The following is a 72,089-nucleotide window of genomic DNA, read 5'->3' as shown; positions in this document are numbered from 1 at the left end:
TCTTGTCAGGCCCTCATCCTGCTGGCCACACTGCTTCTGACACAAGCCAGGATGCCATTGGCCTTCTTAACCTCCTGGGCACACCCTGGCTCATGTTCAGCATCTGTCAACCAGCACCCACAGGTCCTGTTCCACTCGGTATCCTTCCAGCCACTCCTCCTCCAGCCTGTAGTGCTGCAGGGGGTTGTTGTGACCCAAATACAGGACCCAGCACTTCGTCTTGTTGGGTCTCATACCATTGGCCTTGGCCCACTGATCCAGCCTGTCCAGATCCTTCTACAGTGCCTTCTTACCCTTCAGCAGATCAACACTCCTGTCCAACTTAACTGGAGTGCGCTCAATCCCCCTTTGAAAGAAGAAATCCATGCCTCAGAAGCAGAAAAAAATCATCATACCTTCTATTAATTTTATTTTTAAATTTCCTGTCAGGTACATTCATGCATCCTATCTTTAAAAGAGACATATAAATTCACCCAGGTTACCTATAGATATTAAGACCTAGAATGCTTTAATACACTTTACAGAAGATCTTGGGAAATCATGAATTTTTCAGTTTTACATTAGAAAAAAAAAAAAAAGGAAGAAAAGTCTGATTAGGTTGAAGCAAAAATTCCATATATAAAGTTTTTAAATTAACAAGCACAAAAATTAAGCCTGAAGATGTCACAGATGGTCTGGTCTATTTGAAATGAAAGAGTTTTTTCTCATTTTCAGGACAACTATTTTTGTAATTGTTTTCTTTTTCTATTTATTGCCAAATTATAAAGAAGAAAAAAAATCACATGCTCATTTTAAACAGTAAGCAGAAATGTTTTAACATTTCTGTGAGTCTAAGTATTAAATTGAAGTTGATATTTTATAAGTTTTGATGAAGCTTATCCAAATTCTTGTAGACAAAGACAAGCAAATTAATTCAGTCTCATTTTGTAAATAGCACTGGTCTTTCTCATTCTGTATTTTCTGTTGAATTTGCTACTCTCCAACAGAATATTCCAAATTATTTTCTGTATCAGTTTTCAGCTAAAACCATGCAGCCAAAACATAAATAAATTTGAAGTTACATATTCCTGTTGAAATAGTTTAAAAAAATACCATATTTCAACAAGTTATTGCCCAAAGAAATCAGACATAAGTGAAACACCTTACAGCAAGAATTCCTGTTCATTATAATGGATATACTATTCAGAGATATTTTAATCATAGAAAGGGAAGCAATCTCTGAAGAACCTTTTAATATTCAGGAATTTTATTTTTGAATGACAGAATCAAATATATGCTTGCTAAATACATAACCATTTTCAGTACTAGAGCCTGTCTTTTTTCTCACTTGATAAGATATAAGCAATATTTGTTTTTTATATAATATTGCATGAAAATAAGCTCACAGGGCAGCCTGTTGCATTTTGTATGACTCAGCTTTGATTCCATCGGTGTCTCTTTACCTTCCAGCATTATTTATGCAATTTGTTTAGTTTACTTTACAGGCATGCCAGCATTCATAGGGTAGACCTATTGAACGAAACCACAATAGATGTAATACATCAATACATTTGAGCTGAACAGTTTTAATTAGGCCTTCCTGGTCATTTCATCAATTCAGTGGAGTTCCACTGGGATTTGGATAACACCATGCCTTCTGTAGTGCCTGAGAATTACTGCACTCCTGTCCCGCTCTGTCAGTCACATCACAAGGTTAGACAATCAGCATTAAATCACACCGCAGTCTGTATTCCAGAACATAAATTCACCCCTAAAGTTATATGTTTGAGACACCTAAATCTTTCCAACCTTAATATCAATTTGAAATTCAAGCTATCATGAAATTTCCTGCTGCAACATTCTGTTATTGCTCAGCAGCAAATTAAAGGTGTGTTTCACTTGAAGATTTATACTTGTCAGATATGACATATGTATTTGTTGCATTTGTCTGGCAGATGGGATCTGCTAGAACTTGCAGGTGTCACAAATTCCAAAAATGCTTTTCTGCTACTACAGTAGCTCTCCTAGTCTGTACTTCATTTGAGAACTTTTTGATAAACAGATTTAGGATTTAGCAATCCTTAAGCAGGTAATCTATTCACATACATTAACTTCTTCTATCAGGATTAAATTCTTCATGTTTAAAGCTATTTGGCTATCTGCAATAGGTGCTTCTTAGCTTCTTTGTTGTTTTGCTTGTTTGTCTACTAAATGGCAGAGAAAAAATATCAAAATTCATCAGACTTAAAGTGATTTCAAGAACATAATAAACATTTATGTAAGACAAGCAGATGACCATGCTACAGCAGCTTTTAAACTTTCAACTTTTTACTGGACAACACAGCAGTCATAATTTTTTTCATGCAATTTCCATGTATTTCCAGCAAATCAAGGGACAGAAATGCAGAGACAATGAGCAGAAAATAAATGTTTGTAAGTACAGGAGGTAATTTACTGAGCTGCATTTGGAAATTACTGTAGATGGTACAGATGATACAAGCTGGTCCGTAATTCTCTCTGGGCACAGCTACACAGCAGTCAGAGACATGAATATGAAACAGGGTCAAACATGCCTCAGTTACTTTTCTTTTAACTAGTTCAGGGACCCTCAGAGATGAAACTGTCTTGTCACTGGCTTAAATCCAGGCTTCACAATACACTGTGCTTCAGTCTGTGATGCAATGGCTGTGTGCTAGCTGCTCTGGAAGCAAGGACAACTCACATACTCCCATTATCGCATACAGAACCTGAAATCTCTCCTCCAATTGCAATGGAAGTATAAGAATATAATAGCTAATTTATTATGATATAGAAAACACGAACTATTGGGCAGACAACAAATTAATAACAGATAATAAACTCAGTTATATTATTGTTATTTGCATGGAAAATCTATAAGCAGTGCAAGTGCTTTTAATTAAAATATATAAAAACAAAAGGACAGAGAATCTGAGCTAATTATCTCCATAATCTTCATATTAGGTAATCATAACTGCGTATCATTTCACCTGACCATAAAGACTACAAAATCAACTGATTAGAAAGTGAGGTTATTAAATGAAGCAGGCTTTGTATCCTGGTCACACAGTTTCCTAATCTATTCAGGTTACTTAGGCTTGTTTATTTATATGCAAAGGATGAATCATGGAATAAAACAATGTTTGAGTTTGGAAGGGGTCTCTGGAGAAAAGTTTTCTAATGTTCTGGGGGAACCTTCTGTGTTGCAGTCTGTGCCCATTGACTGGTCCTGTCACTGGGTACATTTGAAAAGACCTGAGCTCTGTCTTCTTTAGACCTTCCCTTCAGGCATTTATATCCACTGATAAACTCCCTCCAAGCTTTCTTTGCTCTATGCTGGAGAGTCTCTCAACCTTTTGACATACAAGAGAAGCCTCCCCATCTTTTTTACAGCCCTTTGTTGGAGTGTGTTCAATCTGTTCATGTCTATCTTTTACTGAAGAGCCCAGAACTGGACACAGTACTCCAGGTGTGGTCTCACTGAGTAAAGGGGAAGGATCATTTCCCTCCACCTGCTGGCTATACCCCTAATGCAGCATGGGTTATCATTTGCCTTGTTTGTATCATGGACACTCTTCTGGCTCATGTTCAGTTTGCTGGTTCATGTTGACCAGCACTGCCAGGACCTTTCTTGCAGATCTGTTTTCCAACCAGCTATCTCCCAGAATATATTCATTCATTGTGGTTGTTCCCCCCAAGTTGTGAAAGCTGAGCCCATCAGTGATGGTGGTAGCAACTCTGGGATAACAAATTTAAGGGAAAAAATATGTGTAACAACTCTGCAGATGCCCAAGTCTGTGAAGAAAGAGTGGGAGGAGGTGCAACAGCCACTGGAGCAGATTCCCCTGCAGCTCGTGGTGAAGACGATGGTGAGGCAGGCTGTGACCCTGCAGCCATTGGAGGTATCATTTCACAGTCCCTGAAAAACACCACACAGGAGCTAGCCAACGTCATCCCACCACAAAGGTAAAGATATAGGTGTATTGCAGTCTGCTAAAATTATCTCATACTGTACAATTGTACTAGCTCCAGACACTGTGATGCACAATCTGCCATGTGGCAGATTACGTATGATCAGTTTAGGTCCTGTAGCAGGAGTAATGCTGCCTTCAGTTCCATACGGAGTCCAGAGCAGTCAGTTTCTTCTACATCTTGGGGAGTTCATGAAGGAAGTTGGACTGAAATTTTGAGCAGGCTATACAGGTTAAACCACCAGTCCATTCTTTTGAACATTTTACAGATATTACCTTTCTAAATGGTCTCAGAGATTACATTCTTGCTTGGCTTCTTTCCATATGAAATGTTCTAAGCTGATATTTCTTTTCTCTGCAGAAGTAGAAAAGATTAATCTGTAATTCCCTTGATGGACACACTCAAATTTTAATGAGTATAACCTTAGTAGGACTTGAACAAGCTAGTCTTTCAACTATGATATTGACATTCATACATAAGTCCTCTTTGTCTTTTTGTTGCCATATTTTAGAATATATAGATACATTATTTTATGCTCAGCATAGGTCTCCTATATTTTCCAGGTAATGAAACAGAAAGATACTAATATTCTGCTATTGCTGTTCTTGATAGTCAGTAATTTAAAGTAAAGGTCAAAAATATAAAACTGTATATGCTATAGTAGTACATGTCAGGGACTCACACATTCAAGCTCTAATTAAAAGCACAGCTAATTTATTACACTGTGTATAATTCTTCTCCCACTTAAAACAAATACCAAAGAAGATTTCAACAAAATTTTACAGTATCTTTATCTTTCACAAGATGATGTTTGCAACTACTTTATTATGTCTTCAGACAACAGGTAAGTTTTCTTAAAAAGTAATTAAAAAAACACCCACTAAATTAGAACCCCAAACCATTAAATTCAAACAGAGAATTTCAAAGTTTAGCAATGTGTTACCAAAAACTAATGTCAAATATAATAAAATATATACATATACAACTAACTTCTCATTATCTGAGTAGTTTATGTACTTTAGCTTTAGTAATTTCTTTTTGTTTTTTTTTTTTTTTCACAGCATAGATGTTTAGGTTTTGAATACCTCATAATTGCGATTCTCCATATCCTTAATACTGTGAGTACATTTGCTTTGATGTCCCTAGAGCTTAAATTTATTCAGCTATGACTCCAGAAGCTCTGCTCTGCTGAAATAGTAATTTCAAGAGCCTTCGGCCACTTTGTAAGTTGAACTGGAAGGGCGGCAGGGTATGTTGTGGTGTGTGAAGTGGGGTCTTTCACCATCTGACAAATCCCCTGACAAGGGAAAGTCTCGGGCTCAGAGTGATTGGCAGCTCCTGCAGCTTTTGGACCTGAACAGCTGTGCATTGCAGCTGAGCTGAAAAGGGTCCTCTAATTATCACAACATTAACAGTCAACTGGTTCTGGCCAAAAGGGACCACAACTGAAAAGTGGTTTTTCAGGCTACTTAAAAGTTTTCATAGACCACATGCAGTCTGCAGTCTGCCCTTTGTGACATCAGACAGTCTAGTAGCAATAAAAATAGTGGTATTGCTACTAAGCAATTAAGTTGTGCTAGAGAAATACGGTAAAACCTTTATTAATGCTTTTCATTGTGAAGAAAATGCACTTTTATATAAGAAAACATTGAAATAGTCCAGACAGTTTAACCTAATTCATGAAGCTGGATGCTGGCTATTTTTAAAAGGATAATAATGATTGTTTAGAGGTGTTTAACGCATTGCAGTCTTCTGAAAGAAAGAGGGAAGGAAAATAAACCTGAGACACACCACAATCTGTAAGATGGCAGGATAAGGATGAAGAAGGTAAAACAAAAATATGCAGACCTTTACAAGGTAACATGGAATATCTATCTGACAAATTAAGTACCCTTCTGTTCATTCCAAACAGATTTTTTCCCTGAAAAAATGATTCTCACAAATAATATTTATGGTAATTTAAATTCAGAGCTAGCATAAACAAAAATCCTTAAAAATTGTAATTAGTAATTACATGGTAAGTAAATGAGAAACAATATTAATTTTAATATTAATGGTTATATATATCTCTGATAGTTGTTAATAGTATTTAATGTCAAGAATCAAGGTTAAAGCATGTTCACTAACTTTATACAATGTTCCACTGAAAAAATTAACAAAGTTCGCAAAATTTTATTTTTTCTGTCTCCCTAATTGCAAAACACATTGCATAAAATCATTAAAAATAATGTATGTTGTGAAAATTTTTGGTTTTCAATAAAGAAATTTATTGCCTCAGTTTAACATGATTTCTTGTGAGATATTATCTGAGGAGACTGTGGAATATTCATCCTGAGAGCTTTTCAAGATTTGACTGAACAAAACCACAGTTGATATATTCTATTGCTAGTAATATTTCCACTTAAAGGGAAATGGGACTGCATGACATCCAGAGGTCCCCATATTCTTGGTCATTAATTATTCAGAAGTAAGAAAAATGTTTGGGAAATATGTGAAACATATAATAAAACAATAGTCACTGAAGTCTCTGCAAAACAGAAATGTGAACATGAATAGTACTTAATTTACCATAAGGAACATTAGAAATCCATTTTGTTTATATCTAGACCTGTTATGTTTAAATGATTGCACTACTTAAAACTTACCCTCACTTTTCAGGAACTTATACATGGCCAAAAAACTGTCTTTTGGAAAAAAAAATAAAAAAAGAAACTTCACATTTAAAAGATTCATTAAATAGTTAATAGAAAGATCTCCAGATTTCCATCAAATCGACATATCAGGATTTTAAAATACTCTGGAGGTTGCCATGTAACAATCAGGGTTAGATTCTGGTTTTATCCTTTTATCATTCTACATCCTGAATTTTATTATTTTATTATTTTTAATTTAATTTTATTTTATTTATATTTTTCTACCACTTTAGGAAAACAACCTAATATCCACACATACCAGTTTCACATTTTCAAAAGCAGTACACTAATATTTGTTTTCACTTGAGCTGTTGTCAGGATTAATTACTGTAGCTACCAGGTCTAAAAAGAATTTGTTATTTTAAGTCAGCATTGAGTCAAATACCACAGGCTGTCCCATTAACTTCAGTTGGATTTTTGCCTGAATACGTAATACAATATTAATTTATTATCAGCAGACAAGATGTTTTGCTATATTTTGATTCTCCTCTTAATGGGAGGTTGGATTTTATTTTATTATTGGATTTGATGCATTTGTTCAGCTTTTTAAAAGTCAAAAGAATGAATAAATGGAAACTAAGAAACTGTCAACTTATCCTTACACAACATGATGGCATTGAGAGCTCATATTGTGGAATAATCAGAAGTATGGTAAATATGACATTCCTTATGCATATGCTGCAGGAAATACAATTTTTCAAGACCTTGTTCCAGGTGAAGTGGAATAGCGTACTTTTGGCTTGATATCGGCTAAACTTCAGGTTAATCACACTTTTAGCTATCAGAGAGTGATGGCATGAAGAAGTTGAAGTGAGACTTTGCATTTAATGGATGAAATTCTATTTGCTACACACTGATAGCAGGTTTGGCAGCTGATGATGTATTTCCGGAAATGGGAAGATGTCCTCGAAGTAACTCATGGCTGTTTCCAAAGATTTATTAAAACTAAGTTGACACTTGCATCACTGATAGAGGTAATTTCGGAGCTCTTGAAATTCTACTGACCCTAAGATAATGAAACTACCACCTTGTGCACATTTGTATTCTGTGGCAGGTAGCATGGGCTCGTGGCTTGGAATGTGAAACACTATCATTACATGCTGAAGAAATTCACACCAGTAACTGAGGGCAAATGCATAGACTCAAAGAAATTTCAAGAAAGGTAGATACAATACTCAGAACCAAATGAGAGCTGTGTGCAAAAACAACGATAACAAGTTATTTGGATTGTTAGTAAAACTTAGCATTCTGTAGGATGAGTGCAGCCTTGTAACTAAGATTTTTTTTAGGTTTTTTTTATCCTGTATCACAGCAAGAATTTATATTATGCCCTAAAACAAATCCAGTGCATATGAAAAGTGCCATGAAATGTGCTTAGAAAAGTCTTGCTGAGGAAGAGACGTGCATATTTATGACACAGACAGCCATGGGCTGTACAAATTAAAGCTTTGCTTATAACTCAAATAATGTTTTTAACAGTATTTTCAGATAAGAAGGATGTGTGTTAAAGTGATCAAAGTATCAAACCTTTAGGCTCATTCAAAATGAGGATTGGCCATGTGAAATGGGATGATTGCTTTGTACTAAAATGCAGCAGAAATATTAGTGAAAATCAAGAGAAATCACTGGAACGTTTCATTACTTTCATCAACTTTGTCGAAAAACCCCAAAACCCCCTACCTCCTCCTCATGATTTAATAATCACATGCACTTGTATAATGTTTGAAAATTCACAGAGATTAGAGCAACAAAGGTAATCCTGCAAATGGTCCTGAGGAGACTGATCACCACTGGATAAACAGGAAACTGGTAATCAGAAAAAAAAAAAAATTAATACTCATTGCTGTGAATCTGGAGGTAGAATAGAGGACTGAAACTTTTCCTTTATGAGTTGTGCCTTTGGTTCAGCTCTGGATCGTGTCAGAAAGCAGATAAACAATTTTGTCTTCCTCAAAGACACTGAGCAGTAAGAGGGAGACTAAAATTTTGAGGAAACTAAAATTGAGGCTATATTTATACAATATTGTAAATGTAGAATGTTAGTGTTTTTCTGGGACACTGTTTCATCTGATTATTCTTTATTCAATTAGTCACCTTATTAGATGACTTTGGTGCTGAATGCTTTTATTGAAATAAACTTTTTCTAGTAGAGATTGCTACTGTGCCAAAGTGCCACTTGGCTGGAAAGTTTGTCTTAAATTCATTAAGGCCTAAAGTAAGACCCCTCATGTTTAAAATACCCACAGAGCCTATATTAGGGTCTGTCCTACACCTGCAAGCTGCATTTAGCTTTCAGCTCTTGCATAGGATGGACATTTGATCTTGGGTCTGTGTTCCTGAACCCACACAGTGTCACAGCATTGCCCATTCTTCAGAACCATAATTGATTTATTAAATAAATGAGAAGTATGGGAACATGGTTTTTTTAGAACTCTGTAGCCACTACTTTTCCTTTTGAAGCTGTGCCTTGAATCTGAGTTCTCTGACTCTGCATTGGGTTTGTGTGGCCAGGTTTTGGTAGGGAGGGGGCTACAGAAGTAGATTCTTTGAGAAGCTGCTGGAAGATTCCCCCAAGTCCGACAGAGGCCATGGCAGGTGACTCCAAGACAGACCCACCACTGGCCAAGGCCAAGCCAATCAGTGCTGGTAGTAATGCCTCTGAGATAACATATTTAAGAAAGTGAAAGGAGCCCACATTGAAGCAGCCTGTTTCTGAAGGAAACTGGACACTGGACAAGGACCCATGCTGGAGTAGGTTGTGATCAATTGTAGCTCATGGGAAGGACTCATGTTAGAGGAGTTCATGGAGGATTGTCTCCCATGGGAGGAAACCCATGATGGAGCAGGGGAAGGACTCTTCTCCCTGAGAAGAGCAATGGCAGAAACAGCATGTGATGATCAGACTGTAATCCCCATTCTCTGTCTCCCTGTGTAGCTGGGAGGGAGGATGTAAAGAGCTGACAATAAAGTTAAACCCAGGAAGGAGGAAGGGGTAAGGGAAAGGTGTTTATTAAGATTGTTCTACTTCTCATTATCCTATTCTTGATTTTGATTGGTAATAAATTCAATTAATTTCCCTAAGTCAAACCTGTTTTGCCCATAATGGTAATTGCTCAGTCATCTCTCCCTGCTCTTATTTCAACTCCTAAGCTTTTTGCAATATTTTCTCTCACCTGTCCAGTTGTGAAGGGGAGTAATAAAGCAGCTTTAGTGGGCACCTGTCATCCTGCTAGGGTCAAACCACCAAAGAATCTAATAATTCTTTTCTAAAGTACAAAAGGCTACATGTGTATAGTGTTCACTTACAGTGAACACATAGTGTTCTCAGTTGATTGTGGTGTCCCAGGATTATCTTCCTATTTACTATATATTTTTACTATTATATTTTATGAACACTGGAAAAATTATAGCTGGGGTTTTTTACATCATATTTTAGCATAGGTTTTGCATAGACCTGCTCTGTTAGAGGTAATTACCAGGAAGAGTTTAGTTCCATTTCTACTCTTTTATTATCAATGAAGAATACAACATTTCCCAATTTTTCCTCATTATTCATTTATTTTATGAATTATAGGAGGTGAACAATTTTCACTGAAATCAGGGTTTGTTTCAGCATAGCTTAAGCTGATTACATATCAGTTTAATATATTCACAAAATGTCTTTGAGAATGTCTATAATGGAAGATACCCTAGTTTAATTTTAAAAATTCATGCCAGTTAAATCCCACAGCTTGAAGTAGTTTGGAAACAGATTCAGCTATATACATGTAACCCCTTTTAGGGCACTTTTATGTCAGCTCCATCAGTTAATTCATTCCAATTAGAAAATATGTTAATCTTCCACAGTTTGCAAGAGATCTGCCTGCAAATACGAGGCTGGAACACATATGACTTGCCTCAGTAAAATAACCCTAGATATTGTGTAAATGCTAGAATAGAACAACAGCTATATCCAACTTGCACGATATATTGTGTTTTATTTCTTACAGGATCTCACACATGTGGAGTAGTAGTGGCAGCTACTCATGTTAAAAACACGCCTGTCGCTAGTGAAAACAGAACCCAGATTAAAGTAGACCTATTTTCTTAAATGGCTGTAGCACTGAAGAATGTATTGTGCCTCCGCTTCTATCAAAGGAACAATTGTCTTACCACTTGTCAAGCCTCATTTAGGTTCCATAGCTAAATAACTATAAGTTAGTTGCACATTGAAAAAAAAAAAAAAAAGGCAAAAAGAAAAATCAATCTTTTAAAGGCATTATATTTTAGATCTTTTTATTTTCAGTAGATTAATTCAAGTTAGAAGTGAACTCTGGTAGTCAGGTTGTCCAAATCCCAGCTAAAAATAGGGTCAATATCCAATTTAGAGATTATATAGATTTAGATAGTAGTACATTATTACACTACTCGATAATTTAGATCTGCCTAACTTTATTTGAACATTTAATTAGCATCCATTTATGCTGATTTTCACTGATGCTTACTTTGGGAAAATTATAAATCTGCCAATTGCAAAATTTCAAGAGAAGAATTATTGAGATGCTTGGAAGCATTTTCTCCAGTTTTCTTCTATGTTTTTCTCCACATAAGTGAAGAAGTATCTGGTCTAGTCACAGCAATCCACCATGTGCTTTCATGCTACACTGTTATAATTTTTTAGAATATATGGTTCTTGAGAAAAGCAAGGAGAAAAGTGCAATACCAATTTCTTCTGTAGTTCCCAACAAATTATGATCTATTCAGGAAAGCAGAATTATCTGCTAAAAATGCATTAATTTTCACATAACCTCAATATGTTTACCAAAATTAATTTAAAATTTATATTAAAGCAATGAATGCATTAAAATTGCTGCCTAACAAATTATCCATGGGCATATTCCAAATAACTCACTTCTGTACTTACTCTCAGGAAAGCTTAGCTTGATCAAAATTCTCAGCTTATGACAAATAGTTTTCACCTTATCCACAGCATCCTTTAGAAAAAATTCAGGTCATCAATGACAGGTGATTTGTGATTGTGGATCTACACAATGCACAACTGCATTATGACAAACATCAATCAATAATGTCAGTCACATACTCTCATTGTCCAAAAAACCAGTCATATAATCAAATGAATGTGTATATTTAAATGCAGTTGCTATAATGAAAATATTAACCTAAGAAGGGATAATTTAGCTTTGAGCTTCCTGGAAAGCTGCAAGCTCTTCAGATCCTCACACTAAAATGCCTTACTTAAATTCAGTTAGTTTGTTTGGGATTGTTTTTTCCAGGCATGGGGTTTTTCCTTGGGAAAGAATTTGAAAAATAGAAGCTATATTTACAGAACATACCAACAATAAGATTTTTTATGAATAGATGGGTGTTCAGCTACTTCTTTACTGGGAAAATATTTATTTCTTCTAATATAGAACTTAAGTTCATTTCTATTAGAAAAAATTGGCAAGAAATTGGCAAAGTTTTTTACTGGAATGAAATTGAGGGATATCCACCAATTTCATCAGTAAAAAATCAAATCCTCTATAAAAACATACAGATAAAATTCAAAAATTGAAGAAAAATATTTTTAATAGGTTTGGACCTGAATTTCTGATTCCTGACCATGTCTATGAAAGCAAACAAGTAAGGGGTTTTTTTAACCCCCACTTTGCGCTTGTTTATCTGGCTACCAAAGGAGCAATGCTCCTCCTGGAAATTAATCATGAACTGTTATTCCCAATACAAATGGTTTGAGACAGCCAATACAAATGCACTTCTTTCTCGAAGTTCAAATCAGTATGGAAATGTTGCTAAGCCCACCTACATAGAATCCAGTGTTTCATAATGTTACTATACATCCTGAAAAGTCTGAAATACACGTACAAAGACCTAATTTTGTCATCCTTTGAAAAAGCAGAAAAATATTGCTGAGAACAAAATCAGCATAACCTATGCATGAGGAATTAGGGGAGAAAAAACATTGGTCAAACACTTGTTAAAAAATCGGTCCTTTCTGTCATAAAATAACTTTTCTCCTGCTAATATATTTCTTTGTTACAAAGGTCATTGCTTGTTTGAATAAGGGGAAATAAGCTGTGAGAAACAGCTTATATAATGCAAATAAGAGAAATTTGGCAGAGGCGTTCATGTTAATAAGCAAAGTACAACTCTGACTACAGAGCTGCTTGTTGAAAAGCTTTCTAAATCTATGACCATCATGTGGCTAAGGGTAACGGAGACTGGGTATGCTAGAAAACTGCCAAATGTATGTACTTGATAATGCCTAGGTTTTACATAACCTTTTTTCTTTTCTCTGGCAAGTGCTTTGCACAGCAACAGAGATATTCCTTTGTTTTGCAGATGGGAAAACTGCTCAAAGGCAGTCAAAGGCCCTATCTGAGGACAGAACCAAAGTCCAGGGTCCCCAGTATACTTCACTGACTCTACAGCACTGCAGTTTACAAATCTATTTATTATTATTTCTTCTTTGAGCAGCTTTCCCCCCACCTTAGACATGGAGCCCAAAAAGCACCTACAGCAAACCTAAATTAACCAATGAGATGTTTAACTTCACACTGACATGAAGCATATAGATAACATTTTCAGTGATCAAGATCAAAGTCTTTTCCCAATGATATCAATGAACTCTATTATCATAAAAACTAAGGTGTTCTGTAATGAATCATCCTTTCAGGTTTCATACACACCTTTGTTAGACATTTATACATCTCAGCCATGATAGGATCTATGAATAACCCATATTAATATAGTTGTCCTCACAATGCTCCTTTAGGGTTGGCAATGATTATTGCTCACAATTTTTGAGTGGAACCACAAAGTCTATGATACGAGGCTTGGCTGCATTTCTAAAATCATCATTCCTGGTGAGGATGTAGCCATAAATCCGCTGCATTTCTGAGTAAGATCTAGGCATTGGCCTTATGAATCTGACTTTTCCCTGGCAGGTTTAAGAAAGAATCCCAGTCTTTTCCATAATCTTTTAATGAAAGTACAGTCCTGGGAGATGTGAAGTAGGAAAAATTCAAGCCAAAGAGAGCCTGCGACGTAGGTGCCCACCTCCCACCATTAGTAATTTTGTACTAAAGATTAATGGACAGGAAAAAAGAAGTAAGAGAACACTATCACATTTTTTTCAGCAGTAGTGAAACAATTTCTGTTTCTTAAACTGAAAAAGTGCTGTTAGAGCATTGAAATATTCACATTTGCCCTACAAGCAGTTTCAGTTGAAATTGTTTAAAGTCACACAAATATATGGCAACACATATGATCAGCCTGTTGAATCAAGAGTCCTGACCAGTGCACATTTCCCTTATTATGCAGTGCTTCTAGTAAAGTCAATACACTTAATTATATGCTACACACTTAGCATGAATAATTATTTTGCTGAATCAGGAACTAGATGCCTGAAGACTCAGTGAGTCTATGAAGTGCAAAAACACTCAGGTAGCATAAACGATGTGTATCACACAGGCACTAGCATATGTTTGGCTTTTAATTGCTACTACAGTTCTCAGCAAGGCTACCAGCACACTATTTCTTGAAAAATAGGAAGCTTACAGAAAGGAAAAGCTACTGTATGAAAACTTCTTTTGCTTTTCTCTAGTAGTAGATTCCCACTGCTCAGTTTTTCAAGATTAATAAAGATACTGGTAGGAACTAGCAGCAACAGAAATTATCTCCAACAAAGACAATATGTGCTTTATAAGTTGGGGGAAATTGCACTTTAAGTTTTCATTTTAGTAACGCTATCAATTTTTGCTAAGAAAATGGTAAACATTGGTCTTTGCTGAAGGTCTCTTTATGCTGAAAATTACTCTGTAGTCTGTTTATGCAGTAGAAATGTGTGGTTTGGGGAGGGATAGAGGAATAACAAGAAGTAGAAGGAAATACGGAGAAATATACATTGTCACTTGGATGTCTCCACCACAGCATAGTGTGATGAGCTGAAGAGAAGGAACTGATAATTAAATCATTGAAAATTACTACAGAGAAAACAGAGGAAAGAAAGGAAGGAGAGAAAAGGGGAGAGACAGGAACAGTTAATGCCTAATCCTGTTCATAAACCATTATACAGATTAGTTGCATTCAATGAAATTTTTCACAAAGTTGTATGCAGAGGTACTACTATGCTCAGTCTGAGCAATATATATAGACTCAAAAAGTAGTGTAAACAATGAAGATGTCAGGGGAAGGCTAAATTCTCTCACACAGAAACAGAACTAAATGCCACTTTAGATTTCTTATAATAAATCTTCCCATCATAAGCCTCTAGTTGATCCTACAGACAGGAGCAGAAATGCTTGATGCCATGTCTACATCTCTGTACCAATGTTTCAGGCACTTTTGTGGCCTCCTGTGGCACACTCCAACAGGTTCATGTCTTTGTTGTGCTGGGGGTCCAGAGCTGGAGGCAGTACTCCAGGTGAGAGTACTGAGTACTCATGAGAGTGGAGTAGAGGGGAAGAACCATCTTTCTTGACCTGCTGGTGATGCTTCTTTTGATGCAGCACAAGGTGCAGTCCTAACTTATAGAGGCAAATCTGTAGAGTGAAACAGTGGGTGGTGAGCACACCTTTCGGAGTTCCATAATCTGCTCTGGTGATAAAATTCACATTTGTGGCTAGAAAGCTTCAAATACATTTACTGAAGGTATATTCTGGTTAAATTTAATAGAAAACAGGTTTTATGTAATCTAGGACAGTTTCATGATACAAACAAATACTGTAGATGGGAACAACCAGGAGGCACATTCCAAGGGTGCATTACTGATCTAATCTAAGACTTTAATGTAGGCTTACCCTAAAATGAACAGAAATGAAAATTAGGGCCTGTGAGAGATGCCCATAGGCCACTTTCTAAAATGGCAGCTGAAGCATAGCTAGGACACAATGGAAAATCTCAAAGGGTGTTACACGATGTGGTCAGGTACTCTCCAAATTCTTCTGCAGATTTTAGATGCTCTGGGTGTCTCATTATAGGTGTCTGCCTATAAGCCATAGCATCTAAACTTCTGCTACAGACAGTGGAGATCTAGTGACTGCTGTTAATGCAGACTGCTGAGCTCCTCAGCCCACCTCAACACAGACACTCAGATTTGGTGAGATCTTCAGCTCTCCAGACATCACTGGCTATTTAAAGGAGCCTCAGTTCATTCGTCCAGATGAGGGTGTCTGGTACTATTTTAAGTGTGTAGCCTCAAACATCCACATGGATCTCCGGTGGGTACTGATGGTTAGGTGCATATTAAACATGTACTGCATCCCTGCTGTCATGGGTGGAAGTGGCTGAATGACTACACAGTAGGAGAAAGGCAGCAATTGCCATTGCACTGATTTCTTTAAGAAATGTTTCTTTAAGTCACTTCAAAATTCCCAATATCCCCTCAAGTCTGAAAATGCAGTGTTTAAGGGCCAAGCTCCTTAGAAATCACTTCATCCCAATTGCAAAGATGAATTTCATTTTGCAATGGGAAAATGCTGCAATTCTTGGTGCAAGAATGACATAATACTAAAGCTCAATCTCACTATGAAAATGATAAATCATTCTGGTACTGTCATACCCTCAGTCCAGCTAATTTTGGACATATTCCAAGTTGCATGTATAAGACAGTTTTTTTTCCAGTGCTCATAGAAGATATAAATAATATGTTCTGGCACATATATTGAAGTAATATTAACAGAAAGGTAACTTCAGGAAGTTACCTTTGGATAATAAAGAGTCACTTTCTTACAGAGAATAGATATTGCATAAACAGAGTTGGATGAGTTCAAAAGCATATGAGAGTGTCTTCTGGGAACCACATGACTGGCATTTTGCAATTTCTATAGGAGATTATAAAACAGATTGGCAAAGACGTAGTGAATGCTTCACTGTATTTCCTATTTTTCCCTTTTTCAGCAATGTATATATGGTGAAGATTCCCTCCCTCCACTAGGCTGGCATGCCTTTTTTTAACCAAACTGTTTAGAATTCTGTATTGTACAACTTCTTTGTACAATTAGTTTCTTTGAGTTCCTTTCTATTTTTGAGCAATAGAACTATTTTGTTGCCTAGAACCAGATAAAAAAAATTGAGAGTTTTTCACCTTTCCAGGCTTTTACCTAGCTTTCATTGCCTTTTCTGGTTTTCAGGTCTCCTTTCCTGTTTGTCAGTCTTTAGTCTTCTCTCATGGTTTCTCTGGTACTTCTTACCAGATTGAATTTCTTAGCAGACTGAACTGCTCCTTATAGCAGTTCAATTTTCTTTTCTGAAGAGTTATAGGCTCTTTCAGCACCAAATCAAACAACTTCTTACCTAGCTCCTGACAAACTTTCCTATTGTGTAACCATTTATTTAACCTTCATACCTTACTCTAGGCCTCATATCCTCTATTTACATCTATTCATATCTTTCATCCTTTGAAACCCATATCTTCCCCTTCAGGCATCCATCATTGTTCATGGATATTATGGATTTGTCTTTCTCTGCCAGTCTGTTCTCAGAAGACAGGCTCAGTTTCCTTTTCTCTTCTTTGCCAAGAGCTTATCTTTTCTGCTTCCCCTTTGCCAGACTTAGCTTCAGAGTTCTACTTACTATTGCCAATATTTTTTTTTTCATTGCCTAACACACGAATTCCCTTAGGAACATGACTAATTTTCCCTTTTCTCTCTCATCTCTTTCTATCTCTCCCTTTCTCTCTTTCTATCTATTTGAAAGTCATCACTGTCTAATCTGCCCATTCTTCTACCAATAGCTTTTTTTTAATCTGTTCCTTGGGACCTTTTGGTTACCACAGTTCAAACCACTTCCAGTAGGAGTAAAGAAAATTATTTATTTATTTATTTTTAATCCATTTTCTCTGGTTCTTTGCAAGTTTTATTATGACATATTCTATCATATGTCTCTTCTATGCTAGCAACTTGCTCATCTATTTTGTTTTCTATAGGAAATACATATCTTAAGAATCAAATTCTTGAAATGCTGAAAATCTCAGTTCAAGTAATTTAATAGTGATGACACCAATGAAGATGATTTACTTATCTCCTTTCATATGGAGACCCAAAGTATGTTGAAACTATGTGTATCATATAATATCTAGCTGCACAAGAAAATGATTGCCTTTATTTTTAACAAACTGAGAGAATAAGGTGTCTCATTTGCTCTGTGAAGTCACAAAACCACCCCAAAAAACTGCTTCAGTGGGCTTTTGTATCTTGTTCATAATAGAAAGCACTTTCACAATCACTTGTTTGAATTGTGACATAGACTGTAATACAGACTCCTGTTATTAGTATTTTTGTTAACTGCCAAATATATGTGCATTGTTTATAAACTCACCTATGTTCTCATCTCTGTTCTTTCTCCCTGTCTTCTCAAAGAAGAAGCCACAACTTCAAAAACCTGGAAAAGGTTATATCAAATGTAGGAGAAGGAAGGTATTTACAAATAAGCATTCTCAAAAGAGAGATTTTCCAGTCAAAATACAAAAGGGAAAATTCTACATTCTTTCATTAAACAAACCCACACCAAAAGTATTACTTCATTCAGTCAGGAAACACAAAAAGTCATCTCAAAACCTTCCAATAAATGTAATTTTGAATATCAAGGAAATAAATGGACTGAAAGATACCAAAGTAATCTGTGAATAGAGTCCAATTTTAGCTGGAGAAATAAAAGGATTGGATTTGTCTAATGAAAAATAGATGTCTTCAATATTAATATCTTCCAGTCCTTCTCCTAGACCAATATAACTCTGCTGTACTTTTCCCCTCATCTAAATTTAACAATCCTGAAAAATTTGGCTATTATGTTTTTCTTTCCTGCTTCTCCCTCTTTTCCCCTGTATCTCTGTAGGGTTGTCTGGAGCATTTTTTACCATTACATCCCAATTTAGTTGCAATATCATCACTCTAATAATACGATCTTGAGCATGTTCCTGGCATGCTTTCATTGATGCCTGTTGGGTTTTTTTATATGATTATGATCTGCCATTTCAAAGCTAAATGTAACTCAACAAAAGTGCTGATGAGTTACCAGAATCTTCTTTCATCCTCATCCTGTTTTCAGATCTACATCTGCTGCCAGCAGTTCTTCTGTCTTACAACTTTCACTCGTTCTTTGTTATCTGCTTGAAAAAGTGCTTCCAGTGGGGAACTAGAAAGCTGTTCTTTTCTACCTGGCTGAAATACAGTGAGAGCATTTCATTACAGAACAGTCATAATGTTTGACAAGATGTGCAAATTTTTATAATATATACAAAATTATCTGTTTTAAATATGTAAAACCCAAACTTCATTATGTAAAATTAACAACCTAGGAGAAGACTAAATTGGTAGGGGAGCTAAATATTTGTTTCACAGAAAATGGAATAAAATATTGTGGGCATCGAACTCCTAACGTCTTTTAACCTTCCAAACATTTGTACTAAATCATTTGGGAAAGAATTGCAAGGATATAGTTTCTTATCTCTGACTTTTAGAAAGGGGACCAAGAAAGTAGTTTTATCTCTTACACATAAAAGCACTTCCCACCCCTCTTTTTTTTTTTTTTTTGACTGGTCTTTAAAATTTTTCAATATTTTTTCTTTTAAGAGTTTTTTTTCTTACCCCTTATCAGTTCTTGTTTTTCTATTTTGCCATTTCAAGAAAAAAATCATATAGCATAAAGGACAGTATTTTAGAAATAAATGACTTAGAAAACAGGTATTTGGGGAAACTAAGCAGCTCATGGTGATGAGATCTTACTTTAATATGACATCTGGATAAGCAGCTGTGATCCTTGGATGCATAAATAAAAAAATACTGAGTAGAAAGAGAAAGCTGATCTACAGCACTAGTAGTAGTACACACACAAACCCCCTAAAAATCAGAAGGGCATTTAAATCGTAAAGAAAATAACTCTTTATCTGACTCAGTACTCAGGAGATTATATTGAGATGAGTTCCCTTTACAGAAACAGACTCTAGGTCTGCCTGACCTGTTCTAAGATAGCATCTTAGCTAGATTAATTACTAGAATATTATGTGATTCTAGTGTCCACACTACAAAGAAAGAAAAAAAAAAAAAAAAAGAAGCTGAAAGTGAAAATTAGGGCTTAGACAAAAATTTGTTGTGTCAGAAAAACATTTTTTAATCAGTTATTAAAGGAGTTTGATTCAATTAAATTACCTAAAAAAGACAAAAAGGCAGATTTGATCACTGTCAGCAGAGCTGTGACATTACTGTAGTAAGTGCTGACAATCTATTGGGACACAAATAGATTCCGAGAGACATAGGGCAAATGTTGATTTTATGATTCTGCCTATATTAGGATATTATACAGTACACTGATTTTGGATCATCTCAAAAGAAGGAGCCCACAGAAAACCATTTTACAGCACTGATAACAATACTGGTTAAAGTATGATGGCACAGAGATTAGTATCTGCTAGCAACCAGAGAAAAGTCCAGGGATCTTTGTTGTTATGAGTAACATCATGGAATAACATAGGTTGTAAAATACCCTTTAAGATCATCAAGTCCAACTGTTAACCCAGCACTGCCAAATCTACTACTAAACCATGTCTCCAAGTGCTACATCCACATCTTTTAAATAGCTGCAGGGATGGTGACTCAACCACTCCCCTGAGGAGCCTGCTCCAATGCTTGATACCCCTTTCAATGAAGAAATTTTTCCCCTGGCACAACTTGAGGCTGCTTCCTCTTATCCTATTGCTTGTTAGTTACATCAAAGAAGATTTCAGTCAGTAAAGGCACAATGTAGAAGTGTAAAAAGATCTAGTGACTGAAAGTGGGATCCACTAGGTAACCACTACAAAGGCAAATAGCCACTAAAATAATTTACCTAGGAATAATTTACCTTGATGACTTGACGCTTTGGATTCAATATTCTTTTAAAGAGCAATCTCTAGATCAGCCATGAAATACTAATTTAATATAAGCATCACTGAAGAAATTTTATGGTCAGGATACATGTTAGTTAACCATCAATGAGCATAAAGGTCTCTTGGATTATCTGAATCTATGAAAAGGTTAAAAAAACCCTACTGATACAGACCAGCAGAACTATGGAAAATTATTTTTCATTAAAAGATATATTATTAAAATTTCCTGAAATATCACTGATACTGTACTGCTAGTAGTAAGGTGGCCTCAGAAAGTGATCTGCTTTACCTTTCATCCAATTTTGAGAAACAATGCACAGACTAAAGATATAACACAAGTTCCCCTGGCCATGCTGAAAGCAGTTATTTCAGACCCACTGGAAACCCTTCCATTCCTGAAGCCTGCTAATATTTCTGCCAGCTTCAAGAGGCCTCTCATAGTGTGAGATTCTGCAGCTCTGAGGCACTGTTTAAATGATTTGTTCAGACTCACTTCTAGCCAGTTTTTGAACAATAGTGATCAATCACAATTGAGTTCCTGGTACCATGTCACAGCAAACTGATTAAACTCTCCCTAAAGAAATCACAGCTGTTATTGGGCCTAACAATATCACCAAGACTTTAAATTACCAAGGAGATTATATTTGTGTCTCAGAGAAAACATTTTAATTTGAAAGCTCAGCAAAGGATAAAAAATTTGTTCCAACAATGTCTAGTGATCTTTGTAGATATTTAAGAACAGAACATTTGCTTTCAGAACTGTAGTGCAAGAAAAAAATTATTCTTTGTTATGATACTGGCTTGTAAGATGTTCCTGTGCCTTTACTGTTTAACTGCTCACGAACAAATAATCCTTGTTTTGCATGCAGCAAGGACAAAGATAACATTGGTTTCCTTAGCCAATCCAGAGCTGCTGCTGAATGGCTGCAAGGACCCACTGCAGTGATGACTCAAGTTGATAGCAGACATCCTAGCCTGGACAAATCCCACTGATTGCTAAGGGAGAGGCTCTTAGAAAAGTAATTACCATTGCATAACCTATGATCCAAAAATTCTGGCTTTACCTCATCTGTAAATTCAAAATACTTTATTATGGGAAGTAATGACTAAATTTAAGCCCAGAAATGTTTTACACAGAAGTACTGAAAGTCATAGCCAACACATATGCTTAGGGATTACATGCAATGTAACTACATCCTTTAAGTGTCTCATAAAATTAACTGCATTAACGTATACTGAGTTCAGATTTCATAATACTGCTCTGTTGCTCAAAATAAAATTTAATGGATCAAGCAAGAAAAATGCCTATGATGTCCAAGCAAAAAAGAAGCAAATGATATTAGCTATATTTATTTCAAAACGAACAAACAAACCCCACAAAAAAAACCCAAAAACAAAACTCAAAAAAACCCAACCACGCACACACACACAAACAAATCCCCTAAAAATCAGAAGAATATGTACATTGTAAAGAAAATAACTATCTAGCTGACTTAGTAGTCAGGAGATTATATTGAGATGAGTTGCCTCTACAGAAACAGACTCTAGGTCTGCCTGACCTGTGCTAAGATAGCATCTTGGACAACGAAGCAGAGTAGGCCTCCAGCAACATCTAACAAATGTGTGTAATTTAGAGCATAATTTAACACATAATTTGACGCAGCTTTTCCCTACATTCACAAGATGCTCTCATTTCGCTCAGGGCAAAGGAGCAATGGCAAGGAGTATGCTGGTGCCATCTTTGCATCATATGTCACTACTTGCCCATGAATAGATGCCTTGATTCCCTTTTCCAGAGAGCTTGCCTGACCATTTTTGTTTTTTAAGCAGTCACAAGCACAAAGGAAAGGAAGACACAGGCTAGGCAAAACTCTGAGGCATGATGAACAAACTCTGATTGGAATCTGCCTGCCAGCTGAGCAAAGCTGCAATTTCCCAAAACATCTGCCTCTTACACCCCCTATTACATAGAACCAGGTCAGACAGAAAGATTTGATAGATCAGGCTTGCAAACACAATATTCAGACTCATCAAAACTATTAAAAAAAATGAATTCAACAAACCATGTAGCTACACACAGGAGAAGAACATTTTCATTTCATTTGAATTTTGTGGAGCTTTTGAAATTTCAGTGTATTTTAAGCAGATGCAGAAGTGGTTCAACTTCAGCCTGATTTCTTCAGAGATGAGGATTTTGGTTTCTTGACAGCTCAGATTCCAAGTATGTCTAAAGATAAGTGAGACTAAGAATGCTTTAAGAGCCCGAGCTCTCATGTCAGGTCTCCTTTTCTCTCCCCATGCCTGTTGCACTCCCCCTACCCACAGCATTCAGGGTGCAGGCCAGTGGCTCCTCATTCAGGCCATATCTCTAAGCCAGGAGTTTCAGATGGGAACACAACAAAAAATACAGAAAATGTGTGTTCTCTTTGTGCGTGGTGAGGTCCAAACCAATTATGTTTCTGTTGTTCACACTCAGAGCTTTGAACCTGACTGTTATTTCTTATTCTATATTGGCCACATCTGAAGCTTTAGCTGTATTTGCTGATGCTTGCTGTGATCCATCTCAGGTTCACTGACCATCCAGAGCAGGCAGAGGGGTACATGTGCACTATTAAATAAAAGCAGGATGGGGGTTGAACCTGAGACATAGATCCTTGCTCTGAATTTTCAGATTGTTCATTGTTTTTTTCAAATGCCTCTCCAAGACACATCTGCCAACAAAAGATTTCAGTAACATGGACACCAACAGTCCTGAACCACAGGGTGTGATTTCTACTCCTGTTTTAACCTATATTATAGACATGGTGGTCACTGTACACCACAGTTCCAGCCTCATCCTTTGCAAACTATTTCTTTATGATGAAACCACAGCAGAAAGGTGTGACTCACATGCATATGCACCATCCTAGTATGGAGTCAGGGCAGGCCCAGAACATGCACAGAGACCTGGGAACTGGGATGTGCTCTTAGGCTCTGCTGTATAAGCATCGCTTTACGGAAATAAGTTTTTTTAGAATGAGAGGTGAGTATTGACTTATTTGTACAGTAGGAAAAAGGAAAACAACTATCCTTCCTTTAAACATCTGGAAAATTAGGTTGATCTTTGTAAAACTTGTCCTTAAAATTAGGTCAATATAGTGTTTCTTCACAGAAAAAAAAAAACCCACAGAATTATCTTGTTCTTGATTTTCATTTGAAATGTTCTTCAATTCTTCTCTTCCCATATGGGAAAATGATTTATTTTATGTTTATGTTTTACATTCCAATAATGCATTATTATTAATATATTATAATATCTAAAAATGATACAAGACATCAAGCCTATGTTTTTGTCAGAAACAGGTTTTCTTTTTCATTCTTCACTTTAGGGACAAGGATATAAGAAACAGACAAACCTTAAGTTCCATTATGGCTCTGAGGATGGTTTTATAGTGTAATGCTTTGAGGTGTGTGGCAGAGAAGAACAGAAAAACATGAAAATCAGTGGCTGGCATTCACAGCAATCACAACATCCTATGATTCAACTTTACCTTTTTTTAACTGGTTGTTTGGGGAATGGCATGGGAGAATGTCAGTGTATGTTTTTGATTTTTTTGTCTTATAACCTCAGTTTCTGGAATCAAGTGATTATAGCAGATGCTAGATTTTAATTTCTCATTAGGCAAACTCACAGCTTTCACAGCTGAGGGAGATCTTAAAGACATGAATTAACTGTTAGAATCAGTCAAAAAGCCACCCTAAGTGTTGTGATTTTCTCAGGTTGGAGTCAAAATTTCTGAATGTTTCCACTGGAATACAATACAATAAGATGACACAAACTTGGCCAAGTTGCCATATGAGAGCATCATGCTGTAAAAGACTACAGATTGAAACCCAGATCCTGTATGAGATAGAAATAATCAGAGAAAGGGGCTATGCTCACTGTGGAGTGTATGCACATGTTCCCAAATCAAAAACAACGTGCTGCTCACAGCGATTTAGAACTCAGAGCTTGGTAAGCAAAAGGGAAGAATAACAATATAGGAGCAAGATCTGTTTGCGGCTAAATGTGATTCACATATTCATTACCTACAAAACTGTATTTCTGCAAGTTGTTCTCCTAAGGCATATTGAAGATACACCCTTTTCCCTTTTTTGTGCTATACTTACAAGATACCTACAAGAAACACAAGCTTCTATGTAATAAAAAAAATCCCAGAAACAGTTTTAATTTTCAGACAAGCACATGGACTGGTCAGACTGTTAATCTTCAACACCAGTGGGCTACACACCAGTGTCCTTCCTAAAATGCACCTACCCCTCCTCTGCTTTTCATACCACTTTGCATTGCGAACTTTCTTCAGTTTTCATGTAAAAAAGTCCAACCAAATTCCTTAGGAACTGCAAAAAACTCTCACAAGTTTTCACTAACTACACACAGGCACACAAGTGCAGAAATTAAAATTACTGTATTCATTATCTTCTCCTTTCCACTCAGCTTTGAAATGCGGACACCTCTGGTAGGGACTATAGCAGCTGTTCAACACAAACAGGAGTGTTGCCACTGTGCTACTCCTGCTACAGTGCTTTATCTTTCATCTCCTTAAGAGGAATATAACTGCCCAAGTGGAGAATAAAAAAAATTTCCAAACAGTAAAGCAGACAGACCCTAGTAGGTAGAATGTACATTCAGTGAAATATATGGAGGTAGCAAAAATATCTTTAAAATTATTTGGAAAACAGTCATCAACCCTTTAGAGCATGAAAAGTTTACAAGGTATTACTGTAAGAGCTGATTTAGAATACTTTTTTTCCTATGGAAAGGGTATATCTACTCTAAAACACCCAATTAATTGTGCATACAATTTATTTGATCTATTTTTTATTCTAGTTTTTCTCACAATGTCTGGCCAAACCAGATAGATTGCAAGTACATTGTAAAGAACTTATTTTCAACAAAGTCAGCCTTTGTTGGAGGGCTATTTTCTACTAATACAGTTTTTGTAAGAATTCATGCCAAAATATTTTTTAGTGAGATAGAGCTCAGGAAGATTGCAACTTGAAATCTGCAATTATTAAAAAGAAGAAATAAAGGAGATAAAAAATTAGCCTTACTTATACTTAATTGCCTTGATGAAAACGTACTTACATCTCTGCACTGCTCCCCTGAAACCCCACCTGCAGTGCTGCATCCAGCTCTGGGGTCCTCAGCACAAGAAGGACATGGACCTATTGGAGCAGGTCCAAAGGAGGCCAAAAAGATGATCTGAGGGTTAGAGCACCTCTCCTATGAAAACAGGCTGAGGGAACTGGGGTTGTTCAACCGAGAGAAGAGAAGGCTCTGGGAAGACCTTATTGTGTCCTTCCAGTACCTAAAGGTGTCTTATAATAAAGTGCAGGAGTGACTTTATTACATGAGCTGATAGTCATAGGTCAAGACAGAAACAATTTTTAATTAAAAGAGGAGATTTAGAATAGATTATAGAAAGAAATTCTTTATTCAGAGGGTGGTGAGGCACTGGAAATGTTGCCCAGAGAATCTAGGGACCCTCCATCCCTGGAAGTGTTCAAGACAGGGTTGGATGGAGCTCGGAGCAACCTGGTCTAGTGGGTGGCATCTCTGTCCATGTCAGGGGAGCTGGAACTTCAATGCCACTTCCAACCCAAGCCTTTCTATGATTCTATGTTCCTATAAATCACTGCCGTTATTCCCATTTACATCTGGATATTTTATAAAGAAATAGCACAATTCAACATACAAACCCATTCTTATAAATAAGGAAGCAAAATGACATTCACAGATGAAACCCAGTTTGTGATGAACCACAATTAGGATTTACAATAAGTGTTACTTCATTCTTTTTTCACCTTCCTTTGGCAACGTAATTGCTCAAAATGACCTTTAGCGAGAAGTTGAAGAATCTTATACTCCTTATTTCAGACAAACTATTTTTTATTGTTAAATATCAACAGAAAAATTATTGCTGCTACTCAACCTGAACATTCAAAGTAAAGGGAATGCAAAGGGAATTTCTGAGAGTGTAGTTAATTATTGCTATTCGGTGTACTGCCAGGGACCATGAAAGCCAGGCTATGTGACTGCTAATGGAGTATTCAGGGACTCTGATCTTGGTACAAGGCAAGTCATGGTGCTGGTGACCTTCGTCAGTGGATCATGACAGTGACACACTGGAGCTGCTCCATAACTGCAACGTGTATCTGTTAGATGATTGGTGCTTTGATAGCCGTAGCTTTTGAGGGAAAAGCAGGACCTGTTCTGACCTCAAGAAAAGAACATGTAGCAGAGGAAAAGGGTTCATGGTGTGCTAATAAGAGAAGGTTATGACATTTTTAAATTGAAGGAGAAAGCAAATTAGGTTGAAACTAAATCACATAAATCTATGTCTGCATGAGCATAGGTATATATGTGTTATAAATTTTTGTATTTACTTGTAAACACAAAAGAAATGGGGTTTTATTTCTTTTAGCTACACAGACCTATAGAGTTGGAATTTTAGTAAAGGAGAAGGAAACAGCCAAATCTACTTCTGAACTTCAAACAATTAAAATTGAATAAGGATGCAGTTCTTGACTCCGACTGTTACCTTAAGTGGTTTTCAAAATGAAATTTACTTAGCAGGCATAAGACCCCTGTAAAAATTGTGCAGATATGACTGATATTTTAGAAACCAGAGAAATAACATTCATTTTTATAATCCAAACAGACCACAGGGTTTTTGTTACTGTTCTTGTGCTTTCTGTATGCACAAATATAAGAAGGTCAACAACTTATTATTTTCTTTGAAGAACACATACAGAAAAGATACCAGAACAGAGATAAACTCTTGAAATTGCATCTACCACAGATGCATTTGCTAGCTCTATTACAGAGGCAGAAGCATACAGGGGAGGAAAAATCCACAAAATTATTAAGACAGTGGCCTCAAAGAGAAGACTTGAATTTCGTTATTGCCATTATAGCAGTCTTATTGAACACGTTCATGTAGCTAAATGCCAAAAGAAACAGGTTTTAATATCCAACTTTCAGGTAACAAATTTGGAACCTAATTATGAAACCTGTAGAAGTTTTGATGATGAACAGATAGCTGTTAACTATTCCCTTCAGAATTCTCAGGATACAGCTCTTAAATTCTGGTGGTTGAAGATAGATGGTGCCTTTACTTGGTGAGAACTGCTTATCTCTGTTCATCCTTTTCAGATACAAACCTTACACTTAAATTGGGTAGCTAAGACACAAAATCACTTTCTCCTGAAATACAAGACAGATACTGATACCACTTTCTCCTCTAGTACATCTCACTTTGTGACAAGAAAAATGATGTGAAAATTTCAGTTGAGAAGACTTAAAAACCATGTCTGTAAATTGGACCAAACCCTAAAATTTTGGTTTCATGAAATCCCAAATTATTAGATAATCTGAGAGAAGTGGCTCTCAATTTTTTTTGTGCTAAATTTATTCTGTTTTGCTTAATTACCTATCAAATGGAAATGTCGTTTTATTTGGGTTCTTCAAATGTCAGATTATTTCCTTGCCATTACTTAGTTTGGAAATGAATACACATACTTTGTTATACTCCACTCGTCTTTAATGTAAAGCCTTATCTAATGGATATGCTCTGGGAATATCAAGGTGTTTCAACACTCCAAACAGGGTAGGCAGATAGTCACCCAACCTAAACACACTCAGCTTTCATCCTAAGCTACTTAGATAAAAAATAACACAAAAATATTGCAATCACGATTCTGAAGTGCTCAAAAGTACAGTTTCACTGAAAAGTATGCAGTCCAACTTTTGTGACCCAGTCATAGTCTATTTGTCCCCCACAGTGACTATTATTTTCTGGATTTTTTTGTACAAGTGAATCAGGTAGTTCCCTTGGAAAGTAAAATGGGTAAGTTCTCTAAAGACCTGTAGCCAACAAAAAAATTAATGGTTCAGCCAACACTTCTTAGCACAGAGATTGAGTTAGCTGTCTGGTACGCATTAGAAAGACATTACAGATGAAGTCAAAGTGAATCAACCTCTGTTCATCATTGCCACACCTATGAAAAAAATAAATCTACTTCACATGTCATTAAACAGATTAGTGAGGGTAAGTTATTTCATCAAAATACACATAATTAAATGTATTTAACTTCGGGTAAAGTGGGGGATGCTACTGGAGTAACTAAAAAAAAATTGACTTTAAAATGATAAGGAAAGCAATCATAACAGAATTGCATTTGTGGACCAACACACACACACTCTTAAACCATAATAGTAATACAAATGGAGTTGAAGGAAGTAAATTCACGACATCTAAAAGAATGAAAAAAATCATCACACATTTAGTAGATCATAAAAATGAAACTCAAAAAGCATTTTACAGGAATTTCCAGGAGTAATCACTTTCCTCCAAATGGAGTGATACTGGATTCCACGCACAGATAAAACCTGTGCTTGGCATAATAGAAAATTCAGGCATCTCTCCGTGGAACATGCCATACCTATAAGGTGTTCTGTGCTGGTTTTGACTGGGATAGAGTTAATTTCCTTCACAGTAGCCGGTATGGGGCTGTGTTTTATGATGGAAACAGGGCTGATATCACAAGTCTGCTTTTGTCACTGCTGAGCAGTATTTGCACGAAGTCAAGGCCTTTTCTGCCTCTCACCCCACCCCAACAGACAGTGGGTTGGGGGTGCACAAGCAGCTGGGAGGGGACATAGCCTGGACAGCTGACCCTAACTGGCCAAAGGAATATCCTGTATTATACAGCATCATGCTCAGCACATAAAGCTGGGGTAGGAAGAGGGGGAATGTTTGGAGGGATGACATTTGTCTTCCTGAGTCACTGTTAACACATGAGGGAGCCCTGCTATCCTGGGGATGGCTGAACACCTACCTGCTCGTGGGAAGTGGTGAATGAATTCTGTTGGGGAGGATGAAAGTTTGGTAAGAAAGTTTCACAGGTATGTAGGCTTGGCAGAAAGATCTCTGAATGTAGAAACTGAGGATGAGGTAGAAATGAAAGCAAGTTTTGATATAGAATAAAAGATGTTTTGCTGAAACAGTGATTGCTGAGTAACTGAGAAGGCAAAGGTTGGAGATGAGCTGGAAGGAGATTTTTAGGAGTAGGACAAAGGTATGTGACTACTAACAAAGACATGTTTTTCACCAAGTAAATAAGTCTCAAGAAGAGCATAAGTAAATAGAAAACATGTCTTTACCAAAAAGAGAGATATGGCAGGCAAACAAGAAATGTTGATGTAGCAAGAAGAAGAAAGGTCTGAGAATTTTCCATTGTAAGCTTAAATTGTAACTTACTTACTCTCGTGATTGGATAATAATGACTATAATATGGTGATGGTAGCAGCTATGATAGGCTATAGGCAAAGGTAAAGGTATTGTGTATGGTGTTTATTGGTTGTTATGTGTTAAGATACTCTGCAAAGAAAAGTATAAAATGCTTTTTAACTTGAACAGAAAGTGGCTTCAGGGATGCCTACAGCTGGAGCTGGCAGCTGTAGGGCTGGCTCTGGATACCCACTCCCTGAAATGCTGGAACTTCACCTATGCAATAAACAGCTTTCCAGAGAGCCGCCTGAAGTCCAGACATCCTTCGTGAAACTTTCTCCTATAGAATTCCTTGTTTTACTTTGCTGGTGAGTGCAGCTTTTGCTTCATGTATTAAACTTTATCTCCACCCATGTGTTTTCTCACTTTTACTCTTTCAATTCTCTCCCTTACCCCACTGTTGGGGAGTGAGTAACTCTGTGGTTCTGAGTTGCTGGTTGGTGCTAATGTACAACAATTTGTAACAGCAGTTCTTTCAGAAAGATTGAGGAGGGGGTGTTACAGTCCACTTCTGTGACATCTACAGTCCTCTAACTTCATTAGGGTCTCAGGGGACTGCATGTGGCAAGACAAGTTTTGAATTCAGTACTTAAATTCAACACAATGCTTAGAGAAGACATAAGACTGTGATGAAATACTTAGTTGAATTGGGACACCTAAGTTCCTCACTGGACCAAAATGAAACTAGATACAGCTAGCATGTTCATTCTGCTGCAGCATCTAAGTATCTGACCATTTATCAACATATGGTTCACTTCAAAGCTTGAAAGTCTGTGATTGTGGGGAACAGGCTCACAGTTAAACAACTATTTCAGTCATTTGTTTAAACAGCACTAACTGCTGGGTTTATCACTAGAACAATCTATGTGAATTGATTTATCCATTCTTGCATTCTTCTTGAGGTCTTCTACTTCACAGAGAGCTTTTGAAAAGACACTTTTCAGACCTGTCTGTGCATTTACCCCAGACAATGTTCTAACACAATGTAACAATTTTGGCAGCGCTGTCACGGTGGTGGGGGTACCCTGTGACCTGGAAAACACACTCCATCAGGTACTGTTAATACAGGGTCAATAATATTCTCTCACCTCATCTAATTTCTTGTACAGAGAGTGAAAGCATCACTCCACTGTTACTGAGAGATTAGAGAAATTGTCAGATGGAATTTGTCAAAATAATATATATCAGTGTAGATATTTGAAAATTTGGAACTATTTTACATGATGAAAAAAATGTTAAACAAGAAAGCTAACTTTTCTTAAAGTATTTATACCTTTAATCTTTTGAGCTGTTAAAACAGATTAAATGCTATCCTCCTAGCATGATATAGAGACAATATTCTACAACATACTTGGTAACAGATGTTTACTAATCACTGATAAATTTTGCATATTTAAAAGGAGAAATGGCTTTTAGAGACACTGCTGATGTAATTATAAGAGCACATACAAACCATATGAAGATTTCAAACAAAATCTAAACTGGGGATAAATATAAAGCTGCTGTAGTTTTGAATCTGGGACTTGCCCACACTTAAGCTAACTTCTTTAAAAGTCAAATGACATATGAATAAGCTCCCATGTAAATATTAAAAAAAAAAATTCTTCGATTGCATTTCACAAACTTTCAATTCTGTTTTGCATTTTCTATTTTAGTAAATGGATAAATGGACACTTTGAAAAGTTTTTAAAAATCCACTCAAAAGTACACCCTTCAAACAATGCCTTCTAAAAAGAAATACCAAGCTATGAACATGCTACTTACTTTGGAGACAGAGGCATGCAGCCAGAGAACAGCTCCATACAATGCAGCCAACATGTTCATTTAAACCAGACTGGAAATTGCTCATATTCTTCACAGCCCTATACAGACATGAAACGAGGAACCCAGTTAGGCTTTCTACATAATATTTAGGTACTTCTATTATTATATGTGGGCTAAAGAAATCAAAGGGGTTTTTAGACTGGCTGCACTTACTGACTTCGGAGAAAATTATGTCTGTGAATGTGCTTTCACCTGAAGAGTGCTAACTGGTACTTCACTGTTATGGAAAATTTACTGACTAAAGCAAGCAACACTGTAGACTAGACATATATGTGCCTACATAGAAGACTGGGGACATAATTCTGTTAAAAACCAGTCCCCAGACAGGGTGCAGAATTTCCACAGAGTTTGTAAATGGCCAGAACATATAGAGAGCTTCTTATCTGTCAGACATTCATTCAGGAACACCACTATTTTAAAAAAAATGCCCCCCCCTGCCACCCAAACCAACCAACCAAAAAAAAAACCCCACTAATACCACAAAAAGACACAAACAAAAATAACACCAAGGCAGAAATGCAGCTCCAGACAACCTAACTTGAACATTGTTTGAATGCTTCCTGTCAAGTACTTTGTGCCTGTTAGGTAACAGAAAGATTGTCAGATAAACCAAGTATGGAACCCTGCTAGGTGTGTGATGCTTGATCTTTTTAATAAAAAATAACATCTTTTGTCCAAGTATCAGAAAGTTTTAACAGAAGACTCTTTGGCATGTCAGAACATTAACACACATATTGAGAAAATTTGCTTTGTAATGAATAACAGCTGGAATGAGACAAAAGGAAATTTTTAGTAGGAGATAGAGTAATCTTTACAGCAGTTTGCATAGTAACAACTGAACCCTGCAACTAGCTGAGAAAAGCGAAATCATATGCATATTAAAATATTTATAATGCTGATAAAAGGATTATTTTTACTGAAGATATAGCAAAGTCTTGGACACTTTTGAAGGTAGAAACTTCTGCTAGCTTGCGAAGTTCCACAGTCTATTACTTCTATAAAGAGAAAAATGTCAAATACATTTCATGCCACATCCATAGATAAAATACAGATTTACATGTCAATAAGGATTGATTCTTATTTCTCTTTTAAGACATTCATGTTACTAAACAAATCTGGCTCATGCACTAGAGAAGTAATATTGTAAAATTAACAAGGATAATGTGTCAGTGTTTCCATGAACATACACAAGAAGTTTGTGTTCCACTATTACTCACGTGGCCAAATTATTTGAAATTTAAATGACTGGAGAGTTCATCCATAGCAGTTTCACAAAACCTCCATATTTCATGAACATTTGAATAAATGGTTAAAAAATGGAAAATCTGACAAGGAATTCTTTACTGACTGTGCTCACCTTGCCCTAACTCATCCTGAGCTAGGCATATCTCCATCCTATCTGGGCACCAGTGAGCCTTTCCTTGAATTTCCTGGCACACTTCCATATCACAGGAAATTTACTACATAAGGACTGGCTGCAACCATACAGCTCATGTGAATTACACACCCTCAAATTGATGCTAGAACTAAACCAGATTTCACAGTAGTTAATTCATAGCCTAACTCAAAATAGAGCTTTAATTTCCCTGGAGACATGGTGCTCAAAGAAAAGATATAGCCACACTTTTAAAGGGTTCAAAATCCAACAAATTTTACTAAATATACAGAACTAGACTTGGAGAAGTAAAGCAGGTAACTGTACCCACTCTAGTGAGGTTTAGAATTACGTACGCGTAATCACTCACAAAAACTGTTTGTTGGAACAATGCTTAAGCTGTTCTTACTGAGAACAGTTATATACAAGAAAACCCAATCCCTCATTATGTGTAACGTGTGAATTGTGACTTGACTGAGCAAGTTCTCACTTACTTGACTTGGGATATGCTGATGAATTACTTCAATCAGCTTCTGTGCTGGTGGAAATCATATTTAAAGTTAACTGACTGTAGCATCTGTTCCAATGCTGTAAAGTGCTGCATTTGGACTATGGTTGACACATGCAGTTGCACAGAGGACATAAGTATGCCTAAATCATACAGGACTTCCTGTGTCCTTAGTGGTATATTCTGAAGGAGCAGGATTCATCTCAACCATCATTTGGTTATCCAAGCAGCTCTCCTGCTGACAGAGAGAATTAATTATTTCCGTGAAATGGTCCAACCTATTCTAAAATATTCGCCTTCTCAGGGTCCTTATTTCTCTTCATCAACTTCAGAAGAAGCCTAAAGAGTAGCTGAGACTCCTTGTTTTAAAAAGCTGCTGGAAGGCAAATATCCTAAGAATATATCACTCACTACACTCTAACATTTTAAGGTTATATTTTGAATGAAGGCTTAATATCCAGACAGCTTTTTTTTTTTTTTTTTCCCCTTCTTCCTATCTGAAAAATAGTTTTAAAAAAAAGTGCAAGGAAAAACATGCAGAAAAAAAGGTGAAAGATCAGAAACTCTGGAGTGCTTGGCTCTGCACTTATTTATTTATTTTCCCGAGAAGTTGATACTGTTGTTTCTAGTGTTTTCCTCTTAGTTGATGAACTTGTGATGGAAAGGTGTGTGTAATTAGAGCTGTCAATATTGAATTCTATATGTGCACTGCACTATGAATTTAATCTAAGTTTCCTGATCCTCAGTCCTCCCTTGCCATTGCCTCTGGGAGAGGCTGAAGCACTTGACTGCTGCTGTGGCAAATTGGGTCCTAATAAGTATGATGCTTTACTGCTTCTTGTTTTTTCTAAGATACAACTACAGCATTTCAGAAGAACTCACCTGGGCATTAATTCAACAAGAAATGCTGGTAGGAGTATTATATTTTCCACGTTTTGATATCTCACTGAATGACTTGCATATAAAGAGGCCTGGCAGCTGGTTTGTGTCAGTGACTGATGTGCTTGTCATTTCAGACTCAGATTCGGCAGATTCACCACTTCCAGGCTTAAGAATAATATTCATTTTGCAGTTTCCTATTATTTTGCAATTTTAACTAACATAAAAATAAAAGAAAAAAAAAAAAGAAGAGGAAAAGAAAACACAAAATGAGGCTGTGACAAAAGTATTTATATTTAAATGTTACAGGTTTTGTTTAATGTTGAGAAAAAGGTAATCTCAGTTCATGTCACCTTTATCAGTAATAACATGTTTATTCAGATATGGAGAAGCTCTAAAGTAAGGAATATTCATTTTTAGTGCATCAAATTAGTTCAAGTCATATGTTTATATCCTTAGGGATCTCATTTGTACCTGATAAAACCTAACAACAACTAGATAGGATATATGAGGTATTTCCATAAACACCTTACTTAAGATGGATGTTTTTATGCTATGTAGAATCTCATCAGGGATCAGGATGAATTCATATGCTATGCAGAAATAAAAAATGCCACAAATTTTTCATCCGAAATCATGGATGCACAGGGCCATCTTCCAATCCACAGGTTATTTTATTATTTATTGTATCTTGTATCTGTTGCTGAACTCAGAAAAGAAAAAAAAAAATTACAGAAAGACAGAAAGACCCCACATCATTCTCATAATTAATGCAAAAAAAAGGAGTCTTTTTTTTCATTGTATTTTAGAAAATACAACTCCTCCATAGTTTAAATGCCACCAGATGGGCTCTGCTGCTCTGAAATAATGGTATCATTATGCTGTATAAAATGACCAGAACTGAGGCTTCTTCAATCAGATCACAGCCATGGTGCAATGTACCAGACTTTGAAGCACTGCTTTTCATTCAGAACTGAAATAAAAATATTTTAGAACCATTTACATCAACGCCTCTGGGTTTTTCTCACAAAAGATTTCATTACACAGTTTCGTAGTAAGAATTTAAGCACATGTAGAACTGTAAAATATTTGCACTCGGTATTTTGATCCTTGCAGTAACTGGAATCAGCAGCAAATTCCCCATCAGTCTCCTCAGCAACATCACACTGGGGAAACTGAAACAGGTGAAAAATTAACCCTGCTTGATGTTGCTGCACTGCCCAGTTTGTCTGCCTAAAACAAGGCCTGACTTCCTCTCCCTACACCGTAGTGTATCTGACACATGCAGTATTTATGCCCTGTAACATGACATTGTCATTGCTAGTAAGAGACCATATGTTTTCTCTGAGTGAGCTTGTTTTGCAGGGGCGTGGCTTGCCAAACCTGCTCTGCTTGAGCTTTTCTTGACCTGCCCTCAGCATTGTTTCTCATGGTTAATCACGGCCACAATTTCTCTAATTGCCCAGATGTCTGTGGCTAATTTGTTTTATTTTCCTTTGTCTTCGTGTAGTATATATTGAAGTAGTGAGAAGCTACTATAGGCAGAAGGAGAGATTTTCGGCCCTAACAGAATGAAGCAGAGAAATACAGTCCTGGTATGATAGCAAAGGTCTTCAAGAACCAATGCAGAGGTGCACTGGCATGAGATAAGGCAGAAGGAAAAGGCTGGCACCAACAAACCCACAGCTAAAAACACCTCATGGCTGTTAACAGCTTATCCATGGTCAGACACAGTAATGCAAACCCAGATCTGGGCAAAACTGATTTAGGGGTAATAAAGAGAACAAAAATAACATAAAAGCCACAATATACAGTCAGTTTGGATATAACATGGAGCTGATGATCAATGAAGACAGAATAAAGGTTTTAAAGCATGCTAACAAACATACAAAAATGATTCCAAGTGGATTCTAGAGTGGAGAAGCCACTAACATCATATTCCTGCCAGAGCAAAAAGAACAAGCTGACAACTGTGTTGTTTCCCTCTCTAGCAATCCAAAGCTATTTTAAGAAGCCATTTTAAGTAGTCAGTAGTGTAAGATCCAAAAAAGCAGTGCAAGGGAAGGCATAACACCAGAAAAAGGAACATTAGAAGTGTATGTTACAATTTTAATTGCATTATTAATATTATTGAAACTTCTTTCTTCTTTCTGCATTATTATTCCTTCTTTCTTCTTCTGTTGAATTAGGACTAAATATGATTCTTGAATTGCAGTGTTAAAATATCAGTTATACTAACAATAAATTCTCAATTTGATGTATCTATTTATACAGTATGCTTTATCTTTGCCCAAACCCCAGAATTTGAGCATAACATACAGTATAAAGAGCTAGTGTGAGCAATCAGTTGCATTTGCAAATCAATTTAAAACAGCTTGAAGACTTTCTGGACAGCATGAAACAATCATTGGAAAAAAGGGGATGCAAGAGTGGCTGTAGGTTGCGGACGGTTGGAGACGAGAGATCTCTATAGTCAGATCTTGGGACACAGGCGGTTTATTGCAAAGGGCGTGGGTATGGGGGCACTGCTCAGAGCTGCCAGACTCAGCTCTGAGCAGGCCCAAGAGAGCAAGAGAGTGAACGGGTGAGAGAGAGAGAGAGAGAGAGTAGGAGCAAGAGTAGAAGTGGAAGAGAGGAATGAATAGAAGAGAGAAAGAATAGAAGTGAGAATGAGAATGAGAATGTGAATGTGAATGTCTGAAGTCCTGGTTACAATACAATAAATCATCTTCTGCACTGAATATTCTAATTGTCACTAACCAATCTAATACAAGATACAAATCCTATAGCATTTACATACAGCCTATAAGAGTTCTTATATTACCATAGAGTGTTACATCTTAACTTCTAAAAACTACTCTTTGGACCCCTTCTGCTGAGCTAGTAGGGTCTGCTCTGACCCTTGGACCTGCTTGCAAGCAGAGGGTATTGTTCAATCAAGAGGGGATTACCTTCAGTCGGCCATACCATTGTTTTCTAGTTGTTCAGTAACTAAGACTTGGTATTTCAAAAGTGGTTTTCATTTCGATGTTGCCTGTAGTTTTCATATTCCCAAAATCTTTTGTCTGGCAATCATATTTATAAGGCTTTCCTGTTTCATCTTCCCCAACAAGTGGCATTTTACAATTGCAGAAAGGATGTTGAGTAAAATAATGATACTTCTGGTGGAAAAGTCACAAATACAAGTTTCTCAATGCTTAGCAGTGCATTAGTGGGAAATTGCTGAAGCTGTTTTCACAGGTGGTTTTGAATATGAATACTCAATATTTATATTTCTGAACATATTTTATTTCCCTGTAATCTTTTAGGAAAAACCCTCATACAATAGTAAAACATGACCCGAAAATGGAAAATTGTCCCCTTTGAACAGCCATAAGTAATTACGTTAGTCCCTCAATCTTTAGAAATGCCTTTCTTTGTGTTATTGTTTTGCCTTTCCGCAAGTTCTAAGCCCCTAGACAGGTAGATGCTGACTATGACACCAGAGGAGCCACAGAAACTCTGAAAACATTTTTGTTTAATGTGGCTGGAACAATGACACAGTCTTTCAAACACTTTGACATCCCTCACTGGCTGATATTCTGCTTAAAAAAAATCCCAGTCGACAGGAGCAACTGACACATGGACTGTAAGTCATGAGATTCAGATCATCATATGATCTGCTGAATGCCTGAGTGCATTGTAAATTAAAATATGCACCTGAATGTCAACACAACGGAGCACTGAAGGAACATAATGGCCCACTGTGAGGCTTTGGACATTTATTCAGGCTCCCATACATTTCCATTTTTCTTAGTCATTCTCAACAAGGAAGGAAAAACTGAAAACAGAAAACTGGGGAGAGAGAAAGAGGAAGGAAGAAAGGAAAAGAGAAGGGAAGGGAAGGGAAGGGAGGAGGGGGAGGGGGAGGGAAGGGAAAGGGGAAGGGGGAGGGGGAGGGGGAGGAGGGGGAGGAGGAGAGGAGAGGGGGAGGAGAGGGGGAGGAGGGGGAGGACAGGGAGGAGAGGGGGAGGAGGGGGAGGGGGAGGGAGAGGGAGAGGGAGAGGGAGAGGGAGAGGGAGAGGAGAGGAGAGGAGAGATTTGGTTTGTCATGTATTCCAGGAGGGTCATTTAGCAGCTGTACAATGTCCAGCACTGATAAATCTCTCAAGTACTGTAGCTGGCTAAAATAAATCTCCTATCTCCTTGGGGAAATTACAATAGCTGAAAATGCTGGTAGTGAGGGAGAATTTTATGTGGTGCCACAAACGAGTTCACAGACATTGATGATCAGATGGCATTTGCTGAATGCAATCAAATACTCACTTAACATGGGCAGAGCTCTGTAGTGTATAGATGGAATAAATCTAGCAATGCTACCTTTCTGGACAGTGAAAATGCACCAAGTTTATGCTGTTAACCATATTTTATCCACAGAGATGTGTAGGGAGATTAAATTTCTCCTTTTTCTTCTTGATTCCAATTACTTAAGAAAGTTCAAATCTGCAGCTACTTAAGAAGGTTCCAGCCCGAGAACAAAGATTGAGTAAGTGAATTCACTTTGATTTAGTAATAAAGTTTTTGGGTCTGTTCGGAAATTACATAATGGGAAGAAAGGGTTCAAAAGGAGACTAGACAGTAAACTCCCACAGCAGTCTATCACTAGTAAGAGTAGGAAGAAAATATGGTATTAAAATGATACCACAAAGATATTTAATGTATTTTAGAAACAAGACAAAAACAGGAATAAATGTTATCCTTTTTATCTAAATGTATCCTATCCTATTCCATCCCATCCTATCCTTCTTGTTGCTACCCATCCATATGTGATTTTAACTTGCTCTCTGAACAAAGGTATTATTCCACTGAGAAATACCAGGGCTATGGAAAGACTCCAGAGCCCTCAGTGAGATGCTTGAGGTTCCTTTCACAACTTTATAGGGAGAAGAAGCATCCTAGATTTTTAACCACAAAAAAAAAAAAAAAAAAGTGTAAAACTGAAAGGCATTGCACTTTGGTGCTCTGAGGAGCTACCTACACTAATCAATAGGGAGGAAATAAAATCTATTATCCTTCACTTTGTGGCTGAGGATCTTCATTTGGGACTTGAATCATCATCTTCGTCTGATACCTAGAGAACTGCAGGGAAGTTAAGCTCCTAGCTTGGATGGTTCACAAGTGAGGCGGAATGAACTTCAGCCTTTGAATGTTTGTTGGTTGACATTTCTGTTGCTCCGCAGTATCTATTTTGGATGGTACATTCCCAAGTCTCTCCTGAAACACGGAACGGAAAACAAATCTTTCACATAAATTTGGTAGATTAACTAATCTCTTACATGAATGGGAATATAAATAATTTTCATATGAATTCTGGGGCAATGAATAACTAATTTTTGAAATGCACAGTGGAAGTTGAATGGGGAAGAAGGACTGCAATACCTAAGTCACTTTGAGTGCGCTCAGTTTATCCACTTGTAAATGAGAGCAATTATATATTCCATGTAATGGTTGAGAGCCTAAGATCATGAATGTTGCCAAAGACTCCAAGAACTCTAGTTGGAGTGCTGCACAGATGTTAAAGGATTATTTTTTAATGCAGAATTATATTTTAAAATGGTTTGAAAAGTTTCTTATTAATAAAATGAATTTAACAAAAAAAAAATCTAAAGGAGGGATTTTTCTCCTTTCCAGTTCTATAGCTTTGGCACTTTGTTACAACTAAACTATTTTAAAGTTTGAATCTTAAAAAGAAAACATTTTGAAGGGCTTAAAGAAGTGTTAATATTCGAACAGCTCTCACTAGCAATACAGGTAAGAGGCTAAAAGGCTTTCTGTTATAAACCTGGATTTTTCAGGATTAATTTATCATCTCTTTTAAATCCCATTGGGTTAAAACTTGTCATATAAGCTGTCAACCCATATCTCACACTTTTTTCCTAAAAGGAAATGTTTCAAATACTTCAGAAAAATTTTAGATATGAACCAATCCTCAGAATAGAATTTTAATTGGCTTACATGGGTTTTTTTGATCAGATGAAGATAGAAATTCTGTCAGACACATTTTCAAGAATGCACACCAAACTACTATTGTAATGTGTTCTAGAAATTTAAGGGGTAAAATCAGCATATAATGGCCCACAGATGCCCAGTACCCCTCTTGTCTCATGGGTGAATGGGAGATTAATGAAAAGATTAATGAAGTAGGCTTGCAGCCTCTTAATGTGGATTTTACAGGATGCCAGTTAAAAGGATGGTGTTTAGTTACTGGAAAGACTGATTGCAACCTGCAGTACTGAAGCCACATGAATCATTGCATTAGCATATAGAATTGAGACAACAAGCAATTTTAAAGGTACTTAAAATCATTTCTTGATTGATTAAATTCTTCTCCCAAGCAAGAACATTTTACTTAATGTCAGTAAATATGAAAGGCACAATCTCAGTCCTGAACAGCTACTTAGTCCTCTTTTCCCTTCTCTGGCATGCAGCTACACAGATTCGTTACACTGTTTTCCAAGTACCAGAGACCACTCCAGCATCAGCAGCTTTTGCTGTGCCACTGCGAAAACAGAAGACCTTTAAAACAGTGCTCTGCTACTCTAAGTATATGGAATGCAGCTCTATTAAAGAGATTGTAGAAACATACCACAGTGGATGAAAGGCTGCTGGCATTTTGGTAATAGATCCAGGACAAATTTTTCACAATAGTCTGTGTAAGAAATCAGTCTATAGACAGCTGTCCTCTTCTGACAGGATCTAGCAAAGAGTGGTGACATAAATCCCTTCCCCAGTCTCACTAGGTTCACGGCTGTATTCTGACCCCACCTGTCTCAGAGGAACAGAGCCTGTGGAGCATTTCGCTGATGCCTGTCCCATCATCCACATGTTAGAACAAAGATTTTCAAAACTCCAGAGGCAAGAGAAGCTTTGGTGCTACTCCACACACATCTGTTTACAAGTGTAAATATTTGTGTGCATGTGTGTGCCCACATTATTTCAGGTGAAGGTGGTGAGGAGGTAACCTGCCTTCCCTTCTGTCAGACTGCTCGACTGCAAGAGCTCTTCTCTTGCCTCTGCATGTAGGTTTTGCTTTTGTTTCTTTGTTTTTTGTTTTCACCAGTGAATACACATAGACTGCAAGGTTCAGAAGACAGGTGGAGGAGGGAGAGAAAAAGCAGCACATAAATGTTGATTTCACAAGGGTTGTTGGGTATTCATTAGAAACATATTTATAGCCACTCCCAATGCACATGTTGATTAAATTGGTCACACATTTTTTGCTGCTGTTTGCTAAACATGCTGTAGAGTTTTGCAGAATACCTATCAGTTAAATCCCAAATGGTGTTCTGCTTGAATTGAACCTAGGTTCTTAACCATATGCTTCATGCTAAAATGTTAATTGGAAATATTTATGGTACTGAATTGTGGATAACTATTTGTTTTCCATACATACCAATTAGTAAACTTGTTTCTTATTTGAATTATATTTTGTAACCTAAGAAAATAGGGAGGCGGACTTTTTAAGCACTTTTCATACACAAATTACACCACTGAGATTAGCTTGGTTGGGTACAGTGTGGTGCTAGTAATAACACCAAGGTTGTGGATTCAATCCCCATATGGGTCATTCACTTAAGAGTTGAACTTGAAGATCTTTGTGCGTCCCTTCCAACTCAGAATATCCTGTGTGTATATATTTATTGCACATTTCTCTACAGATTTCTAGGTCCAAGGGAGGTTTGCAGACGGAGATGACTTAGTGAGATCTGGGAATATATGATGGGAAAGATGTCCTTCTCCTTCCATCCAGGGGTGGAGTTATTGTAATCTATACAACATAGCCTCCTACAGCCTATGGCCTTGGGCAAGGGTGCTACTTGTTTTCCTCCCATCCCCTACTGACCCAAATGCAGCTGTGTTTGAAGTTTTGTAAAACCCCTATGACTCTTTGATAGAGCATGAAAGAAAAGTATTTCAGAACTTCACTGAAACTGGGATGGCAATTACATTGTAAATAGCTGAAGAGAGGCAGTTTGATGTTGACATGGCAATATCAGATTTGTTCTGATACTTTACTTAAAAGAAATTGGTTTTTTACAGATGGAACAGTCTCATCTCCTGTAGTTATTTAAATAGTTTCTCTGTAACTCAGAGTGAAAAGACTATTTTGTTAGTTTGCTGTCTAAAATTCATGCAGTTTTAAATGGATTTTAATGATGAATTCCAGACTTTTCCATTCCAGTTTACCACACAAATAAAAGGTATTTCAAACAGGAAAAGATTGATATTTTTTTTTTCCCTCAAAAAGGTAAAATTTAAGAGAATTTTTTTTACTATTATTCTAAAACCTACACTATGCTTAAAATGCCTTTAACGACCTTTGTACTAACAGGGCGTTGCAAAGAGATTTTAGAGAGAGCATAACTCAGTTTCACCCAGATCTGCAGGTAGTGGTTCATAATAAGCATAGGTTTCTTCTGTCTTGTATTTGATACAGTTATTTAGAGCTGTGCAACATGGAGGCTACAAATTACAGAGTTCTTACTGTTACTCAAAATTACAATGAGGGCACAAACCAGAAAAGCATTAGTCCCTCACTGTCTAATGAATAGGACATGTTTTAGGTTAGTCAAACTCTATGGTGTACTTCTTCTTCCTCTCTGAAAACTTTGCCAAAATCTCTCATTGCAGAATTTAAAAAAACCCCATCCATTACAAACTCTGGAAACTTTCTAGCCCTCTTAGATCTACCCAATTAATCTCAGAAATATCTTGGGAGTAGAACCTCCACTTCAATGTATTAAATAAACTGAATAAAATCCAAATAGTGACTTTTAACCTGGATTTACCCAGCACTCCTTCCCAAACTGCATCTGTCATTTTTCTTTGGTAAACTCAGCTGAGACTTCTTCACAAGCTTCAATCAGACAAGAGGCATATTTTCTGTCTTTGCTTAAATATTTTTCTTTGTCCTTATGCTTTTAGAGCACATCATTAACCCATTCTCTTTACTTTTTCACGTCTCTTCCATGATATCACAATCTTTATTATTTCCTTTATCATTTCATCTGAATGAATAAGTGTAATTTTATTGGTGGATGAATCACTAGCATGTACAGATTTATCTGACCTGTAGTGGTATTTTTTGTGTGTACTCTTTCAGCCTTGAATGGTAGTTAAGCTTTGATTCCTTGGCTGCTGCTGATAAAAATATCTTTTCAACCAACTGTTAGTATTCTCTGTTGTACACAAATTCCTCCTGTATGATAACATCTTTTGAGCTTTGTTGTTTCACTCTCCTTAGCTTTTCATTTTCTCTCAATGTCCCCTTGAGCATGGAAGAAAGATATTGCCCCACATAGCCTGCTTTCCTCACATACCCTATCCCACTGACAGAGGCAACCTGCTTATGTGATTGTCCCTAAGAACCTGTGTAAATTTTTAACTGAAAACACAGTTGTGTCATTCACATATGCATAAACATATGGACATCATAGGAGAAAAAAAAAAAGGCAGCTACTTTTTTAGGCAGCAAGAGTATTTGTTTAATTAGAAAGTTTGTGCATTTATCTACTTTCTGTGCAGCTACCTCTTTCATTGCTCCTTGACAAAAGTTAATGACCCTGAGAGTGTCATTAACTTGAAGGTTAATACCTGAAGGGCATTTTGTTTGTGTGCTTCCTAAATTGAATATAATATGAAAAATATTGCAATTTTACCTGAATATTTTTCTGGGAAGCTTCTTTAAAAATTTTGTTGATTTACAGGATGAAATACCTCTCTGAATAAACACAGCTTTCAAGTATGGCACAATGCTATGTGGAAACATACTACACTATTGCAGGTTAAAGATAACACTAAAAAAACCTGTTGATTATGATGATGATGAAGAAGAAGATGATGATGATGATGATTATTATTATTGTCATCACTGTCTGATGTTTTTGCTTCTGTTGGGCTTGCATGCTGGGGCAGGGGGGATACAGGAATGCCTTCTGTAAGAAGCTTCCAGAAACATTACATGTGTCTAACAGAGTCAATGTCAGCTGGCTCCAGGATGGACCTGCCACTGGCCAAGGCTGAGCCCATCAACCAGAGTGGCAACACCTCTCAGGTAACAGAGTTAAGAGAGAGGCAGGGGATGGGGGGAAATGCACAACAGCTGTAGGGAGGAGTGAGAATATGTGAGAGAAACAGCCCTGCAGACGCTGCAGGTTAGGGAAGAAGGAGAGAGATGCTCCAGGTGCTCGAGCAGGTGCTCCTGTGGTGCAGATCATGGTGAGTCAGGCTGTTCCCATGCAGCCCACAGAGGCCAGTGGGGGAGCAGATATCCACCTCTAGCCTGTGGAGGACTCCACGCTGGAGCAATGGAAGAATGTGGGGAGTTCTTCCCATGAGGAGGAAGCAACAGCAGAGACAATGCTTCATGAACTCACCTCAGCCCCCATTCCCTGCCCTGTTCTCCTGCATCACTACAGGGGGAGGAGGCAAGGCAAATTGTGAGTAAAGTTTAGATCAGGATGAAGGAAGGGGTGGGGGAAGACATATAAAGAGATCTGTGGAGCAAAGTATGTTCTCGTTATCAGCCCAGAACAAGGCATCCAAACAATAGGTTTGGTGGAAGGTAAAGATCTTGTGGATTTGTCAGCAACAAAGCTCAGATATATTAGACAGAAGCAGAAAGGAAAAGAATCAGCTTTCCCAATGAACAAAAATTTTCAGAGGAAAAGAAGGAATAGGATCTCTCTGAAAACAGACCAAGACAAGGAGATAAAGAGACCCACATGTATAGGAGGAAAGGTGTTGGGTTTCTCCTTACAGAAGATGTAGTTCAGACTGGAAGCCCAGCCCACAGGGAGGAAGGGGGCATAAAGCACACAAGCTACATGTCCAATGAGGCTCCAAGGGAGCTCAGCCAGAACAAATGAGTGTCAAGCTGGCACAAAACATTTAATTTCAATTTTCCCAATGGAAAAAAAAAAACAACTAATGCTAGCAAAATCAATATTTTCAGGTAAAAAATTGGAGTAGAACAGAGGAGAGGAGAGGAGGACACAGGAGCCAGTGGGAAAGGGTTGATTCCCTGGACTTTGTTTATTTAGCCTGGCAAGTGTGTTATTTTTGTAATTTAATCAAAGAGCTATATAAAGCTCTGATGTTGGAGAAAAGGCAGAATACTGATTAGCAGGGAAACTTGGGTCTAGTAACTAGCAGGAGAGAAGCAATGTTGCTTGAACACGTTCCAGATAGGATAGATTAGACTTGTCCCTAGCCCCATATAAGATGTCAGAACCTCTCCTCAAATTCTAATCCTTTCCCCACCTAAGGGGTGGGGAAAGAGGAAAGAGGGAAGTGAAAGGAAGACATTAACATTGACAGAAATCTGATCGTGTTAGACAGATAAAAAAACCTTAAGATGACTGAAAATGTCAGTATGGTTTGAAGTGACACCATCATCAAAGATATTTTGCTGGCACATTGATTTTTTGAAAGCAGAACTGTACTCAAAACCTTTGGCAAGTAGCCTAAATCTGTTTTAAGACAGAAGTCCCTCCGTAAAACATAGTTCTACCTTTTCAAGGTACATGCATTAACATCAGTAGGTAGAGAATCTTGGGAGTTTTGGATGCTTAGTCAAACTTTCTCTGGTCTGCAAAATCTTATGAGAATTTAAATCTTACAATCTTCAAATCTTAAAAGAATTCATAAAATTAATTACACTTTACTTAGATACTAAAATTTCCCTGTGGACTGCAAATTTTCCAGGGGGCCACATACAAAAAAAAAGGATACCAGCTGACTGCAGATTTTAGGAAGATATATACAGAAAATTGCCATGATGTGTTAGTTTCATTTTTCTGGATGGGATAGAATACAATAGATGAGACAAGACTAGAATAGAATAGAATATTTCAGTTGGGAGTAACCTACAATGTCCATCCTACTTCAGGGCTGACCAAAAGTTAAAGCATTTTATCAAGGGCATTGTCCAAATGCCTCTTATATGCTGACTGTCTTGGGGTATCGCCCAGCTCTCTGAGAAACTCGTATACAGCAGAATAATCACCTCTTCTCCCCATCTGCTCATGCTGTGTTTGGTGCACCCCAGCGTTTGGTGTTTGCTTTGCCCTCTTGGCTGACAGGGCTGGCTCACATTGAGCCTGCTGCCAACTAACACTCCCAGATCCCTGTCTATAGGGCTGTTCTCTAGACACCCCTCTCCCAAACATTGCAGTGCTAAGCTTGAGAAAGAGAACAAGAGATGGGTCTACAGTCCAGACTCAGAGACAGCCTCAGATTTATTTAGAAATGACTGATAATCTGGATAAATATGTTTGTTATACCAGGGAGAGAGATCTTACCTGATTGCAAGCTACAGCACTAGCTGCAGGACACAAACACAAAAGATGGTTTAGATCTGGTCATATCCTGCTCCAAGACTTTCCCATTAACTCTGCTTCATTCCCTAGTGGAAAAGCTGATCTATGGCCACTTTACATGAGCTGTTACTCAGCACAGCTACTGTAATCCTGATGTGCTTTGGGTTCTGCACGCTTCAAAATGCAACAATACAGTTTTACCAGAAGAATTTGACCACCTTATAGAGTTATTAAGACTGGTTGTCATCTTAGTTGTAGCAACTGACTGTGTGCGTTCTAAAGTCTGCTCCAGCTATGAAACAAAACACACAAAGGCTCTTTAAGTTAATGTTTTTACCTCTCCTGACAGCCTGAGATCAGATCTCTAGTGAAGGAAGTCTTTGATCTAGTTTCAGAGAGCCAGTATTCCGAGGCAGCATTTCCCTTTAAATGACAACATATACTATTACTTTTTATCTGTACTTCTGAAACTCTTGGAGTTGTCTTGAGCTGCATAAACATCACTACACAGGTTTGAGATGACCTAAGCTGTCCCACCTGTCCTTCAGCTGCTCTTCCAGTAAGGTATACTATTCTATTTTATTTTACGGTATTGAGAGGATATCTCATATTGTCTCTGGCATTTTAAATACTAAAAGATTTATTTTTATTTAATTTATTTATTATCCTTAGGTAAGTAACTCAGCTGAGCCTTTAAAGGCTGAAACTACCCAAAATGTGAAAAAGGCTCTGATCAAAGTTAATGTTTTCTTCCTTCATTTGAGTTTATTCCCTCCCACACTGTACTGATTAAGTGGGAGAATGCCTAACACCTACAGAAGAGACATGCTACTGAGGGATATGAAAATAATTTAGTGTGATGTGTGTAAATGGTAAGAATTTAAAATATATTAACATAATGCTGTTTGTGTTTCTGTCGCCACGTGTCTTAGGGGCTTGGGATTTTTTTTTTTCCACACAGTGAAAAAACACATTTAACCTCCTTTTGAAAATCAAACGTATTTTAGCAGTACAAAACCACATGAAAAATAACCTTATTGTCCCTCTAACTATATCTGTAAAACTGCTGGCCTAATTCTTCAGTGTTTTCCTCTACATCTACTGATGTATAGATATGCAAAGTAGGATAAATATCAACCAGTTCAGAATGACAGCATTTTACATCCAAGTAGCAATGACTCTGCATCAATGTCAATGACAATCAGGCAAAAACAGCAGAAAATCTAGCTCTAGAAATAATCACAGAAGCTTAAATTCAATCCATTCTTGAAGAAACAAACTACTGCAGAGCAAGTCTGTTCAATAATACAGAACAATTTTGAACTAGTATTTTTCCTTTTTTCCAAAGCAGGAGATTTGAAGACTTCAGTATTGTAAACCACACAGTGACCTTAGTGGACGAAGTGAATTTTTTTGTATGTTTTAAAAAATTAGATATACAAGCTAAATAAAATAAATAAGAAGTAGATCTAAGGCTTACATGCACTATGAAGTAGTTATCTTTTTCAGGTTTATAAAAATAAATTTTTAATTAAAAGGTAAAATTTCTTCTCTACTTTTTGAAACATGTATCTAATATGTACTCATATACATTATAAAAATACTTTTTTATTTATAAATATTTCAAATTTCTTTTAACTATTATCAACATTTTATTCTATTTTACTTTAAAAAACATTTGGTCAAAACCCAATATCCATTTTCTTGCTTTAAAGCCTGTTCATATTTTGGGTGTATTTTTGAAAAATTAATTTGAAATGAGATTTTTAAGCTAAACAGTCTGTTTCATACCACCCAGTTTGAAAAGGAAAATGTAGCATTTAAAGAGTGGGAAGAAAAATTCCCTCTCCTTTGCTTAAAGACACCTTTCAGACTCTTGTTGATTCTTCATTATCCGCAGAAGAATGCAAAGGAAGAGATTTCCAGAGATGTTATGAACAGGGACACATTGGGAAGGAATGGTTATACATACCAGGCCACATCAGCTGGATCTATCTGCACTGGGACATTTTCACTGCTGAGGATAATAACTTCTACAATTGTTCCTACTGGACCACATGTACATGTCATGGGCATGACATGCCTCGGCCAACAGGAACATGGCACAACATGAAACAGATAGAGAAAAGGAAAAAAGTATAAAGAAAAAAGAAACCCAAACAACAAACCAAGTAAACTTTATTGGAGTGTTTATTCTAGCAGACAGAACATTGAAGATCACTAAGTAAGTGGCAAAAATCTCATCTCCAAGCATTGATAGGGAAACCATGTAACCAAAAGGAAGAGCACACTACTGAAAGGAGCCGGTGATTGTGTGATGGAAAAGTCAAATGGACAAATAGTGTTCAAACCAAACATATTTTCACCTTCTTATATGTATTTGATTCCAGATATCCATTCAACATATTTCACTTTATCTTCCTGGCTGATATTAGTTGATTTAAAATTACCATTCACTTGGAAAAAAATATCATCTATTTCACAAAACCTTATTTGCAATGTTTGCTGTCATTCTGTGCTAGATTAAAACAAAAATTTCCCTACCCATCTATGGTAGATCCACTGTAGAAGACCATGGCCTCTCAATACTAATTTTTCTTCTAGGATTTGACACTGCAACACAGCTCAGGTATAACACTCTACATTATAAGTCACCCAGCTTTAGATGAGATTAATCTGACAATTCCCATCTTCCCTTTGGGAGCTAATCAACTGTATGTAATTAAATAATTCTTAGACCAGAAGAAACTAATAGGTAGCTGAGAAATTTGGGTTAGAATATTTCATGTTCATATTGCTGATCTGAATTATATCCAACATTCATTCTGAAGAATGAGTTATTGTTCAGAATAGAGTAACAACAGAGTTACTGCTCTAAAATAGGAAACCTCTCTCACCTAAGATATGCTCACACAGACTCAAGACAACTTTGTTAAACCACATTCAGGCTTGTTTTTCCTCTTATTCTTGGGAATGTTTTGTAATCCATTGGGTTTTAGGTTTTTTACACAAATACACAATTCATTTCACAGACATTTCTTCTCAAATCTCAATTTCTGAGATCTCTTTTGTATTCTGTGATATTTTTGGAGAATATATCAAACAATTCTTTGACGATTTAAGCACAGAAAAAAAAACCAATATTTATGTATAACACTGAGAGTGAGCAAAATGATAATGACAAAATCTGTAGACTAAAGGATTTTGTCTATTTTAAGTAGACATTTTTTTCCAGACAGAGATGAAGATATTTTCTCAGTGATCACATCTTGAATTAAAATGAGGAGTTAGGAATATGACAGGCTAAATTAATGCAGAAGAAAACAAGTGAAGGTTTAGTCGTACTATTTTTAAATGCATGCTGAAATAACAAAAAATTATATTTCTTTGAGAAATTCCAAATTTACAGATTTAGTATCAATCCTCCACAGAAAGGAAGGAACATAATGCTTTTCAATGTTGCAGTATAGAACTAAATAGATGAAATACAGACTTGCACATAAGCACATAGCATGTTTCCTATTTATATACAGGACATCAGTGTCAGTGGAAGTTACAGAGCAAGTAAGCAGTAGCCATATTTTCTGTATTTAATGTGTAGAAAGATGTTATTGTTTCCCAGTCGCACAGAGTTTAACTCTCAGTAAGCCAAGTGATATAAGACACCCTATACTGAGCAGAAAAAACAGATAATATGCATATACTTCAGCTTTCTAAAGCAATTAAGTGGTAATTGGATAGCTACCTTTCTATCTGACAGTTTAGTCTCAATTAATTTTGAAAAAATTTACAACATAGATCTGTTTTTATTCAGCTGAAGTAGCACATTCTGTTTTTGCAGCTAACCAGTAAGTACCTCGTCCTAGAAAAAGGAGATGAAAATACATAGGGCTGTAACTTAACATGAAACTGTGAACTCCCTCAGTATCTAGCAAGAAAAAGTTGAGCACCATAGACTCAGAATTCCTTTAAGGTAATTGACATTTTGAGACTGGGATTCCTGCCAAACACTTCTTACTGAAGACAGATGTACAACATAGAGCAATGACCACAAGCTGTGGCTCAGGAGGTTCAGATCAGACCCTAGGAAAAAAAATTCCTTGGAAAATGGTGCAGTACTGGACTGGGCAGTCCAGAGGGGTTGTGGAACACTCTGACTTGAAAGGTTTCAAGACCTGGTTAGGTAAAACCACAGCTCACCTCATCTGCTTTCATTTTGTGTGGGAGGTTGGAAAAGCAGTTTCTAGAGGTCCCTTCTGACTAACTTTTCTTTGGCTTTATGATCATTAATGAGTTTGGCCTATGTACTGGGTCTGCCTGGAGTGGAGTTATCTCTTCTCTTAGCAACCCATGCAGTGCTGCGGTGCTCTGTGTTTGTAGCTGGAAAGGTGGTGATACCACACCAATCTCCTGGCTGCTGTTGAGCAGTGTCCACACAACATCAAGGCTCCCTCTCCAAACACTACATCAAAGGGCAGTAGGTTGAGAGTAGGCAGGGGTTTGGGAGGGTGCACAGCTGACACAGCTGACCCAATCTAGTCAAAGAGATATTCCATACCATGTGATGTCATGCTAAGTGAGAAAGGCTAAGAAAGGTATGGGGATGGGAAATTTGTTATCAAGGTATTTGTTTTACAATGCCACTCCTTCCTATACTGAGGCCCTCCTTCCTCTGAAGTGACTGGACATCTCCTGCTGATGGAATGTATAGAATACATGTTCTGGTGGTTTTCTTGCTTTGCATCCACATGTGACCTTTGCTTAGTTTTGATAAACTGCCTTTATCTCAACCCAAAAGTTTTTCATCTTATTTTCTCTTCTTGTCCTGTTAAGGAGGGGAGTGAGAGACTGGTTTAGTAGGCATCTAGCACAGAGCTCAGGTCAACTGATTTCAGCCTAATTTCCCACAGATAAAAATTATAACATGTAAATACTTTTTATGCCTCACAGGAGTTATTTTTAAATTTGATGCCAATAACAGAACTCAAATCACAAGGTACAAGAAACAACGAATGAGACACCTTGGCTGTGTATTTAGGACAGTCTTCTGGACTTTTTGCATGATGAGTAGAGGAAAGAAGAGTTCAATGTCTGTTTCAGCAATGTTTCTTAGTAGTGCCAGTGGGACTGCAGGCATTTCCTTCCCCTGCGTTCCTCAGCCGGTAAGCTCTGCTGACTGAAAGAAGGGATGGGGTAGCTAGCTCTCAGTCCCATCTGCATTGCAAGTCTGTGCTGGGGGCCACTTTATCCTGGCATATAAGGCTGTTACTATTTCTGTCTTTTTTTCCCCAGACCTCTAGAGTAATACTATCTGAGACCTTTACCCATCTTTTAAAGTTGTTTGCAATTGGTTAAGAGAACAAAAGCTATAAAATATAGGCTATTTTCTATATAGGATTAGTCCTTTTGGGCCATGTCTTCATTCCTCTCACAACAGATTTCTGCCTTCCAATTCACAGCTCCAGCCCCAGGGCCCCAGACCCATGAACGTCACACCTACCCACACAACAAGCTGACATTCCTTTACAGTTCTTGTTCTTCAGGCTCTGCACCTCTTCCATCTCCCAACACCTGGGTCTTGCTTCTCCACACTTTCCTCATATCATCTTTATTTAGATTGTTTATTGTTTATTTCATTAAAATACACTTTATTCTCTTTTTAGTGAGTTTCCTTTTATACTATTTTGTATTTTTTTTTCTACACCATTACTAGATCAGGGTCCTACACTGTGCAATAGTCTTGCTTCTCTATTCTTCTCCCTATTCTACATCTACCTTCACACCCCAGCAATGCTGATAGGGAATATTCTCCTCTCCTAGCCTAGCAGGAGTCTTGCTGCTCCTTCCATTCCTCTCTTCCCTCTGCTAATGACCAGGAAGTGAGACGAACAAGATTGACAGCCTCTGAAGCACGGAAAGTGCCATCTGGGCTTTGTAGATTGAAAATCTTATTAGTTTTGCTTCCAGCCAAGTTGTGCATATGGAGCAGAGCAACTGGGGTAAGGAAAAGTGCAACTAGGGGAAGAGGGAAGACCAGAAGGGAATGAGAGCAATCACTAGGTAAAAACGCAAATAAAGAAGGAGATAAAGGTAGGCGGTAGAGAGAAAGATTATAATATCCCATTTAATCCTTCCACCTTGCTGCCAGTTTTTCACAACCTATATCCTAAGGTAATGTCTAGTCTAGATCTACAAAGAGAATTAGGCTTTGAAGTCTCAACACAGATTGATAGTGCCTCGCTGACCAAATGATCCACAAAACAGACGGCTGAGTTTGGGTGGTTTAGCTGCAAGACGCACTTCAACTTTTGCTCTTTTATTTTCCACTGTGGAACAGATTAACATCTTGCTGCCTACCTGCTCCCCAGAGCTATTTGCTGACCCTTTATTCTGCCTTTCTGTCCCAGGCTTCCACTATTGGGGTATGCCTGAAATAATGTCCAAAAAGGACTTGGTCATGGCTCCAAATGTAGACTAATTTTGCAGAGGAATCTGGTGCTAAAGCAGCTTCAGGAGGGAAATAAAAGTCTTCTTCAGTCACTTGGGACTAAACATAGGTCTCAGGAGATTACAGTCCTTTTGTTCTGTGTCCCTGTCTTTCTCCTTTATCAGTATGTCTTGGATTTAACTTTTTGACTGTTCTCATATGAGTCCTTTCCACATGAAATGTGTTCACATTTGCTTTCAGGTATTGCAATGCCAGTGACCAAATTGCTTCAGCCCCCCAGTCCCAGTGCCTTTAACGGGTGTAAGCAAGAATGTACAGATTCCCCCTTAGGTGATCTCTCTCTGCATGAGGTACAATGGCAGCTGCACATCACATTACTTTCCCAGGAACCCTTTTCCCTGCCTGCCTTGAAGGCTTCTCAGAAGCACATAAGAGACAGGGCAGGAGCGGTCAGGACAAAACGCACCCTGGCTGCGCTTCCTCTGACAGATTCTTCAGCATCCTATTGACAGCTGGTGCAAGTTATATCAGCCCCACAGCTATCATAATTTTTGCAGAGGCTGGAAGCAGTCTGAAGAATCAGGAAAGCCATAATCCAAATGCACTAGCTAAAAAAAATGCTCAGTATTAGAGATGGAACAAACCAGGCTGTACTGTGCTAAAATTGAATTTCCCCCCAAAGTCCTATCTTTCTCCATACATTTCTTATGGGCTCATAACTGTCATCACAATTACACTTCCACTGCTTTGCAATGCATATGCTAATACTTCCTTTGCAAGCACACCTGATAATTCTGGTAGAGCCTTGCAGCCTCAAAGCTGGCTTTAAATATTCATTCTCATTTATTTTTTTCCCTTAATCCTTACATTTCTTTTCTGCATTCTTCGTAGAAGCCAAATAAAACTTCAGAGTTTTAAAGCTTACATCCCTCTTTCTCCTTGTTTTTTTTAAAACTGAATGGATGAAACAAATATTCTCACTAACAGACAAATGTGTATTTTTTATCTCAGAAGCAGCAATTTCAACTTCACACCTCTTTATCCAGTGCTTACACATCTTTTTCCCACCCTCCAAGCTTAACATGCAACTACTAGACAATATCAACACAGGTTAGTTAGTCATTGAAAATGGCTGTAGTTGTCAAACATTATGTGGATCAGCACAAAGCTCCTAACATCCAGTGCTTCAATAATTTTGTTAAATTCACAGTTTGAATATGCCACCATCAACACAAGGTAGCCCATGGAGCATGAAAGTAGCATAGGCTTATAAAAATATTCTAAAAATTCTCAGTGCCATTAAGAAATAAAGCAAGCTGGTGAGGCAGGGAGCAGATTTCTCTTGGACACAAGGTTGTTGCATTCAATTTTGTTGAATGGACTGTTGTACATTTGATTAGTTCTTCAAGGATGGTCTCATGATTGCAATAATACCAGCATTAACAACAACAAAAGAAAATCAGATCAGACAGCCTTTCTGTTCTTTAATCTCTGCCTAACATTTCATGTCTTGCGCTCCTGGTTGTCTGTGAATCCCGTTTAAATAGGATATGCTGGCACACACTCATACCCATCTTGTTTGTAACCTCACTTGCAAAGTAGCTGCATGGCCTAGCACTGAGACAAGGCCATCAAAAATCAAGGGTCACTAGTGTACTGCAGGAATGTCCAAACCAGCAAGCTCCGAAATTTGCTTTGCACTTTCTAAAGAATAGGACTTAGGGAGCTTCTTGGAACCCTTACTGTTTGCTGAGGGACCTAAGCATTGGACAGGAGCATCATGTTGCTAGAGCCCTGTGGAGAGAGTTTGCATGGCCTCAATCAAAAAGATCTGAAGGATAAGGTAGGTGCTTCTTATTTATCACCAATAGTGTGAGAGTTTTAGGTGCATCCATGGACTAGGTGATGTTTGTAAATGGGCTTACAGAAACCTTGTCTGAAACACTTGCGGACAAATGCAAACAGTTGTCTCCTTATTCTGTCCCCACTGTGTGCCTGGCCTGCACAAAGCAGCTGTGCTGTGTTGCAGCCTTATTGCAAAGGAGGCCACTATGCTGCCCAAACACGATACAGGAAACAGTACATATGAACAGAGCTGGATGACCAGTATGCTGGGCAAAATATGTGTATTTGACTGCACTTTTCTCCACAGACTCATCTTTAAGTGCCTGGTTCTGACAAAACTCCAATTTAGAAATGATTTAAGAGAGAATAAGTCAAGCCTAGAGTAATAATTATCTCTTCCGTGATTAATGAGAAGCCAGTGTTTTAGAACCTGACAGTATTCAATCACCAATCAAAACTGCACCAGGCATTCATTCCTATGAATACAAATACATGGAGGTCTGGCTTCACAGCTGGTGCAAATTGGCTTAGCCCCACTGACTTCATGTAAATGAGCTTTAACTAGGCCAGCTGAGGAACTGGCTCAGACATCTACAACCCACCCAAAACACACTTTATTTTACCAAGAGAGGAAAAAAAAAAGAAAAAAATAGGTGTCTAGGTTAAAAACAATTATAAATAAACAAAAAGGGCATATTGTAATTTTTTTAATTACTTGAGCTGTGTTAATGAGCACTGCTCTGTGAAGCCCACCCTAGGAATACATACCCCAGCATACAAGTCACCAAAGGCTATTTCTGTTATTGTCTGCTTGTTTCTTTGTGTAAGTACCAGCTGCAAATAAAAGCAGTATAAAAGATATAAAAAGATGGGTTTGTGCACATGTTATCCAAATATGTGTTCTTATTTGATGATTATGTTTTTAGTGGTAAATCTCTGAAACAAAGTCTGCCTCAACACCAACTCAGCTCACTTACAAAGGGAAAATGTATGCCTAAGGCAGAGGCCCAGCCAGATGAAAGGCAGAACATCCTTCTTCCCAGGGAGCTCAGGGGGGTCAATGCCTCTCCTCCCCACCAGGCAGTGCTTGTGTTCCAAGACAATACAGTCTTTGAACAAAGGTGTCGTAGGTGCTATACAAAAGGGAGACAAATTGCTACTTTTTTCACAGGGGATAAGAGAGAGTGCTCTCTGGGATGAAACTTTACTCAGGGTAAGGGGAATGTGACTGTACTAAAATGGGGACTGAAAATGGAGCAGGAGGTGGAATATGTTTTCTTGCACCCTTTTCACCAAGATCCACAAACAGATCAGAGCACGTCATTCTTATTACACAGCTATGGACAGTGATAAAAACAGCAGCATCCATTTCTTTCTCCTAATTCTCTTAAAAATAGTAAATACTGCTAAATTTAGCCACAAGGCAGCAAAAGCCTGTAATTCTTTTTCCCACCTACTATCTGTCCTTCTTCCTGTCAATCCTCTCCCCATCTCCTCACCCTGCTGCTACAGGCAGTGCTGTTTTGCAGGTAGCTCAGAAGCTTTGAAGTTTCCCCTCAGAAAGCTGATTATATAAATGTTAGTATATCTTCAGCTTTAAAGCAGTTGGATCATCTCAGAGCATTTTACTAATTTTTCAGAAGGTTTTATACTGTTCTTTTTTCAGTGGGGATTTTTATGAGATTATAAAGGGAAAAGATGAATCCAGAAAGCAAGCGAAACTGTCAACAAAAGCATTTTTGAGGGAAGTGGTATATTGTGACAGGATGTCATATTCAGATCTAGATTGTGCCCATGCATTTGCCATAAATATCAATTTAGCTAATATTGTGAATAGTAAGTAAATGAAGGGTTTTTTCCCCCCATTGTGCCTGGAAGAATAGCAGTGTGAATAAAATTTATAAAAAGATTTTATCCATATTTCTAGAAGGAAATTACAATAACCATGTGAATATCTTCCCTTGATAAAGGTTTGGAAATAAAGAAGGGTTTTTTTTGGTTTGTTTTTTTTTTTATCAGTGTGTTAGGAGGGATTATTTGTTTGTTTTGATTTTTATGGAAATATACATTTTGTTGTACTCTCCCATGGCATGACGATGCCTGTGGGTATTTTTGGTGGGGAGTGTGATTCTGAATGTAATAATCTCCACAAAGTCTATGGAGGATTTTAATGAATAAGTGTGTTTTGAAAGAGCTGTCATTACTGGCATCTTTTATAATGTGTTTGAAAGCTTCTCCCAGAACTCATGCTTGCTGTCTCCTGGAAGAATTATAATGTATTGGAAAGATACAATCTATGTGGAGATATATTTTAAATACTTCTATCAAAAGCATTCTGAGTTATTAAAACAGTTTTTATGCAAGCAATTATACCATGCAATCAATGGCAAAATGCTCTAAAAGAGACACACAAAAATATTCAAAACAATAAAGAAAACTAAAATTGTGATTGCTTTCTCACTTCATTTCATGTGGGATCACATGCCTAAACAAGAAAGTAGTGCCCTAAAATGCAAAGCCAGGTCCTCAAATGTATTCAGGTACCTATATCCCATTGATGCCAGAGGAGCCAAGTGCCTTATTTCCACTTGATTCTGGGGGTTTGTCAGCTTTGAGCCTCAGATCTGTATAATCTTTTACCTCTACTGCCAGTTATCTTTTTTAGTTAATGCTAAGTGCATCTCAAGATGTGGTGTCATTTGCTACACACAGCACTAAACAGTGAGTTCAAAAACAGAGAGAGAGAGTGGTTGCCAGGTGGCTTCCAAATAGAAAAGATTATAAAATCAATTGGTATAGCTGCCATACAGCAATAATAAATCAACTACCAAAAAATGGAGCCTCTCATTTTGCTCCAAGATATTTTTTAAGACATTTTTCTACTTTTTTTCTTATTTTCTTTTAGATAAGTAAAAATCATTGTAGTGACTGTCATAAGTCTTTCAAATACTGTAGTAATCACACCTTTCTACATTTTTTGAGTTGTCTAATGATGACATCAAACAATGTACTGCAGGTGATTATAAGGTAGGAAGGTTTTTTTTCTGTTCAGTGAGAAGATAAAAATAATGTAGATAAAAGGAACTTATCTTTTACAAGACAGAACTCAAGCAATTTGAGATGGAAATCCATAAAAATATCACAAGTGTTGTTGAAATGATGAGTCACTTCAGCAGCATAAAAGTAATCTATTTATCTACATTTTTACCAAAGGCTTTGAATTTCTGTATCTCAGATAATAATATATATAATAAAGTACTTTGAAAAAAAGCTCAATTTTACTTTAAGGCATGAGCTCTCTAATGTATTTCCCTTCTTTCTTTCTATTTAGCATTATCTTTTATTGCGATTTTTTCTATGCCCTAGTACATATATTTTATAAATACATACATATTTCTATGTTAAAGAAATACTATAATCAGCAGGTTAGATAATGTACTTGTCAAACAACATTATTTAAGTAAATGGTCTGGTCTTGCTGATGTTAAATCAGAAATCCCAGTGACTAACTAGAATTTAACCCAAATCTATTAGTGACTTCCCTTGATAGTATAATTTTTTTTTTCTTCTTTTTCATCTGTTTAAGTCTCTTTCACTCAAGACACATATTACTATATCTAGTTTTCTAGTTGTTCTTTTCAGTTATATATCTTCATGAGAAACATTATCATTATTTTATAAAGGGGGACACTGAGACACTTGAAAACAATTTGCAGTTTATCAGGATAATTACTGGGAAAACCATAAACAGGATGCAAGTCAACTTTGTCTGGTTCAGTACTTACAGACATTGACAACAAATACTCAAATACAATTCTAAAAATTTATTTTTATGTAGATAGGATGCTAAATTTATATCCCAAGTCTGGTTTACACTAAACTAAGAATTAAGCTTTTATTCCATTAAAAAAAGGATTTAGAAAATTTGATTACATGTATGCACATTTCTTTGATTTCTTCACTACACAGTGCTGTTTTAAATGTGTCATTTTTGAAAGCAGACAAAGCAGAAGAAATGGTTTTTCAATACTTGGCCTATATCATGCATTCAGGATACTATCAGTACAGTACCTTGAATACCAGATAAATGCTGGCTGTTGTCTCCTCTGAGTTCTTTTCACTTTCAGCAGTATAATTTTATGTTAAGGTTTAGTGACACAACAATTGAATTGCATAAATCTGTTCATTATGCCACTTAAACTGTGAATTTCTGTTGTGAGCTCTAGGAAGAAGAGCTTTACAAATGCTGCAACGCACACAGCAAAAAAATCCCCAAGAAAACAAACACACCCACACCCACCCAAGACCAGATGTTTTCATTAAGCATTTGATGTGTAAATATGCACATTAATAATTTCTTTTTTTGTTCATGTATAACTTGCCCTGCAATTTTTAATTTTATTTGATATGGATTTTCTTTTTGAGTTAGGTCCTTCTCTAGATAGGTTTACTAACTAGAATCATAATATTTTGATTTTATCTTTTCATTTACTCCTTAAAAAGAAGATAGATCATTCTGAAACCTAGTTTAGACAATGCACAAATTTTATTCTCTCTCCTCACACACAAAGAGGGATTACAAAGTGTTACAATGAAGTATTCTGCTAAATATTTAAGGTTTCTAAAAAAGAAGAAATATTAGACAGTAAGCCGCCTGAAGCAAATTACAATGGAAAGATGGAATTATGTCCATGAATTGGGAAAAGAGAGGATTTGTGTAAGAATGATTCTTAATTACATGGAAATGACATTGTCCGACCTGCAAATGGTTCTGCCCCCAGATTTCAAGCAATTTTTTCACAGCAAAAGTGGGAGGTTAACACCAGACTTTTCTATCAGCCTGTGTGTGCTACTTCTGCTCATCGGAGTTCTTGGCTCATTTGCATGCTTCTGCCACTCACCCTGGAATTTACTGTGGTAGGACTGCATGTCAGACTTGGCTCACAGCCACAGCCTACTTCTCCATTCTCCCTTTATAGCTAACACAATATGAAAGTCACTAATAAAAAGCCTTTCATGTCAAATTACAGGAAAAAATCTCACTTGCCTAATAGGATTTTAAATTCTTATCATACTGGTGACTTTCTGTAAGTAATAACATTTGAAAAGAACAACTTAGCTGATGTTTTCTTCAAATACTCTCTATGCATTTTAAGTTTCCTTACAAGCCATGATACACTGCTCCTCTATCACTACAGAGACGATACAGGACAATGGATCACAGTTACACAGCCCTTTTCTTCTGTTCCCATCCCGCTGGGCTTTACATCTTATCACAAGTACTAGCTAAGGTTGTGCATATATTTCTGTTTGGTGTAGATGTCAGGCCTATTCTCTGTACATGCAGGAAGATGGGTTTGCATGTGTGTGTATGTATGATGAGTAGATGTACACATATTCAACTATAACCACAAAGGTGTGTGTCAAGACAGAGAGAGAAAGCTGTATGTATACATACAAATATACTTTTATCTTTGATAATACTGCCCTTCTAACTGTATTCAGAGCTAAACAATGTTAACGTTATTAAGCTTGCCATTACGTCAGTAATATGGAACTGCAGTTCTGCCCAGACTAGTTTTGTGTCCAACAGCTGTAACCAGTTCCATTACACTTCTATAATGACCTTTTCTTTCCCACCACCTCCATACCTTTCCTTCAAATTCTCTAAAGCAGTCTGGACAGATATTTGGGTAAGGGGATGAAGTCAGGCTTTGATGCCTCTCCCCAAATACTTACAATCTGCCTTGTTCCACCAAAGCTTCAGACAATCTGCAGGTGCTTGTGGAGAACAGTACTGTGGGAAGAGGCGGTATTACAGTGGTGATCCAAACTCACCAGTGCTGAGTCATTCCTGATTATTATCCCCACAAATTATCAGAATTGAATTATGTAGCTTGATAGTTTCTGATAGCATAATTCTTCTCCTGGTTACAATAGACTTCAGGTAGGATTAGAATGTCAATAGAAATAAGAAAAAATAATTATCCCTCAGTTCTATAGTTCTCATCTAATGCAGACCCCTGATATAACTTGGCATCTTCTGTGAAGCCTTTGACACAGCACCCCACAACATCCTTTTCTCTAAACTGGTGAAAGATAGATGTAATGAGTGAGCTATTAGATGGATAAGAAAGTGGTTGAATGGCTGTATCCAGACGGTAGTGGTCAATGGCTCAGAGTAATGGACATCAGTAACAAGTGGTGTCTCTCAGACCCCTGTATTGGGACCACTGTTATTTAATATTTTCATTAATGACATAGACAGAAGGATTGAGTGCACCTTTGAAGGGATCAAGTGCACCCTCAGCAAATTTACAGATGAAACCAAGCTGAGCAGTGTGGTTGACAAATCTGAAGGACAGGTTGCCATCCAGGGGGACCTGGACAAGCTCAAGAAGTGGGTCCATGGGTATCTCATGAGGTTCAACAAGACCAAGTGCAAGGTGATGCACCTGGGTCAGGGCAACCCCCAGTATCAACACAGGCTGGGGATGGACCTCTCTTTAACCTGGTTTTTACATAAATGAAAGATCTCTTGGCAGTATGCCACACTTGAATTTCAGATTAGCCCTTTGCTTCTGGATTAGCAAGGCTAACTGACATGCACACTGGGACAGCAATTCTGTAGAAGAAAGAAATTTGCCAGAAGAAAAAAATCAAAATTAGATCTTACCTAATTTTATCTAGGCATATCTATTGCATCCTTTAGGACAGGGCTTTCATGGTAAGCTTTTTTAATGAAACTGAGAGACTAAAACCCTTCTCAGATGGATATCACATCCTCTGAGACCCAAAGAAATGAACAGGCTTTTCTTTGGCTATTCCTTACTTGAGAAATCTGAAGCAGTTGTGGACATCTGGAAGAAGAGTTACAAGTGCAACTCAGCTCATATTTTTGAGCACCTCAGTGTTCTGCCCCTCAATCTGCCAACCTTGGATTTTGGCCAACCATATACATGTATTATATTATTTTTAAGGGGTATATCTAGGCTCTAAATTATTTTTAATCCTTACAGAAATACGTGTATATTTGCAAGTTTGAACTGGATTCAGATTGATGGATGAATTCCTTGATAAACAAGGAGCTCCATTTTAAGTAAATAATATCTGGCATTTCAAATAAATTTATTTTCCAAAATAAGCAGCAGTCAAGAAAACAGTATATCTTTGACTCCATAAAGGCACCCATTTGCTCCTAGGAACATGATGAACAATTTAAGGAGCATTACCCCTTCCGTGTAATCTCTATTTTCTAGTATTGTGTTCAAAGGTTTTAAAGTTTCTATTTTACCACCTTAAATGGAGTTGCTTGAGGTTTAGTAATGACACATTTTGTAGGTAGTCTGTGTCCCCACAACTCATGAAAGCTCACTTAAATTTTTTTTCATCTCCAGCATCCCATCAGTATACTGACATTTGCAGGTCATTGATCTAAACAGTGATTAATTTCAATGAAATTAAAAACTACAGAAAAGCAGGCAAGCAAAAGAAATACCACAGTATAGGAAAGTCTGAATGCATTTAAAAGCTCTGGAGACCCTCAAACTAAAATGACACACACACAAAAGTAAATCCCAGCTGCTGTTGAGAACTAGTAAGAAAAACCAAGTCTAACAGTAAAACCCCTAAAACAGAAGCCACAGTAGAGATAATTGAGTACTATACTTCCCACTCATTTTCCCCTTTAAATTTAACGTGTTTTGCTAGAAAACTGTTACAGCACCATGATGGGCTCAAAATGAAAGCACTATGTTATAGTGATATGTACCTATAATAATATCCAATAAAAGTGTTGAAGTTATACTGCAGCATGATTAGCTTGGGTAAGCATTCTCCTACTGGCAATAAAAGATAAGGCTGTCTTGAACAATTCTGCTTATTTGCCTTCTAATTTTACCATAGAATAATGGAAGCCAAGGATAGAAAAGCCCTGTTGGGCTGCCTAGCTCATGTTGCTGCCAATGAAGAATTCATCATTATATTCTGGCTTTTAGCACTGATTATTCTTTTACAACTTCCCTTTGGAGTCTCTTCTATATTATCAGACATATCAATGTGAGGAGGTTTTTGTTGCTTTTCAGCCTACATCTGATTGTTCTTAATTCCAGTCCATTAAACATAGTGACAATCCCTTACACCTCTGTAAACATTTCCCCATTTTCTTGATGTCGGTATCCAGGTACAGGTACAACACTTGCTTTGTGGTCTGCAAAGCCCAATCCTATCCAGTGTTACAATCTCTTTCTGAGGAATTTTAGCTTGTAATACAATAATTTTAAAAATTTAAGTGTTTCCTTTCCCTGATGTGAACAGATACAGTTTTGGTTAGGAAGCTGGGAAGTGTTCAATCTACCCTGCTGTGGTATGAGGCTCCTTCCTGTCTGTTAGGGATTCCTGCTCATCTACTAGCTTCACAACCAAGTCTGATGTGTTTCCTTGCTGGCTTAGCTGTTTTTAGCTACCTTCATTGTTCAACAAATCTCTGAAAGTTCCCTCCTGGGTTTAGCAACCTCTAGGAGCAGAAGTCAAAGCATCTCTACCAGTTGAGTGTGGCAGCCAGAGCAAAACAGAGTCCTAACCATATCTGCCAAAAGAGTCCCTAATTTACAACACCCAGCATACGCCTACAGGGATCTGGTTTGGTTTCTTTTTCTAATAATGCAAGTGCCTTTAAAATAAATAAATTATATTTTAAAAAAAAAGAAGTGTATGTAGGAATAGTTTTGAAAAATATGGTACTTTTGGCAAAATTGCAGAGAAAGAATCAATCCTTCATAAATATTCAATAGCATCAAGTTCCCAGGCTATGTCTGAGCCAGTTTTGTGCCTTAAACATATTCTAGGGATATTTTTTTCTGCCACAACTTCCCCATTATAGTATCTTGTGTCCTCATTATTTTATTTTCATTTCCATGAGTTTTGGTTCTCATGAAGGATTAGAACTGTAGGCTCAAGGTCTGTGAACCTGATAAATTTGCTCTTATTTCAGGCTTTGTGCTTGTGAAACATGTAGGCACAGGGCAAAAAAAAAGTCATGAGAGCTATTTTAGAGGCTGAATCACCTCCACGTCTGTAGGGAGACTCTTCTCAGCTACTGACGGCTGGAAAAGTAGTTGCCAAACCGCCACTTGAGCCTCAGATGAAGCATTACAGAAAGCTGGGCCTGTGGAATCTAGGAAATCTCAAATCCTTGTCTATTTCACATTCTGTGGCCCTCATATTTCACACTTTTTTATTTAAAAGGGCCATTTTAGAAGACATTCATTAGAAACACAGAGCAGGTGACAGGGTCAGCTTTTGTGTTTTAAAACACAGAACAGCAAAGGAGCATGCCCTACTGTTCTTAAACCCCTGAAAAATATGACCACCCTAGGAAGAAAGAGAGAGAAGGAAAAGATGGAAGTTTGTGATTCTTTTTGTTTACATTTTTCCCCCTTTAATATTGCTGTCTTGAGTGAACATTTCTATTTTCTGTTGGGAAATGGGGGTGTTTCTACCATGTCAACCTCAAGAGTCATCGCTCTTTCTGAGCTGGTTATTCCCTTCACCTACAGACTTACCAAAAGCTCCTACTGAAGTATTTTCCAGCTAAAAGGCAGAAAACAGGGCAGATCTAGTCTCTAGCTGATAATCAAGCTCCCAGACTCAGGACAAACATTCAGGGAAGAATGAGCAAAACTGCAAGAGGAAACAAAAGGCAAGGATGGAAAGAGAGACAAGGTGAGAGGGAGGAAGGGTGGAAGGGGAGAAGAAAGACAGAAGGAGACAGAAAAAGTACATAAAGCCAGGTAAGAAGCAAAGACTTCTAGAAGAATTTGGGGGAGGTAGGTTTAGTACCAAGGTTAAGTTTTATCTGTACATGAAATATTTCATGGTAGTTCTGCTGGGGAAAAAGATAAAGGTGCCATCTCTCAAATATTGCTCTGCTTACAGAGGGAAAACTGTAACTACTCAGTCATTTATATCTTTCCTACCTGAGACACTACCAGATGGTGCAATGTAGTCTCAGGTTAATCATTGTGTGAGAGACCTGGCTGGGAGCCAGACCCACTTCACAGTCAACTGTGAGAACAAGCAGTGCTGAACCTTACATAAGATTCACAAGCAGAGCCCCTGGATTTTAAGCAGACATCTGGTATGACTTTTCGTATTTATTTGCTATAAGGGTTCAAACTGAGCCAAAATGTGGCATTACACCATGCCTGTCTTCTCTGGTATATATATAAATTTCTGCAGAATACAAACTTTCATGAGAAAGAATCTTGTGTTCTTACTGTCTGGCATGAGATTTCCAGGCAGGTAGCAATGCAGGGCTGAGTCTCCAAGCAAACAGATTGAAACAGTGCTTTTGGGAAGCAACTGTCCCTTCACTGTGCCACACAAATAAAAAGCATGAAATAGATTGCTGCAATTCTATTTTCCAAGGGCTTGGATAAATGAAGGGACTCCCCACAAATTCATTTTCCGGTACAGAGAAAATTGCTTTTGGGTCTACCACTCTGTGACTGCAGAGTCCTACTGCCCCCATGAAAGAGGACTTTGATTTAATCTGCTATTAAAGTGCATAGACAGGTTAGAGGTTATGTGTATGCACTATGAAGGTGTCAGAGTGACAGTGAGATGGTTCAGCATTTAATTCTGTAGAAGGGGGAACATTTTCCTTTCATATCAGTAGGCTGTTGACTATGAAGAACAGTGATGTTTTGGCCAGCTGTATTTGCTGTATGACCGATTACAAAAAGGAAAAAAAAGGCAACTAGGCTTTTCTGAGACTTTGAAATTGGGATTAATGAAGAGCTGAGAAACATAGCAGCAGCTTCTCTCCTACACACGCATGCACACTCTAATAGGAATTTATCCAAGCAAACAAAACAGAGACATTATAATTTAAGGATATTGCCCTTCCCTTAATACTCACACTTGATGCATAATTATCCAGTGGAATTCCAATACTGAATGAAGTCAGTAAAAGAGTTCTGTATATTTCTGAAATGCAGATGATGCACATAGACATGGAACTCTTAATTTTCTTCACTAAAACATCTTCTGATACTGTTTTTTAGAGGTATACATAATCTTTTTCTTTTTCTTTGGAGTATTTAGGAATAAAGCCTGATTTTGCCTTCTTGCAGATCAGGTTCAAATACTACATTTTCTGTGTATATTATATGAGAATGTCATCAAAATTGAAGGGTACCAAGTGTACTGCAGAAATGACCATTGCTAGCTTTTTCACTTATGCCTCATGCAATAAAATTCTTACACTGTTTCAACAGTATGGCTGTTGGGCAGAACCACATGTTGAGGAGAGTAGAATTACAATACCTTAAAAGAAAGGCTGTCATAGGAATTCTCTATGATATCCGATTTTCATTGCCACACTCCTTGAGCCATGCAATATTTTCCTCTCTCTTCCTTGCTCCTTTTGGGGCGTCTGCTGTGTCAGTTTTATACAAAATAACATTTCTGATGGAGCTCCCAGCCAGGTGGTCATCTGTTGAACTAGCAGATTACAGTCTGACCTAAAGTTTTTACATAAGTATGTATAAATAGAAATGCACATGTATACATATATATATACATATATATGAATATGTGTATGCATTAAAGAAATATAATAAATTATCACTTAAATATTTTTTCCTGTTCTTATCATTTGAATGTTAATAAAATGATCTTAAAATATTGCCATAATTCTTGATAACAGCTACCTGACAGATTTTATAGTGCACACTTTATTCATTCAATGTCTTGCACAGATCAGAACTTTCTAAAAGCAGGTAATTAAAAAAAAATACCCTGAGCACATGGCAGAGATTTACAATAGTTGCATTCACAGAAAAACTCTGCTACTAATGGAGATAATCCAATCAGAATGGATGCCCCATTGTGCTAAGTGCTGTACAATCACAGCGTCAAAGACAGGATCTACTCTGCAATGCTTGCAGGATAATTAGCTGTAACAATAGAACATGATTTATTTTCACTAATACTGGGACACTCAGTGCCCACTCAGACCCCCACCAAGCTTACTTAGTACGGCTCCAACTAACACTGACAGGCATTGAAGCAGGTGTCTACTGTGATCTGTTCTGTGAACTAGCAAGCACCAAGCAGGCAAAATGTGAAGTAAATGGAACAGGGGAAAAAAAAAAAAAAAAAAAAAAAAGGAAAAGAGTGTGAGAGTATCACAGAACATACTTCGTACATTTATTTTGACAAGGCTAGTTTAAAGAATATATGAAACTTCATAGTAACACTAATTAATTTAGCATTCAGGTAATGAAGACTTGTTAATGTGGGGTCTTCATTATAACATTCTTCCACTAAGCCTTTGATTAAAAGATTAAAAGAGTCAAAGCTTCCATTTCATTTATTTCTTTATTTTGATAAGCTCATTTTGTTTGCAGATTAATACATTGAGAATTTCCTATTGTACCTTATTGCCCCTGGCTCTGTAATATGAGACAATTCAGGACTGCATCCAATGTAGTGTTTTACATGCAGTAAACGTTCTTGCAACTCCACTAAAGTCTGGAAGATAGAATTAGATATCTAAACTTATAAAAATTTATGGTTCCAACTTTGTTTTCAGGTGAATAAACTGCACCTTTTTTCACTCTTCTCTTGGTACCCACATCCAGTGTCCCCATATCTTGCTCCCCCATGTGCAGTTACTTGGAAATAGACAGAAAGGGCTATACTGTTGGCTAAATCAATAACCTGGAACTTGTGATGCTTACCTGGAGTGTGAGTATAGAGGGTTTCAGTCTGCTATGGCCAAATAGACTGAAACCATTTCTTCAATAAATGCTAAACCACGTAGGATTTACTGCATGAAAAAGTGTGACAATATATTGCCTGATTCTTTCTATCAGAATATCAGTAATAATCTTTGCTCTACATTACATGCTTTCTAAAAAAAGATTTGAAAAAAAACCCACTTTCCAAACAGGTAAGAAGTAAGCTTCCAACCTTTTACTTTCAAAGAATTCCATTGTTTCTTTAGCCAGTCTTCTTGGATACCTGTTCTCGATATAAACATATGTAAAAGCTAGCACGTATTTGATCCTGTCTAAATCATTGGTACTCCTCTCCGGGTTTGGATGACAACTCAAACATGTTTGCACTGAACAGTCAGTACTTCCATGGGAGCTAATGTGTTAACTGGGGTAAGATCCACTCACAAGCACATCTGTAATGATGACTGTAAGCGTCTAAGAAATGAAAGACCTGTAAAAGTAAATGATCCATACATGTTCTTGAAGGAAAACTGCTATCATTAAGATTGTCCTCTGCATGGATACATCAATAGTACAGTTACAGATTCTGTTGCAGATCACTTCATCTTCTAGGTTACGTGATAGAGAAAGACAAAACATATCCTGGAGTGCAGTATAAAATGATTCCACAGAGGAAGCCATCATCCATCTGGATTCCTAAGGGGAAAGATAAATAAATAAATAAATGGATTCCCTGTATTTTTGTAACCCACCATTTTAGTAGCTCTGGTTATGTACATACAGAGATGATATTAACAAGATATTTCTGTACATAATCATCAGTGAGACTAGTCTAGTCTCACTAAACAATATATACTGCACATGACTGGTATATTTTCATCACGTGATTAATTTTCAATGGGAAAAATATTTTAAAAATCTAGGCATTTTTTATTACTGAAAAGGACTTAAAGGTTTTATAGAACTTGGACTTTTTTTTTTTAATCCTGGGAAAAGATATTAGGACTTCTCATATATCTTGTAATTTACAATTTGTGGACCTTTTTTCCCATTAAATTTTTTCCTACATTTTTTTCTTATTTAACTACTGTATCTGTTACAGCAATATACTACAGGTCCCGACAGCCAAAATTCAGAGGTTAAAGCACTTCTTTTGTCTTTTAAAACATTACAAATCTTCTTTTCACTAAATTCTATTTATCTTTTGGTTCTGTTTTTGTTTTTAGGGAATGGTTGCCATTTGTGATATTTATGCAATTTTAAACAGCTGCTGTTAAATGTGTCAATATCTTATTATGACCAGAAACTGCTATAGGCAGGCAAAATTAGGACTAACTGCCATAAAATGCAGCTACAGACATAGTGCCAAAGAAAAGGATTTGTCATCTTCATATGGGGCATCGAATTGTAAGTACACTACAACATGCTCTTTCATTAGGCAAGGTCTGATTCTGCAAGTGGTGGAAGAATTAGGCAAATGCTGGTGTAAGCATTCTCCTTGAGTTCATCGGGACTACAGTATTTGCTTTTGATGGGATTCATGTCTCTTGGGGTGACTTTATGATGTGTATCCCATATCGCTGCCCTATGCCCAGAAATTAATTCTTGTGCCTTTCTGTGCCTTTAAACTGAGCCTGAGAGGGGGAAGGAAAAACTGAGCAAAACTTTTTCAAAGCAGTTTGCAGCTTGTTCAAGGTCACACACAGATAGAGACTTGTTTTTTCCCAGCTGTGGCAGGGGAGCGAGGAAGCACCCGGCTTGCTGCTTTCCAGTCAGTTTCTGGCCAGTTGTTCAGTTTCTTTTTCTCCGGAGAGTTGAACTTTTTTTTCCTTCCCTGGAATTTCGGATCTTCTCCCTTTTCTACTGAACTGCTTCAGCCTCAAAGCACATCAGGAGGACTTTCCACCAGAGACAGAGGGCCTGGCCCTGGGCCAAGTCCCAGCTCCGAGGAGACCAAAGGGAGGACTCAAATACTTTCCCAGGTTTTTCTCCACAGCGAGAGATTTTATTATTTAGCATTATTTTCCTTTTCCCGTGTGTTTGTTAAATAAATAGTTTTTATCTCTTTCACTTTCCTTTGAGGAAAATTTATTTTTTCCCAAACCTGGTGGGGGAGGGGTGGTGACCTGCCTTTTCCCAGAGGATATAGTTCTAAATTTGGCCAAACCAGCACATCATGTCACTTAACTGCAAGAACTGAAAAGTTAAATTTTCAGTCTAAGTTACCTAAGCTGCCCCAAATGGCAGTGAAGTGCTGCATGCAGAGGTATGAGGATTCATCACACCCTGAGGTACCTGTGTCCAGTAGGTCAGCTGAATACTTTATAGAGATGTTTTCAGTCACCACTGACTGTTGAGGAAGTCCATAAAACCATGTGTCTGCACTGCATTCCAAAAATGCAGTCAACTACATTTTTTATTAATAATACTATGGAAACAGACATATTATGAGAGGGTTTGAGGTGTCAGCTTTGCTATTTGTCCTGGATCTCAAGAGAGAGAGAAGATGCATCATGTACAAACCTTTTTGACATCTACTAATATCTTCATTGATCTTGCAAATTTTACATTGTCAATCATTACATCAATGAAACTAACCAAGGAAATAGAACTTCAAATTGGATCTGAACTACCATGGATTTTTCTCTAGTTGTGTGAATAAGATAAGTTCCTTCAGGAAGGAGCATTTCCTGTGACGGTAAGGCATTAAGACCTTTCTTCTGCTTTCTCTTTTATATCGATATACAATGCAAACAATCTTAAGATTGTCCTAAGATCTGAGACTAAGACAAAAAAATATCTAAACAAACGTGCATGTTGCCCTTCACAGCACAATGCCCTAAACAGAACTGGACTAGGAACTGTTCTGCTTTGAAAATCAGAGATTTCAAAAATTTCTGCATGATTTTGAAAAAAGGAGAGAGAGAATGTCCTATGAGAGCAAGTTGCAAAAACACAATTTACTGTAATTACTGCAGAACACTTGCCCTAAATGATGACGAAGATTTGTTTCCCCTTTTGTGAATTAGTGCCTTAACTGTCCCAATACCTCTCATTTTCATTTTTTGAGTTTACACAGACTCCTGTCCCGAGGCTCCTAACTGATTTCTGGTGACAGACATTGCATGCAGCATTCCCTCAGCTTCCTGCTCTAAGTGGCTCACCTGCTGTAACAGAGCTGCTGCCAGGCAGACAGAGACACTGAAAAAGGTGTCTCAACCTCCTCGCTACCATCACTGGTTATCACAGCAAAGATGTATGTGAATGTCAAGAAGTTTTCATTTATGAAGCTTCTGGTTCATTTTCAAACATGATAATTAACACTGACAATTTCTATGACGCATGGTGTTGCAAAGAGGTGGACTCGCCTATTTATGTACTAAAGTACCTTCCCTCCTATGTCACATGTAAATGGGAAGGGACAAGCCTGGCATAGCTGGCCCTAAAGATTTATGTAGCCAGTGACCAAGTGGTTGTTGCTTGGCTATTCCCTGCTAAAAGGAAGCATGCGTCTTGAGAAGCAAACCCACTCTCAATTCCAGCTCTAGTTTTTAGCTTGAAACCTGGAGGGGTTTCCAGCCACTGGGAGCTGGCAGAAGGGGGTTTTACCCTTCGCGCGCCGACACAAAGAAGCCTGGAGGTCAACGCTGAAACCCCTCTGGAAGGCGGCACTCAGCGCCCAACACACAATGAAAAAGGGGTAGAGCTCCTCACCCAAAAGGGGCTGTATCCTTCTGTCGCTGTTAAGCAGGCACTAAGGCAAAGAAGTAAAGAGAGGGGACTCTCCGCATGTGTTCCACGCAGGTTTACTCCAGTGAAAAGACAGGGATGAAGAGGCCAATTGCTGGGAGGGTCCAGGGATCTTATACTGGGTACAGAATAGGTGGGGAAAGGGATCCCAGCCAATGGGATAGAGACAAGAAGGTGGGGTTGACAGGAAGGGAACCAATGGGAACAACACATAGGAGGGACTCAGGGAAGGATCCAATGGAGCGTCGAAGAACAAAGAACTTTCTAGGACTAATACATATTAAAGAAGGAAAATGAATATACATAACTTCATACATGAAACAGGGGACAAAATATTAACCAATCAGGGGAAAACATACAGAAGACAAAACAAGGGAGTCATGAGTTCTCACCATGGCTGAAGTTACAAGCTAAACTTGGGTTGCTGACCACCACAGCTGGTTGTCTGAGTTCTTTTCAGGAGAAAGAGTAGCTGCAGCCACGTGCACTGCTACAGA

The sequence above is a fragment of the Corvus hawaiiensis genome, chromosome 2 (assembly GCF_020740725.1).
Source record: "Corvus hawaiiensis isolate bCorHaw1 chromosome 2, bCorHaw1.pri.cur, whole genome shotgun sequence".
NCBI lineage: Eukaryota > Metazoa > Chordata > Aves > Passeriformes > Corvidae > Corvus > Corvus hawaiiensis.
This window is presented reverse-complemented; position numbering follows the sequence as displayed.